General features: G+C 37.4%; 1 protein-coding gene across 8 annotated transcripts; it reads left to right on the top strand.

Moving 5' to 3' along the window:
- The first annotated feature begins 9,094 nt into the window (after positions 1 to 9,094).
- Positions 9,095 to 67,836, top strand: RBM46 (RNA binding motif protein 46). 8 transcript variants are annotated; one of them, XM_086346206.1, is made up of 6 exons: positions 9,095 to 9,351; positions 22,976 to 23,137; positions 24,026 to 24,493; positions 24,984 to 25,766; positions 54,235 to 54,294; positions 66,892 to 67,836. In XM_086346206.1, exons 2-5 carry the CDS (start codon positions 22,987 to 22,989, stop codon positions 54,288 to 54,290), a joined length of 1,458 nt encoding a protein of 485 aa, XP_086202332.1. In that variant the 5' UTR covers positions 9,095 to 9,351; positions 22,976 to 22,986; the 3' UTR covers positions 54,291 to 54,294; positions 66,892 to 67,836. The 8 variants fall into 8 exon arrangements, with proteins under 8 accessions (XP_086202332.1, XP_086202334.1, XP_086202329.1 ...); XM_086346208.1 differs by having other exon boundaries at positions 65,844 to 67,836; XM_086346205.1 differs by having other exon boundaries at positions 9,166 to 9,869.
- The last annotated feature ends 774 nt before the right edge of the window (positions 67,837 to 68,610 follow it).

Genomic DNA, 68,610 nt, shown 5'->3' with positions numbered 1-68,610 from the left:
GGACATGGAACAACAGATTGGTTTCAAGTCGGCAAAGGAGGCCGTCAAGGCTGTATATTGTCACCCTGCTTATTTAACTTATATGCAGAGTACATCATAAGAAATGTTGGGCTGGAAGAAGCACAAGCTGGAATCAAGATTGCTGGGAGAAATATCAATAACCTCAGATATGCCGATGACACCACGCATATGGCAGAAAGTGAAGAGGAACTAAAAAGCCTCTTGATGAAACTGAAGGAGGAGAGTGAAAAAGTTGGCTTAAAGCTAAACATTCGGAAAATGAAGATCATGGCATCTGGTCCTGTCATTTCATGGCAGATAGATAGGCAAACAGTGGAAACAGTGGCTGACTTTGTTTTTCTGGGCTCCAAAATCACTGCAGATGGTGACTGCAGCCATGAAATTTAAAGATGCTTACTCCTTGGAAGAAAAGTTATGACCGACCTAGATAGCATATTGAAAAGCAGAGACATTACTTTGCCAACAAAGGTGTGTCTAGTCAAGGCTATGGTTTTTCCAGTGGTCATGTATGGATGCGAGAGTTGGACTGTGAAGAAGGCTGAGCGCCGAAGAATTGATGCTTTTGAACTGTGGTGCTGGAGAAGACTCTTGAGAGTCCCTTGGACTGCAAGGAGATCCAACCAGTCCATTCTAAAGGAGATCAGCCCTGGGTGTTCTTTGGAAGGAATGATGCTAAAGCTGAAACTCCAATACTTTGGCCACCTCACGCGAAGAGTTGACTCATTGCAAAAGACTCTGATGCTGGGAGGAATTGGGGGCGGGAGGAGAAGGGGATGACAGAGGATGAGATGGGTGGATGGCATCACCGCCTCGATGGACATGAGTTTGAGTGAACTGCAGGAGTTGGTGATGGACAGGGAGGCCTGGCATGCTGCAGTTCATGGGGTTGCAAAGAGTCAGACACGACTGAGCGACTGAACTGAACTGAACTGAAAGGGGAAAAATAGAGGAAGGAATAAATTAGGAGTTCGAGATTGACAAACACACACTACTATAAATAAAATGGATTAACAACAAGGACCTGTTGTATAGAACATGGAAGTATTTTCAATATCTTGTAATAACCTATAATGGAAAAGAATCTGAAAAAGAATATACATGCATACATATATATGTTTGTGTATAACTAAATCACTTTGTTGTATACCTGAAACTAATACAGCATTGTAAGTTAACTACACTTCAATTAAAAAAAAATAATAAAGAACCCCCCCAACAAATAAACCCCCCTAAAATATACATACTGCATTGTGGATTATAAAGGCATTTTAAACATTTTCCCCTTAGAGTTCCATGGGCTTTGTGGTCCCTGCATATGAGAAAATGCAAACTCTTTTTGGCCCAAAGAACAAGTATCCTTCTGCTTCCTCTGCCATGACAAATGAGAGTTGGACAGGCAGAGCTGGAGTCATCAAGAGAGGGCACCACCCTAGATGGAGCAATAAAAGAGAAGTCACACCTGAGGTACTGCTTTGCCTCAGGCAGCCTTCCTGCCCAGGGGTACTAATGTCTCTGAACCAAAGCTGACTTCAGCCAAAGTCATTTTCTTCATTGAATATATTTATGGTGGCACTTTAAAAAGAATCTGTAAAAGTTCAAAGTCCAATTTAAAGTCTGTGAGAGCCAGTACATAAGACTGGAAGTCAGAGGTGAGCAGCTGGGCATCTGGTACTGCCACTGACTGGCTCTGGGACGTGGGCCCAGCGCTCCGGCTGCTCCCTACTGGCCTGATAACTCTTAAGGTGTCTGTAAGCTCTGGTACCACTGTACCTCGTTATTCAACTACTCCAGTGAGTTAACATGGGAAAGAGTTTATCACGCTCTCTCCCCAAACAAGTGTTCACATTTTTAAACTTCTGGAAAAGGTCAGTTTTCATTCCAATCCCAAAGAAAGGCAATGCCAAAGAATGCTCAAACTACCACACAATTGCACTCATCTCACACGCTAGTAAAGTAATGCTTAAAATTCTCCAAGCCAGGCTTCAGCAATATGTGAACCGTGAACTTCCTGATGTTCAAGCTGGTTTTAGAAAAGGCAGAGGAACCAGGGATCAAATTGCCAACATCCGCTGGATCATGGAAAAAGCAAGAGAGTTCCAGAAAAACATCTATTTCTGCTTTATTGACTATGCCAAAGCCTTTGACTGTGTGGATCACAATAAACTGTGGAAAATTCTTCAAGAGATGGGAATACCAGACCACCTGATCTTCCTCTTGAGAAATTTGTATGCAGGTCAGGAAGCAACAGTTAGAACTGGACATGGAACAACAGACTGGTTCCAAATAGGAAAAGGAGTCCATCAAGGCTGTATATTGTCACCCTGTTTATTTAACTTATATGCAGAGTACATCATGAGAAACGCTGGACTGGAAGAAGCACAAGCTGGAATCAAGACTGCCAGGAGAAATATCAATAACCTCAGATATGCAGATGATACCACCCTTATGGCAGAAAGTGAAGAGGAACTCAAAAGCCTCTTGATGAAGGTGAAAGTGGAGAGTGAAAAAGTTGGCTTAAAGCTCAACATTCAGAAAATGAAGATCATGGCATCCGGTCCCATCACTTCATGGGAAATAGATGGGGAAACAGTGGAAACAGTGTCAGACTTTATTTTTCTGGGCTCCAAAATCACTACAGATGGTGACTGCAGCCATTAAATTAAAAGACTCCTACTCCTTGGAAGGAAAGTTATGACCAACCTAGATAGCATATTCAAAAGCAGAGACATTACTCTGCCAACAAAGGTTCGTCTAGTCAAGGCTATGGTTTTTCCAGTGGTCATGTATGGATGTGAGAGTTGGACTGTGAAGAAGGCTGAGCACCGAAGAATTGATGCTTTTGAACTGTGGTGTTGGAGAAGATTCTTGAGAGTCCCTTGGACTGCAAGGAGATCCAACCAGTCCATTCTGAAGGAGATCAGCCCTGGGATTTCTTTGGAAGGAATGATGGTGAAGCTGAAACTCCAGTACTTTGGCCACCTCATGCGAAGAGTTGACTCACTGGTAAAGACTCTGATGCTGGGAGGGATTGGGGGCAAGAGGAGAAGGGGACGACAGAGGATGAGATGGCTGGATGGCATCACTGACTCGATGGACTTGAGTCTTGAGTGAACTGTGGGAGTTGGTGATGGACAGGGAGGCCTGGCGTGCTGCGATTCATGGGGTCGCAAAGAGTCGGACACGACTGAGCGACTGATCTGATCTGAACAGAAAAATATTTTTCCATATGTCAGTTTTGTCATGTCATGAGTTAAGTCAGAGGGGGAAAATGTTTTTTTCTGTATTGCCTAATACTATTTCTAATATTATAGTTTATTAAAAAAATTAATTGGATGACTAGATTTTTTTAACTGAAAATGGGATACCAAGGGTCAGATGATCAGCATAGCACTATCATTACTGACAGATGATACTACAGAAAGATGAGTTATTAGCATTGCATATTCTGATATTTATTGCACTTTTTCTATACTAAGAAGGCTACAACAAATTAATTTGGTAACTCCAGCATAATACTTCCTCCATTCTTTTTTTAAATTATTTTAATTTTTAAAATTGAGGTACAATTGACGTAACACTATGCTAGTTTCAAGTGTACAACATAATGACTCAATATTTGTATATACTGCAACATGATCACCACAGTATGTCTAATTAATATCTACCCCTATATATAGCTACAACTTTTTCCTTGTGATGAGCACTTTTACTATCTCCTTATAGCAACTTTTAAATATGCAATACAGTATTATTGACTAGATGTCATGCTGTACGTTACATATTACACTCCCTTGAATTCATTATTTTATAACTGGAAGTTTGTACCTTTTCACCTCCTTTATCCTTTTGCCTTCATTTCACTTCCTGCTTCTGGGAACCGCTAATCTGTTCTCTGTATCTGTGAGCTTCTTTTCTTTTCTTTCTCCCATTTCTTCTTTCTTCCATTTCCCATCCCTACATTCCTCTCTCCCTCTCTTTCTTCTTTCTTTCCATATATAAGTGAAATCATCAGATATTTGTCTTTTATGCATGAGTTACTCAGTCTAATGCCCTAAGATTCCAACCATGTTGTCACAAATGGCAAGATTTCATTCTTCTCTTATGCTTAAGAAATATTCCATTGTATGAATTCATGTGCATTTATGTATGTATGTACATATATGCCACATTTTCTTTATCCATTCACCCACTGATGTGTGTGTCTCCAGGCCTTAGCTATGGGTTTATTCTCCATGTAGAGCATTAATCTATGTAGGAAGATCCAAAAGATTTGCTGCCTTGGAAAGACAGTTTGTTAATCATGGGAGATACACTGACTGGATTTAAAGACAGTGTGGTATAACCTATCACCCAAACTAAAGAACACACTATCATACTTTATAATCATCTTGGTACTGACATTCACATCCCAGAGTTATGAAAAATTCAAATTAAACTGTCAGGCACAAAGCAGCAAATACAGGTGAGAAAGTAAGGGTCAGCGAATTGAATGAAACACATTTACTCTAAGCATTGAAAAAGCTCCTATACTTCTGAAAGGGGTTTGAGAGATAATTTAGATTGGAGGGTCACCAAATTAAAGGAGGTTCTCTAGCTCCCATGCTGTGTTCATTAATTTTATAAATATGCAAGTAGTTGACTTTTTTTTTTGGTGGATCTGTGCCATCACTGCCAGGTATGGTTAAAGAAGGCTCCAACACATGGAAAACAAAGCAGACCACTGCATGATGCTCTTTCATATAAAACTGTTCACTTCTTTCCTTCTTTATTAGGACCAAGTTGGATTTTAAACATTTATAAGGACTTCTCATGGCTTTTTCTTTCCCTTTTGGGGTTTTTTTATTTTATGGAAGGTATATGAAGACAATTTAATCCAAAAAGCTTGCATTTAATATAGGGAAAATACATTTACATAGTAATCCAGATCACTTTATCTAACTATATTTTGTACACCCCTTCCAATTTTTTATTCTAACTTTTCCGTTGCATTTTCCACAATATTATTGATCTTTTTGGCATTTACAGAGCTCCCTTTCTACTTTTTCCCTCACCAGTAAGTATCTTTCAACTTTGGCTTTTCATTCAAAAACACCTCTACACAGTTTATCTTCCTGTTTATTTGTATCACATTTTCCATAAATTTGCAAATAAACTTCTAACAAAGCCTAACTTGGGATCTATTCCTGAAAAATAATTCAAGTTGGCATAACTGTTTTAGATTCTCTTTTCTAGGAGCCTTGAGAAACAAAGCTAAAGGTCACTCCTTCAATTTTACTTGTAGAGAGCACAGTTTTAATAGCTTTTGATAAATATAGAGGCTATGGGTAATAAAAGATTTAGGCTTCCCCAGTGGTTCAGCACATCCCCTGGAGAAGGAAATCGCAACCCACTCCAGTATTCTTGACTGGGAAATCCCACAGACAGAGGACCCTGGCAGGCTACAGTCCACTGGGTCACAAGAGGCTGAAATGACTTAGAGACTAAACCACCACCACCACTGATGACTCAGCAAGTGAAGAATCTGCCTGCAAGGCAGGAATTGCAGGAGACTTGGGTTCAATGCCTGGGTTGGGAAGATCCCTTGGGAGAGGCCATGGTAACTCACTCTGCTATTCTTGCTGAGAAAAATCACATGGACAGAGGGGTCTGGCTCCACGGGGTCACAAAGAGTCAGACCTGAACTAAAGTGACCAAGTACATTGAGCAATAAAAGATTTCGAAGGAATCTGACAAAAAGGACATATAATGTAAGCATCAGATCAGATCAGATCAGTCCTCAGTCGTGTCCGACTCTTTGCGACCCCATGAATTGCAGCACGCCAGGCCTCCCTGTCCATCACCAACTCCCGGAGTTCACTCAGACTCAAGTCCATCGAGTCAGTGATGCCATCCAGCCATTTCATCCTCTGTCGTCCCCTTCTCCTCTTGCCCCCAATCCCTCCCAGCATCAGAGTCTTTACCAGTGAGTCAACTCTTCGCATGAGGTGGCCAAAGTACTGGAGTTTCAGCTTCACCATCATTCCTTCCAAAGAAATCCCAGGGCTGATCTCCTTCAGAATGGACTGGTTGGATCTCCTTGCAGTCCAAAGGACTCTCAAGAGTCTTTTCCAACATCACAGTTCAAAAGCATCAATTCTTCGGTGCTCAGCCTTCTTCACAGTCCAACTCTCACATCCATACATGACCACAGGAAAAACCATAGCCTTGACTAGACGAAACTTTGTTGGCAAAGTAATGTCTCTGCTTTGGAATATGCTATCTAGGTTGGTCATAACTTTCCTTCCAAGGAGTAAGTGTCTTTTAATTTCATGGCTGCAGTCACCATCTGTAGTGATTTTGGAGCCCAGAAAAATAAAGTCTGACACTGTTTCCACTGTTTCCCCATCTATTTCCCATGAAGTGATGGGACCGGATGCCATGATCTTCATTTTCTGAATGTTGAGCTTTAAGCCAACTTTTTCACTCTCCACTTTCACCTTCATCAAGAGGCTTTTGAGTTCCTCTTCACTTTCTGCCATAAGAGTGGTGTCATCTGCATATCTGAGGTTATTGATATTTCTTCTGGCAGTCTTGATTGCAGCTTGTGTTTCTTCCAGTCCAGCGTTTCTCATGATGTACTCTACATATAAGTTAAATAAACAGGGTGACAATGTACAGCCTTGACGAACTCCTTTTCTTATTTGGAACCAGTCTGTTGTTCCATGTCCAGTTCTAACTGAAGCATCAGAGGGGTCTTAAAATAACACTGTCTTATCTAAAGCCAGGTTCTTTGGCCTGACTCTAATGCCTATTAAGGAACTTTTCTTTATTTGATTTCCTTTATATTTATAGGAAAAGAAAAAGGAAAAAAGAAAACTGGAAATGTAAAACAATTCTTCAGTCTACTTCCAAGAATGTCTTGTGCAGCTCACAAGATAACATCTCCACTTTAGTGACAGTGAAGGGTCTTCAGCAATTCCTTAAAAAATATTAAACTTGTCAGACTAATACGTCTAACACAATTTTAGTTGAACTTTGAAAATATGTACTTACAATGTGTATTACAGTGAATTACTTGGAATTGAGGAGGCACCAACATGAAAATTAAGAATGTAATTTTTTTTCAGAGAAATAAATGAGCAGCCACAGATAGTAATCAATATAAGAGAATAAGTATCATCCTTGTGGTTCCCAAAATATTTTTTTATAAAAAAAAATCTCAAGTATCAATAGGAATCGTTTATCAGTCTAGGTTTTCTGGTTTCTGTACTTTGAAGGCATGCAGCCTTCATAAATGAGACTGGTGTTCACTGCCTGAAGGGTAGAGAGTTTAGGGGAAAGTATTTCTTGAGCATCTAGTATGCACTTGGTTTTACGGCACTTGTTTCCGCACACATTTTGAAACAGTAAAACATACTGGTTTTGTCTGAAGGTTTCAAACTGGGGCCACTTACTTGCTAAATGACCTTCAGTAAACTACATACAGAGAAGGCAATGGCACCCCACTTCAGTACTCTTGCCTGGAAAATCCCATGGATGGAGGAGCCTGGTAGGCTGCAGAAGAGTGGGACAGGACTGAGCGACTTCATTTTCACTTTCATGCATTGGAGAAAGAAATGGTAACTCACTCCAGTGTTCTTGCCTGGAGAATCCCAGGGACGGGGGAGCCTGGTGGGCTGCCATCTGTGGGGTCGCATAGAGTGAGACACGACTGAACCGACTTAGCAGCAGCAGCAGCAAACTACTTAAGCTCTGTGTGTCTCATTTTCTTCATCTGAAACATGGGACTGCAGGGGGCTAGCATGTTTGCCAAATTTACTTGGAGAAATAAATGAACTAATATGTGAAAATCCTTTAAAGTTGTTTCTGGCACACAGTAAGTGCTCATTATTCGTTAACATAATCATTTAAACACCCTGTCCCATTTTAAACTGGGGCTCAGAGAAGTAATTCGTCCAAGGTATCATAATCATAAAATGGTGACACAGGGAGTTGAGCCCAAATCTGTATGATTGTAAAATTCTTATTCATTCTTTACTGTTGGAATATGTTAATATATATATTAAATGTACATATCTGTTTATATATATTATATATGTATGCACACGCTTGTTAACTAAGAAAATTTAAGACATTCGTTAGGCCTCCAACATATGGAGATGATAAACTGAAATCACTAGTCTAGAAGAAAGCATCATGTGGTTGTGAATTAGGGGGCTGTGTTACTGTGTAACTCAGGGGGTTATTCTGGGCATCAAGTTTCTCCTTTGTTAATGGAGAAGCTACATGATCTAGGATCAATCTAGTTCTAATATTCTTTCAGTCTGTTTAGGAGCTGGTTCCTAAAGCCATCTTTTTCTTTTTTTGTCTGCCATATAAACCCAAGCTCTATCTTTAAAGGAGGCAAAATTCAGTATTATGCATGCAGAAAGCCACACAACTGTATCCTTGAAAAGCTGGTTTTACCCAAGCATACAATCTGGTGCATCAGCTTGGCCACAGCCAAATAACTTTCCAAACTGATCAGCGGTAGGTTACTAGGTCTCCGATTCAGCCCATTTTCTTGTGCACTTAAACCATTCAAACTTTGTGAGTCTACTGCAAATCCGCCTTATATTTCCCCAACCCCTCCACAAGTCTTTATTTAAAGAGGTCCATGGACAGAGGTGCCTCGTGGGTCACAAAGGGTCACAGAGTCCGACACGACTGAAGTGACTTAGTGCGTACGTGCACATACGTACGTACACAAACACACACACACTCTCTCTCTCTCTGACCGTGCTGGGTCAGACTAGCAGCTAAAGACTTGAAAACTCAGAAAACTTTTACAATGCATCCACATTGTTCCCAAGTAAAAGTTGTAATGAAGTTCAAGTCACAGCCCTTGCTTTATAAACACCTCAACAAAACAAGCACGATCTTTTTTTTTTTTGAATCAGTCTATGGGCACCTGCCCGGATAGCTGGCTCTTCTCCCTCCAATTGGCTCCTCCAAGTGTCTGTCACTCCAAGCATTTACCACCCCCCTCCCCACTTCCCCCGCCCAAGAACTACCTTCGGATTTAAACCTAGGGCCAGGACCCCCGCCCTCCTTCCTAGGGCTGGTCGCTGATTGGTTGAGACATCCCTCCACGTGCGCTGCCTAGGCCACCGCGCAGCGCCCGCCGGGAGCCCGGCTGTGAGGCTCGAGGACCTCGCGAGCGTCTCCTCGTGGACTCCCCTCCCCCTTGCTGCGACAACCCCCCTACCGCCCTCTACCCCCGCTCCGACCCCACTGGTCCCCGAAACGGTGGCGGCGGTTTGTGGTCGTTGGTCCCACGGATTTAGGACCAATATTTGAAGATCCGAAGGGGTGAGGAGGGGATGGGGGCCGCGGGGTCACTGCCAAACCGCCTGTAACGGCCGGAGACCGTGCCTCCTGGCCGCAGAAAGCCCGGTCCAGCTCCCCGTCCCGGCAGCCGCGCCACTGGGATCCGCGCTTGGCTGCAGGCGGCGTCTGCGGGCTGCGCCGTAACCCCGTCCCCGTCTCGTGGAGCGGCAGGAGGACAGGTGCCCTCGGCCGGGCTCCCCACCCCTGGGCGCCTTCTGAGGTGCCTGCACCCGCGGTTGCCGCCAGCGCCCACTGCCCGTCCGGCCGTCGGGGCCCCTCGGCGGCGCCCTCCGCGGCGCCCGGCCCTCTCCCCGCCTTATTTCCGCTCTGTGCCGCCGCCTTCCGGCCGTCCCCACCTGCTGCCCTCCATGTTCTCCTAACACTCTCTCTCCGTCGACCGCCGCGGGTCCAGGCCGTCTGCCGCGTCCGTGCGGCCGTTGTCGGGCCCGCGCGTTCCTTCTGGAGGCTCTGGGACAGCGCCCCGGGCGTCTGACTGCTGGGTGAGGTTTGGCAATCGCGTCGTCCTTCCCATCGTTGAAACGGGGATGAGCCTCGAACTCTCTCCCTCGCCCTTGATGCCCCTTCCTTCCCTGCCCGAGGGTTCGCGTTTGTCGGGTGTTGACAGCCGAGGGCTGCGGGTGGAGGGGACCGTAACTGACCCCTCTCCCGAGACTAGCAGTGCGCGGCCATGGACGGCGTGCGGGCGGGCGTACACGCAGGGTACCATCTTGTTTCCTAATGCCAGATAGTTTTCATAACTAAGTTTAAAAATACTTTCTTTGGGGTACTGAAAAGACCTCTGAGTCTGGAGTCGGGAGACTTTAGAGTTCATCTTGGCATTGATATTCTGAAATCCTTGTGAAACTGCTTTATCTGGACAGTCTTGCCTCATATGTGAATTTAGTTTATCTAATGTTGACGTTTCTTTAAGCTATCTCTTTACACTCTTGATTAATGCTCTATAGCTTTTATCGTGTATGGCGATTCTAATACGGGTCAATATCAGACGGGGCATCTGCAGGTGCTTTTCAAGGACGTGATTTCTTTTACGGATCTTCCGCTTTGTGTTTGAGGATTGCTATAGAACCAGGAAGCAGGATACGTTGCGTGTAAAAGTAGGCTAACATAAATAACATTGGCGTGTTGATAGAATTTTGCTTAAGGATGTATTTTTCTTTCAAGAATCTTCAGTAGTTGGACCAACTTCCATTTAGAGCCTTTCAGGATTAAACTTCATCATGGGCTCTAATGATAGACTTCTTTCCATAGAACACATTTAAAACATTGTTTGAAAATTAGCTTGTTTGCAATTACGTACCCTTATAGACATAAAGAGACTTTCCTGGAGGCTGAACTGGTAGAGTCCGCCTGCCGTGCGGGAGACCTGGGTTCAATCCCTGGTTTGGGAAGATCCCCTGACAAAGGGAAAGGTTACCCACTCTAGTATTCTGGCTAGAGAATTCCATGGACTGTATAGTCCACGAGGTCACGGAGCGTCGGATACGACTGAACGACTTTCACTTGCATAGACATAAAGATTACTACTGGTGCTTCAATTATTAAATATTAGCAGTGCTGTAATTAGAACTGTTTTGATTGCTAATTTTGACTTAAGATTGAGTATTCAACTTGAACATTATAATACTTGATATATGAATGTGAAATGTGAAGTATGAGTTTTATTGAAATGTACGATGTAGCCTTACTGAATATATGATGAGGTAAAAATTATCAGGCATACAAGAATATGCCTAATTTATGGACCGAAATTAAGGTTTATATTTTTAGTGGTGTCATGTTTGTTGTTAGGAATCTTAGACATGCTTATTTAAGGAGGATTTGGTGTAAAATCTGACCAGATATGCATATTAATGCTGTGTTTTTTGTTTTATTACCTCATGGTTGGTGAGGAAAGAAAATACGACCAAAATCGGTTCAAATTATAACAGGTTTCACATGACATTGATTATAGAAGACCTTATATAAGCAATAGTAAATGCATAATTTTGTAGCAGTACACAAGAATTTTGGTTCTATTGTAAATAGCTTTATCCTGAGTTCAAAAAGCATATAACACTTCCGTATTCAAAGCACTATTTTAGACACTTATTAGTTCCAGTTATTTTTAAAGTAGTTCAATTTTTAAGTGTTTTCTGAATTTAAATCTGCCGTCCACAGTATTACTGCTGCTTCTACTGCTGCTGCTAAGTCGCTTCAGTCGTGTCCGACTCTGTGCGACCCCATAAACGGCCTCCCACCAGGTTCCCCCGTCCCTGGGATTCTCCAGGCAAGAACACTGGAGTGGGTTGCCATTTCCTTCTCCAATGCATGAAAGTGAAAAGTGAAAGTGAAGTCGCTCAGTCGTGTCCGACTCTTAGCGACCCCACGGACTGCAGCCTACGAGGCTCCTCCGTCCGTGGGACTTTCCAGGCAAGAGTACTGGAGTGGGGTGCCATTGCCTTCTCTGACAGTACTACTAGAAGTTGTGAAACACTGAGTTCTAAAACTTTTTATACATAGATATATTTAACTTAGGAGTAAAATGTAGGAATAAAAATACAGAAATAAAAATGTGCTCTCATCTGTAATAAAAGTAAAGTGGAAGGTAATGGAACCACTACACCCTTTTATTTTGAAATAAGCTTAGACTTACACATCCATACATTTTCGATTATCCTTCTCATTTTTCCAACCATATTGCTATAGTGCAGTCTGTCACTAAAATGAGTTGTTGCTAAAAAATCTCTGTTGATCTGCTAACCATGTACCACCGTCAATAACAACTGAACGAACAAGTCAGAAATTTAATGCCATGTAATTTAAGGGATACCTTAAAGATCTAATGTGCTTTTTATAAGTGTGTTTTGATATTTTTGAAATTAATATTTTTTCACTGTTAAATTAGTTTTTAAAAATCAAAATTTATAAAATGTTCATTTTCACAACTTCATAAATTTTTACGTAACAAGTTGAAGTTTGAATTTAAGTATAGCTTGAACACAACTGACATTCTTTTAGATGAATGATTTTCACTTATATTTTGTTAAAATTGTGTTTCTTATTTTTCATTAATATATTTTCTATTTTGAAACTCAGTAGGAGTTTGAAACTTGAAATTTTTGTTATTAAGATGCTTAACACTAATGAAGATACAGTTAACCATTTCAGGCTAAAGACTTGATTCAGATTGCTGCTTGAGTATCTGTCCTGTGATTGGCTAAATATTTTGGTCCTTCCACTTTGGTGGATTTTTTTTTTCTTTTTTTCTTCTTTTGCTTTAAAATAGAGATGAAGAGAAATCTTTGAAAGTCCAAAGTTTGGGGAAAAAAGACTTATCTATGAAAGCTAGAGTCCACATAGGGTACAACAACTTTTAATCTACCCTTCCCAGTTTTTATTTTTTATAAACATGGTATGCCATTCCCATGTTCAGAATCCTCCTTCGTTTACTCAGATTATTTGGGTCAACAGGGGAAGGAGAAAACCTTGTAAAACACATAGCACTGTGAATCCACAGCTGAAAGTGCCAGAGGACTAATTGAGTCTTGGAACCTTCAATTGATAATATCAGCTTTGTCATAATGTATAGGACTGCTATGCCTCTTTGGAATTTTGGTAATTCTCAGATTCTGAAACATTTTGAAATGAGTATAAAAATACTGTATGCCTGCTTTAGATTTGACTTATGATTCTCTGGTTGAGGTTCTTGAATTCTGGCTCTTTTGTAAACATTTTGGCTAAATAAAGTATGGTCTTCATGTTAGATATTTTTCAGCTTTCTTAAATGTGAATTAGATATATGTATATGTTACTTTTGTTTGGGAGACTTTAAGATAAGAACATACTCTTTTTAAAGAGAGTGGGATTGGTGACTCTCCAGTGTATCTTATACTTCTGCAATTTCAAGTTTTTGTATTTTGATTGAGATTTCTTGAAATGTACTAAATATAGCATACATTTTTACTATCTCTTTAGAGAAAAAGTCTTTAATGTGGGGTCTGGCCTATTATTTAAACATGGGACTCTAGATAATATCTTTAAAACACAACTTTGGTGACATGGGCTAACTGAAGATATATACCTATAAAGTAATTGGGAGGGTGGGGTGGGTTGCAGAAATCAGCCATTTGGAGCAGGCTGTGCATTATACTTAAAAAAAAAAAAAAAAGTCCAGAACTGTTTTGGATAAAACAGAAGCAGAATCTGTATTTATCTGTTGTGCTTATAGGCAGTAAATTTCATGTGTGAGGTAACATATTAAACTAGAGTCTCTCTTTGCTCATCCTTTTTCTTGCAGCATGTTTAAAAAATGGAAATCTCACACTTTCCTTTTCTCTACATTGTGTCAACATGATGTCATTAGTGTAGTGGGCCAGTATGATGTCCTGTGGGATCCATTAAGGTCCCTCTAGAATAAATGATGGGCTTCCCTGGTGGCTCTGACAGTAAAGCATCCACCTGCAATGTGGGAGACCTGGGTTCAAATCCCTGGGTTGGGGAGATAGATCCCTTGGAAGAAGGCATGGAGAACCAACCAATTCTCCAGTATTCTTGCTTAGAGAATTCCCTGGATAGAGGAGCCTGGCAGGCTGTAGTCCATGGGGTCGCAAAGAGTCAGACAGGACTGAGCAACACACAGAATAAATGATGGAAGAGAGCCAGAGTTTATAAATCTCTTAGAGTTTGAGGGTTTGGGTCCCAGGTCTTTTCAATGACTAGTTTTATGACCTTAAGCAAGTTTATTTACTCTTAATTTTCCAGTGTGTAAAATTTGAGGGATTTAAGGTCCACTTGCAATTCTAGTATTTTCTTACTGCAGAGTCTGCAGTAATGGTATAATGGCAAAACCTAGAATAAAACAGTCTTAAACTGAGAAATGTAGTTATATCATTTAAAATGCTCTTAATTTTAAAGGAATGATAGTAAAAATTGTGTTTATTCAAAGACGAAAGGCTGGTTAGCTAATATTTAATGATTCTGATTGTCAAAGAGTATCATCTCTTTTATAAGAAACTATTAATAATAGTTTATTGGATTTATATCACATTAATAAAATATATTCCTAAAGTATAGTGTAAGATACACAGCTGGATGTACAGACTTAAGACTTTTCCTTGGATAAGGCTTTTTTTCTACTTCTGTCAGTTAATAAATGTATGAGGCCGGTAAATTAGAAGAATCTGAAAAACTTATAAAGAGAAATGAGACATTACCAGCCATGGTGAAATGAACATGGAAGGAGAAATTGAAGAAAAGATGAACAGCTTTCTACCTTTTCTGGAAATGGGCCTTTACATAGTAGCTGTATTATTTAAAACAAGAGTTCTTTAGGATACCAGTTATACCTGTTCTTCAAGTGTAAATACATTTTTAAAATGAATTGTTAGTACCCAAATAATATTAATGAGTAGATACTCTCTTTTATTATAAAGATGACAGAATGTTTTAATCTGAATCAAAGATGAATAAGAATGACTATTTAAACCAGTATTGAATTCTGTTACTATCACTAGTCAGACTTGGGAAGATTTAAGTTGCTTTTTGATTATCTTTGGAAAGATAGCTATTGATTAAACTTGAAAATATGTGAGAGTTGTGTCCTGGAAGAGGAGAATAAGTGAAGTCATTTCATGAATGGGGCACAAGTTGATAAAATATTAGAGAGGAGGGTTGGAGGAAGTGGTGAGTTGAACCTAAGAAGGTGAAATTCAGTATGAGTCTAAAGTCTGGTTACTTGTTATAGGCTAAGGCAGATGTAAGTTTTTTGTTTTTTGACAGTTTGCTTAATTTGAACTGTCAGTGTCATGCAGCTGTGTCAAACACTAATGTCTTTCTTTGCACTGGTGGCCTTTTCAGTTTCAAAGGAAAGAGGTTAGTGAGGAAGCTTGAAACTATCATAGAAGCAGTTGATACACTCATTTTCCAAATGGCTCTCTAGAAAGCTAATTACCAAGGAAAGTTAGAATATCATATTGAAATGTTTGGGAAACACAGAGTTAAAGCGGAAAGATTTGTTTTTATTAAAATTTTTGTGGCCTTAAATATGCTGCTGTTCATTGTGATGCTCCTAAGAGGGAAGTATAGTGATTCCCAGGTATTAGGCATAAAACACATTTTTGAGGCCTGCTAATAGCTTCTAGAATAATCATTTTAGGAATATCATTTTAGAAAATGTTGGATTAAAGAAACTGAATCTGCCTGTCTTGTAGAAGACACGGGTTCGATCCCTGGGTCGGGAAGGAACCCTGGAGAAGGGCATGGCAGCCCACTTCAGCATTCTTATCTGGAGAAGCCCATGGACAGAGGAGCCTGGTGAGCTACAGTCCATGGGGTCGCAAAGAGTAGCTCATGACTGAAGCAGTTTAGCACACATGCACAATAATGTTTAGAAGGAGAGAATCGTTTTTCAAAAGCAGTTATATGAAAGGGGCATGTTCAGTTTGGCCAGAAGGATAAAGTCAGAACCTGTAGGTGAAAGTTAAAAGGAAAAAGATAATGATTCATTAAAAAGACCTTTATTAAAGAATTAGCCCAAGTTATGTTGTTATAAGTATTCAAAAATAAGATGGGTGACTGCTTTGCAGCAAAATTGGTTGAATTAAATGATTTTAAGATCTCTAATTAAAGTTTGAAGTTATTTTATTAGTTTTCCAGAAAGTTTCCATTGATGGATTCCCCCCCCCCAAGTTTATACAGTATTTTAAAAAAATCACGCTGTAGTTTTAATTGATTTGTTACTTTAAACATTTTTAAAAAACTGTTATTGTGAAAAAAAATCTGGATTCAGGTTATATGATCTCAAGTAAATTATGTTACTTTCTGGACATCTCAGATTTTTAAATAAGTAAAATGAGGGTAATATAAAGTAGGGGTTTAGGAATCCCATATTTAGGCAGATGGGCTTCTAATTTGCATGTCTACCCTACCAAGCACTATCAATTTATAGGCACTATGACTTTTACTTCTCTTATTCTCAGCTTATTTATTTTTAAAATGGAAAATAATATCTTAGAGGGTAAGTACTAGATGAGATAATGTGTGTAACATGCTTGTCATCATGCAGAGTATAAATGTGCTAAATAAATGAATGCAGAAATAAGTGTACAGTGGAATTTCAGAAATTAGTAAAGGTAGAAGTGTAAAGTGATTTGTCAAAGATCTGTTGACTGAGAACTAGAACCCATGCCTCTTATGTTTATTTAGACCACAGTGTATCTTCCTAAGCTAGTGAATGTGCCAGGGAATGTACATTGTGGTAGGGATTTGGGAATCAAAGACCAGACTCTGCTTAAGATCTGTCAGGGGTTGGGGAATGAGGGGGCGGCAGGGCCCAACAGTCCCTCACTCTGAGATGGTAGCAGTACAAAAGGATACAGCATCTAATTTAGCATGGAGAAGGGATGGTTTGTTTTTGCTTGTTGGTTTTTTTTTTTTTTGGAAAATATTAAGTTTGGGAGAGGCAAAGAAAGCAAGAGAGGACTGTGGAGCAGCCTATGCAGAGGCTGGTGTATGAGAACATGGTGCGTTTGCAGAATTGCAACTAGATAAGCTTTGTTGTTGACATACAAGAAGCGAAGTTTGAGAGAGATAGGCTGGGCTGGTGAGGAAAGGACCTTTATGATGCTTTTAAAAGAGAGTTTAGATTTTGTCTTTAAAGAACAGTGGAAAATCCCTGAAATGACCTTTTGCTTTTAGTAAAAGTAGCATATGCTCTTGATAGTTACAGAAAAGCGACAAGTTAAGGTCCCTTAACTCTTAGTTCCTACTTACAGATGATAACTACTGTTAAAGTTCCCTGTAAATTTTTCCAAATCGTGTGTCTTTAATTTTTGTGTTCACGAACATCTGTGAGTATATACATATATATCTTTAAACAAAAAACACGGTTGATACATAGTCAATATGTTGTTTTCCAACTCATTCTCATGTGATATTTCTTAAATATTTTTCCATATCAGCACACACAAATCTATGACATTCTTTAATAGCTGCATAACATTCCATTATGTAGGTATACCATAATTTTAAAATCAGTCCTCTATTGGTAGACCACTAGAAATTTTTTAGACTTTTTATTTTGAACACAGTGTTTCAGCGAACATGCTTGTGTTTATATCTTTATATACTTGTACAACTATATCCGTAGGTTAATTTCTTAGTAATTACTGAGTATATATACATTTTAGAATTTAATAAGATTGCCAAATTTTCCTTTAAAAATCATTCTAATTTAATGCCTAGAGTGTATGAAATCATGTTAAGGTTTTTTTTTTTTTTTAATTTTCTGTTAGCATCTTCATCCAGCAAATAATTACTAAGTACCTACTGTGTACCGAGCACTGTGTTGGATAATAGGGAAAGTGTTCAAGGCACATAGGAATCTCTGCTTTTATGCATATCAGAGTTTAAGCCACAGAATGTCTGCAGCTATTTTGTTTGGTTTCTACAGTTTTTGTTATTTATAATTGAATTAATTTCCAGGGTTTTCTTTTTTTTTTTTTTTTTAACCCTGCAACATTTTGTTTTCAAGAAACCATGAACCTCTTGTAGAGATCACTTCAGTTCGGTTCAGTCGCTCAGTCGTGTCCAACTCTTTGTGAGCCCATGAATTGCAGCATACCAGGCCTCCCTGTCCATCACCAACTCCCGGAGTCTACTCAAACTCATGTCCTTAGAGTCGGTGATGCCATCCAGCCATCTCATCCTCTGTTGTCCTGCACCTCCTCCTGCACCCAATCCCTCCCAGCATCAGAGTCTTTTCCAGTGAGTCAACACTTCGCATGAGGTGGCCAAAGTATTGGAGTTTCAACTTTAGCATCAGTCTTTCCAATGAATACCCAGGACTGATCTCCTTCAGAATGGACTGGTTGGATCTCCTTGCAGTCCAGGGGACTCTCAAGAGTCTTCTCCAACACCACAGTTCAAAAGCATCAATTCTTCAGTGCTCAGCTATCTTCACAGTCCAATTCTCACATCCATACATGACTACTGGAAAAACCATAGCCTTAACTAGATGGACCTTTGTTGGCAAAGTAATGTCTCTGCTTTGGAATATGCTATGTGGGTTGGTCATAACTTTCCTGCCAAGGAGTAAGCGTCTTTTAATTTCATGGCTGCAATCACCGTCTGCAATGATTTTGGAGCCCCCAAAAATAAAGTCTGACACTGTTTCCACTGTTTCCCCATCTATTTCCCATGAAGTGATGGGACCAGATGCCATGATCTTCATTTTCTGAATGTTGAGCTTTAAGCCAGCTTTTTCACTCTCCTCTTTCACTTTGATCAAGAGGCTTTTTAGTTCCTCTTCACTTTGTGCCATAAAGGTGGTATCATCTGCATATCTGAGGCAAAAAAAAAAAAAAATGCAGGCTTAAAACATAGAAGGAAGCTGACTGCATGATGATGATATTACTCTTTCCTGGATTGTAGGTCCTTTTAAAAAGGCAGAGTCTATGCTTGAACTCCGGAGAAGGCAATGGCACCCCACTCCAGTACTCTTGCTTGGAAAATCCCATGGACGGAGGAGCCTGTTAGGCTGCAGTCCATGGGGTCGCTAAGAGTCGGACACGACTAAGCGACTTCACTTTCACTTTTCACTTTCATGCATTGGAGAAGGAAATGGCAACCCACTCCAGTGTTCTTGCCTGGAGAATCCCAGGGACGGGGGAGCCTGGTGGGCTGCCGTCTATGGGGTTGCACGGAGTCGGACACGACTGAAGTGACTTAGCATAGCATAGCATGCTTGAACTCTCTTTGTATTAAATTTTGGGAGGAATATTAAAAGCCACATGGTCCAGCAATGCCCCCTTTGCTTGAATCTCTCCAGCATGTCCAGCCTGTGTTTGAATACTTCAGTTAGGCAGGAAGACATCTTCTGGTCAGCCGTTTCCAACTTTGTGCAGTTCTGTCTGCTTGGCAGAAAGTCCCACTGAGTTAATCTGTCCTCTGCTGTCCACCTGAGTTGTAGTCCTGCCCCTCAGGGTCATCCACATGAATAAAAATCCAGAAAAATGCTTGTTCATAGAAAACATTCAGTAAATGTGTAGAAACTTGAACTGAATTGTGAGAGTTTGACTCATTAATTTTTTTGAGTTGGAATTTGGGTAACATATACCCTAGATTAAGTTTGAACATAATATTCTACCAGATTACATTTTAATCATGCCATTTTTATGCTGTGAGTATTTGCAAATGTAAATGGATGACATTTATGTAGTTTTATAGTTTTAATATGTTAATGCAGCTCCTTGACTCAAATTTTAAGAATTGAGAGATTATACATATGAATCTGCAGATTTCCGGCTTCTCCTGAAACCTTGGAAAATTTAGCGTAACTGGGCAAACTGGGGATTTCCTCACAGTAACAGTTTGCTAGAATTGAGTATCCACTGCCTTTTCCCAGTGTCTTTCTTGTTAAACACAATCCACAGCACTTGTCAGAATCCTGTGGTTTTGCCTTTTGTTTTCACTCATGTAACATTCGTTGCCATGGCCTTATAGGCATTTAAGTTGGTCATTTAGTGGGTATTCAAACTTAGCAGGCCCAGAACTGAACTCTGCTCTTACCCCTAAGTATAAGTTCTAAGTTCTATCTCAGCCTTCCTTACTTCCTTGCTGCTTGTAGATCAGGCCAAAACTTTGGTGTTATCCTTGACATCTCTGTTTATCTCATATCCAATCTGTCAGAAAGCTATTGGACGTACCTTCTAATTGTATCTCACGTCGGAGACTCCCCTCCACCTCTACCTTTCTGGACCATGGCACTATCATCTCACCTGAATTTTAGTCTTGGTTTTTGTTGGTCTCCTTGCTCCCACCTTTGCTCTTCTACAGACTTCACAGTACAACAGGCAGATAATCCTTTGAAAATGAAGGATCATATTACTCTCATGCTCAGAATCTCCAGTGGCTCCACATTTACTCAGAATCAATGCTGAGGACCTTCAGCACCTGACTTAGAAGATTAGTGAGATGTGGCAGCTTGTTACCTTGCTGACTTCATCCCCTGCTGTTCTCTTCTTGGCTTTACCATACTGGTCCCCTTGCTCACCTCATAAGTGCCATGCACACTTCTATTCTTGGGCTTCTGTCCTCATTTTTCCTTTTGTGTTGTTCTTCCCAAATAACTCCAATGGCCAGGTTCCTCAGTTCTTTGCTCAAATGTTATCTTCTCAGGAACCTCTGAATATTAGTTATCTGATTAAAATTGTACACTCTCTTCTGCACACCTCTTCCCCAACCATGTACCCTGTTCATTTTCCTCCTCCTGTTATCTTTTAACATATTATTTACATATTACTTGTATTATCATTTGTTTCTCTTCTTGGAGTATAAGCTGTGCAAGGGAGCAGTTTTGATTTTTACCTTACTGATGTATCCCAGACTTAATGAATAGTGTCTGGCACACAGTTTGTCCTTAATAAACATTCATTGAATAAATGAATGAGTGAATTCATGTTTGCAGTCCCTGGTCAGCAGTTTTTTGTTTTTTTTTTTTTAATTAATTTATTACACAATAGGATTATTTTCCTAAAAGTTAACTTTAAGTATATATATTATTGTATTAATTAGATAATAAATTTATAATGCTTATATGCAAACTACTATTTTAAGCCCTTTATGCTTAATCCTGTCAGCAATCTTATGAAATAGAAACTGTTATTTTCTACTTTTAGAGACAAACTGAGGCCAAACTTGCCCAAAGCCATAGGTAATATGGGGAGGAACCAGAGATCACATTTAAGCAATCATTTAGGTACCTGAGTTTGCTCTTAATTATCATACCATGTTGCTCTTTCTATTTTAAGAAAATTAGGTTTTTATTATGTTGTGTTGCAGATCATTTCACCCCCGTTTGTAATTTTCTGCCTTCAAAATAGTTAATACTTACATAGTAAAAATGAAGTGAAAGTCTCTTAGTCGTGTCCAACTCTGCGACCCCATGGACTCTCCAGGCCAGAATATGGGAGTGGGTAGCCTTTCCCTTCTCCAGGAGATCTTCCCAACCCAGGGTTCAAACCCAGGTCCCCCACATTGCAAGCGAATTCTTTACCGTTGGAACCACCAGGGTAGTAAAAGTAATTTAGTACTATTTTTCTTTGAGGTTTTTTTGTTTATTTCTTAGAAGAGCCTTCTTGGTTCTAAGATAAAGTAAATTCACTCATTTCCCCTTTAGTTTTGATCTGTAGAAGCTTAAAGTAGTCAGGTACATATTTTTATATCATCTTGACAGCACTGAGATTTTGTCTCAAGGGGACAAAATCTCTGGAACAATGGTTAGGAACCTAGCATAGTCAGCTCTCTGTATCCATGGTTCCACAACTGCAAATTCAACCAACCTTTGATCAAAAATATTTGAAAAATAGTTCCAGAAAGTTCCTCAGACTTGAATTTGCCACACATAGTGGCATATATAGCATTTGCATTGTACTTACAACTCTTTACATTATGATTATATTGTAAGTAATCTATAGAGATGGTTTAAGTATATGGGAAGATATGCATAGGTTAGCAGCAGCAGCAGCATAGGTTATAGGCAAACGACTATGCTATTTTATATGAAGTTTGAGCATATGTGGGTTTTGGTGTCCTTGGGAGTTCTAGAATCATCCCCTGTGGATCCTGAGTGATGAAAAATGACTATGCTGATTCAGGTAAGATATAATTGAGAACAGGCTGTGGGATATACAGGAAAAGATTGATTTCAAGAAATATTTAGAAGGGAAAATATGCAGGTTTTTGTGGCTGATCAGCTGAGTCAGAGGAAGGCCTCAGGATTAAGTTCCTGAGTTTCTGGTTGTGACAGTTTGGAGAAGGAGTAATAAATAATCCTTGTGTCATTATCAGTTGGCCAGATGAACTGATGGAGGTAAGGTAAAACAGGAAGAAATAGGTTTGGAGGATAAAATGACATTCAGTTTTAAATATGTTGAATTCAAGATGCCAGTTAAAAATCTCATTCTTAGTGCTTGCTAGGCAAACTCAGTAGGCAATTTGATAATGACTGGTAGCTTAATACAGAGCCTTGGACTGCTGCATTTAGCTGTGAGGGTGTGTGAGCTACTTTCCTTCTATGTTGTCTTCAGAAGTGTATCATTAACACAACTGGATAGCTTGGGAGGAACCGTAAAAAGACTTTGTGGGTGTGGTGTGTATGATAATGGATGTTTGTAGCTATATTTCTCATCACTCAGAAGAAAACTCAGATATTTTAGAACTAAGAAGGACTTTCTCAGGTCACCTAATTTTAGCTATATCATTTTAGAATTTCTGAGTACTTTGTTACTATTTCTGCTGGCTGTTTCCTCCTCTAACTCCTTTCACTTACTCCTGTTTTCCCACTTTTGTTTTTGTTGTTCCTTTGTTTTTTTCACTTTTGCATCCCTTTCTTTGTAGCTTATGCCTTATAAAGGTACTGCTTAACTGACTAGAGACATTAAAAGAGGTTTCCAGCTTCCCCTGTAGGGAAGAACCTTGGGGCCAAGGCTTCAGTGATCTCTGAATATAGCAGTCACAACTATTCTTGGTTTTTTGCACCTAGAGAAAAGCTTCATAGGTTCCTCCTGGAGCTCTGTGTCATAAACACTTCTCTTAAACTTTGCTTTAGGAACTGCAACCATGAGTGAAGAAACTATAGATGGAACAAATGGATGCAGCAAAGTACGGACTGGTACTCAGAATGAAGCAGCATTGCTTGCTTTGATGGAAAAGACTGGATACAACATGGTTCAAGAAAATGGGCAAAGGAAGTTTGGTGGTCCACCTCCAGGTGTGGATTTTTTTATGTTCAAAAAATTGGATGTTTAATGCAGTCATTTACATTAGATATATATCTCCACAAGTATCCCAACAAATAGCTCTTTCCTTGAAACCACTTTAAGACCTCAGCAGTCATGTTTACTGTTGTGAAGGAAAAGAGGTAGATTATATTTGTTATGCGTGTCTTTCCCTGAACATTCTACTGTTGATTTAAGTAGCAGTTAAGAAATAAGTCAGGATTAGGTCAGTGGGGAAAGTGGGCTCTAGCTATGAAAGGGGAGGGCATCTGGGGAGGAATCAGAAAGAGTAACAAGTAGAGGAGTGGTGTTTATAGTAGATGCAAGCAGATTATTAGATATATTGTTTTGCCTTTCTACCAATAGCCAGTACAGTTTCCTTGCTCAAAACCCTCCAGTTGACTTTCTGTGAGACAGAATCGTAGCCTCTAACGGCAGTGACGGCTGCTTTGCCTGTCATTTAACTCCTCCCTCAAGTATGCTTTTCCCATACAGACCTGCTTGCTGTGTGTTGTTCTAATATAACTAATATAAAAAGCACTTGCTTTTCCTTTTTTCTGATATATTCTCAAGGCTCATTCCTCCATTTTATTCAGGTCTCTGCTTAAACCTCACATGCTTAGAAAAGAGGTACCTGATTACCAAAAATATCAACCCTTCTGTGGCTTTATTTTGCTTCATAGCACTCACTACTCATTGTCTTCTTTTTCTATTGAATATAAGCTTCATGAAGGAAGGAGGCTTCTAGTTTGTTCATTTTTGTATCCCCATTATGTATAATAGTGCATGGCATATAGAAGGCTCACAGTAAACCTGTGGAATGAATTATTGAATAGTAAACATAAATACCTTATTAGAATTTGTCTATTTTTGTCTTTCAGGTTGGGAAGGTCCACCTCCGCCTCGAGGCTGTGAAGTTTTTGTAGGAAAAATACCTCGTGATATGTATGAAGATGAGTTAGTTCCTGTATTTGAAAGAGCTGGGAAAATATATGAATTTCGACTTATGATGGAATTTAGTGGTGAAAATCGAGGTTATGCTTTTGTGATGTATACTACAAAAGAAGAAGCCCAGTTAGCCATTAGAATTCTTAATAATTATGAAATTAGACCAGGGAAATTTATTGGTGTGTGTGTAAGCTTGGATAATTGCAGATTATTTATTGGAGCTATTCCAAAAGAAAAGAAGAAAGAAGAAATCTTGGATGAAATGAAGAAAGTTACAGAAGGAGTTGTAGATGTCATTGTTTACCCAAGTGCAACCGATAAGACCAAAAATCGTGGTTTTGCATTTGTGGAATATGAATCTCACAGAGCTGCTGCTATGGCTAGGAGAAAACTAATTCCAGGTAAATGTATCCTTTTTCAAAGGTTATTTTTCTATGTTAACCTTACTGTACATTTGAAAAAATAGCAGTACCTCGTAGATCAACTTATGAAGATATGTAGTGCCCTTGAAGAGGAATAGAAATTAAGAAAGTAAAACAAATGATTCTAAAAGAATATGATCCTATAAAATGAGTCATTTATAACAGTTTACTGATTTACTGAATTATACAGTTTTGTTTAGCTGTTAGTTGTTTGATAAAAATAAAAAGGACAGTACCTAATCCTTCTAATAAAGGTCTGTCTTTGAATTGTATTTGTTCTTCTGACTCTCAAAATTAATTTCACTGTAAGTCTGTCTCAGTTCACCTTAGTAAAAACTTGTGTGAATAGGAAACTAATACTTTACCAAATACATTATATGTATTTGAGTTTCTGTTTCTTTGGAGAAACAGTTTTACTTATTTTTGATTTTGATTTATTTTAATTGTCTTCAAATTTATTTTTTTACAGGAACCTTCCAACTGTGGGGCCATACCATTCAGGTGGATTGGGCTGACCCAGAGAAAGAGGTTGATGAGGAAACTATGCAGAGAGTTAAAGTTCTCTATGTACGAAATTTAATGATCTCAACTACTGAGGAAACAATTAAAGCAGAATTCAATAAATTCAAACCTGGTTCAGTTGAGCGAGTAAAGAAACTTAGAGATTATGCTTTTGTTCACTTTTTCAACCGAGAAGATGCAGTGGCTGCCATGTCAGTAATGAATGGAAAATGCATTGATGGAGCAAGTATTGAGGTAACACTGGCAAAACCTGTAAATAAAGAAAACACTTGGAGACAGCATCTTAATGGTCAGATTAGCCCCAATTCTGAAAACCTGATTGTGTTTGCTAACAAAGAAGAGAGTCACCCCAAAATTCTAGGAAAGCCGCCAGCTCTTCCAGCTCGTCTCAATGGCCAGCATAGCCCAAGCCCCCCTGAAATTGAAAGATGCACTTACCCGTTTTTTCCTGGAACAAAGCTTACTCCAATTAGTATGTATTCTTTAAAGTCCAATCATTTCAATTCTGCAGTAATGCATTTGGATTATTACTGCAACAAAAATAATTGGGCACCACCAGAATATTATTTATATTCAACAACAAGTCAAGATGGGAAAGTACTCTTGGTATATAAAATCATTATTCCTGCTATTGCAAATGGATCCCAGAGTTACTTCATGCCAGACAAACTCTGTACTACGTTAGAAGATGCAAAGGAACTGGCAGCCCAGTTTACATTACTTCATTTGGGTAAGTTTATAAGTACTTTAAACAATAGAGTAGAATATGAAATTAGAAAGTATTATTATAGATTATTCATAAATGTATTTTGTTTGAACTCAACATTAGTGGTGAGTATTTAACGTAAATTTGTGAACTCATGCTAAATTTTATTGAGACTTCTGCTTGATCTTCCTATATTTAGCTTTTTATTTATTATTTACTGGGGGGAACATTTGGTTTGATTACTGAGAGTTCACTATCTTAATTTATCAATTTACTGTTTTTGTAGTGACTAATCTTCATTTGAAATAATTTCTTTATAAGTTGCAGTATTTATGACTTAAACCAGTTTATAAGAATGTTTCTACATCCTTGGTGAAGTCTACATGATAATCTTTTTTTGAGAGCAGGCTTAGGCTTAAAATCAGAAGCATTTCAGATGGGTCATGTGTAGACACAGTTTATGCTCACCAATCTGGAAATCTGTCATTATTAACTCATGAAAAACAAGAAGCATCATTAAGAGATGTTTATGACCATTCTCTTTAATTTCATGCTTTTAAAAAAGTTTCTCTAAAGCATTTGAGGGATAATTAAGACACGTTTTGGGCCATATGCTAACTAAATATTTGGCCTTGTGAAGAAAGAGATGTAATGTCACTCTGGTATCTGCCTTCTGCTGTTTTTACTGTTCTGTCTTAGTCTCTCTGGACTGTCCTCCCCTTGCACTAGTTTGTTTCATTTTTTAATGCAGCTGTAGATTTCAGTTGGTTATTACTTTGTGTTTAAAATAATATTTATTAGAAGAATACTGGCTTATTGAAAGTTACAATAGAATGGAAAGGTCTCCTACTAAGGATTATAATTGCTCTTGATTATAATTGTCAATCATAGCTTAAAATTTATTTGTTATATAGTTGTAGAATCATATTACTGAATATTGCATCTGTTTAAAATTTACATTCTCAAATTTGTTAAGGAGAGGAAATTAAAAAGGAAAATCATTGTTAAAGGGAGAATAATTTTTGTACCTCATTACAGACTTGCTTATGTATCATGGCCACTCCCATGGTATTACAAATATTTTTAGGAGATTCTTATTTGGAGGTGGAGTCAGAAGTTTAGGGCTGAAGGGAGGTTCCCTACAAGAAACTTTTCAGCAGTGTTCTCAAGTATTAGTTTGGAATTTGGAAATTTTACAATCATCTAAGTTAAGTCTTAGATGTGATTTCATTTAATGTACAAGACATTGGGTTGGCCAGAAAGTTTGAGTTTTTCTGTATGATGATACATGTATGTGTGCTAAAGTCACTGCAGTCATGTCTGACTCTTTGCAACCCCATGGACTGTAGCCTACCAGGCTCCTCTGTCCATGGGATTCTCCAGGCAAGAATGCTGGAGTGGTTGCCATGTCCTCCTCCAGGGGATCTTCCCAACCCAGGGGATGAACCTGCATCTCTTACGTTTCCTGCATTGGCAGGCGGATGCTTTTACCACTAGTGCCACCTGGGAAGCCTGTATGATGATAGAGAAAAACTGAAATGACCTTTTTGGTCAACTCAATAGAATCCTTCAGTTTTTCTTTTAATAAAGACAGTCTGAGTTAAAGATAAAATTAGGTGGATAGCAAATGATTAACAGTGTTCTTAGAGAAAATGGATCAAATTATTCTTTCAAAGTGGAATGTTTGGCATTCAATTGCTGAGCAAGATACTTGTGCTTGAAACATATTTTATTTCTATATCTGTTCATTTTCTTTACAAATTTAAATTTGCAAGATTCTTAAAACTTTTTTTTTAGTTTGTCATATTTTCTATTTAGACATAGTTGACCCATCTACTTGTAAATTCCATTATTAAGATGTTTTTCACTTGAGTCCTAGGGCCATAGTTAACGCCTGTTCACCTGTAGTTCCCAAAGACAACCCCTGTTGAGTTATAGTATTTCCAACTTGAATATGTTCATTAGGGATACAGTTAGTGTCAAGGAATGAAGTTCTTAGAGGGCACAGACAATTTGCTTTAGTCTTCTATTACAGATTTTATCAACATATATCAAAACTGCTTATAATGAAAAATTGAACAGTTTCTGTTTTATTTTATTTTTCAGTTTCAGTTCATCATCAGAGACAAAAGCCAAGATCCAAATGCAAGCCAAATTTTGAATTTCATACACAAGGCTAGAGGCCTTGTCCATAGATAGTAGTAGCACACAAACTGTGATTGACTAGAAATACTAGTGAAGGCTGAGTTAAGAGGCAGCTAAGCAGGAAAAGAGAATTCAAGGAAGTGGAAGAATCAGAAATCAGAAGTCTAGAAATCTTTAATAAGAAAACAAACATCAGACCTTCAGAGGTCTTTAAAGTAGGCAGCTGGAAAGTGACACATTGCCACAAGGCAGGTTAGGAATAGGCTGAATACTGTTGGCAGTGCTTTGGCATGCTTGTTCCTTCTGTCACCATTGGGTCCTTTGGGCTTTAATGAGTTGTGCCTTTTTATGCGCGGTTTCCTTTAAATAAAGGTTGCAGAGTTTCACTGGGTGCCTCAGGGTTGAGATCAGTTGGTGATAGTGTTGTGTTTTTAGAGGGGAAGAGGTGCTGTGTTACTGATGTCCTGCATGTTTCAAGCATTAGATTGTTCCAAGATCTTGCGAGGTTGCTACTGGTTCCTGGAATTCCTCGAATGTGAGTGAAAGTGAAAGTCTCTCAGTCCTATCCGACTCTGTGACTCCATGGACTATACATATACGGTCCATGGAATTCTCTAGGCCAGACTACTGGAGTGGGTAGTCTTTCCCTTCTACAGGGTATCTTCCAAACCCAGGGATTGAACCCAGGTCTCCTGCATTGCAGGCAGATGCTTTACTATCTGAGCCACAAGGGAATCCCAAGAATATTGGAGTGGGTAGCCTATCCCTTCTCCAGTGGATCTTCCCAACCCAGGAACCGAACCGGGGTCTCCTGCATTGCAGGTGAATTCTTTACCAACTGAGCTATCAGGGAAGCCCCCTCAAATATAGTTCATTAAATATGAAATCATATTTTGGCTCTATTTTCTTGAAGAATTTGTATCTAATTTCCTAGGTAGTGAATTTAACTGCTATTAATATTTTAAGATGTTTTCTTTAGGTGTAGCATTTTATTTGCTTTGACACTCTTCTCTTTCAGTTTTGATGCTATTCTGATGCTATTAAATCTTACCCTAATGATCTTTGGCTGTTCTATGCTATATAAACAGTCATTTGCCTTTTTGTCTCAGGTCTTTAAGAGTGTGCTTTCACTATCCACATTTGTTTTAGCTTCACTATACCTGTTTTTCAAGTCTGAAAAATAAAAGAGAAAAAAAATAGATTTCATTTAGTTAAATGATGATTATTGGTGTTGAGGGACATAGAAGTTTTTTCAAGGAAGAGCAGGCATTATTTAAGTACCAAATCAGAGTACTTCTGGTGACCATTTAGTGCTCTTACTAGAATCCAAAATATTCTTGTTGCATAGTAACATAAAATGAATTTTTAAAATATTCTGGGTTTTTTTTGGTTTCCATTTATAGTAAGCTTTATTTTAAGCAAGATAATTTACGAAAAGCTGGAAGCTGGGGTTCTTGCCAAAATTGAACCCTTATTATTATTATTTTTTACTTCAAAGATAGAGACTGTCTTCATCTTCAGGATGTCAGAGAGTAACTTCCCTGGGAACTCAGTACCCAACCAACAAGATAAGAAATTATCTGTCATTTGATTATTCAACATTAGGAAGCCGTAATAAATGGGATACTCAGTGGGTTTAAGGACTTCCCTGGTGGCTCAGCAGTAAGGAGTCTGCCTGCAATGCAGGAGATGCAGGTTCAGTCCCTAGGTTGGGAAGATCCCCTGGAGAAGAAAATGGCAACCCACTCCAGTATTTTTGCCTGGAAAATTTCAGGGACAGAAGAACCTGGCAGGCTACAGCCCATGAGGTTGCAAAGAATTGTACACGAATTAGCAACTAGACCACCACACCACCATCAGTGGGTTTAATGTGTAGAATACAGACTTGGGGGCTAGGAGATAGGTTCTATACTAAATATTTGATGTATGGAAACATCTCGGGTCATTCCATATCACATCTTTTTACATAGGCCTTTTCTGTCTCATAATTTTTATCTGTTTAATAATTGACCAGACTATCAGTGTGAATAATCCTGCTTTTCCTAAAACTTTGCTTCTGTCTTGAATCTTCCAATATTGCCATGGCTTTTCTCTGGAGTAGTCTTTGCTATTGAGGAGACAGAAATTGAGGAGATAAAGAAAAGTCCTAGTTTTGTAAGAAGAAAAGTCCTGGAGAATACTTACTGGAAGGAGGGAGGCAGCCTCAGTTAAATAATTTACTAACAAATAACTGTAGGCAAGACATTTCTCATTTCTGTGTGTGTGCATTCCTGATGCAAATGGTAGATTTTTACTTGAATGACACCTAAAACTCTTTAAAAAAAAGCAGGAGTGAAGAACCTGTCACAAACCAGCTTGTTTGTGACAGTGATTTAATTTTGTCTGAAATTTTGCACTATTGCTATGACTGATAAAATTTAATTAAAGAACAAGCTTTTTTGAATGCCTCTTTTGTGTGAATTGTACTTTACTAAGCAATCTGGACCTAAAGGTAAATAAAATACTATTCTGGCTCTTAAGGAGTCAGATCTGCTGAAGAAGGCAGAGGTGTGAACTCTACGCATAGTTACTTTGGGAACACAGAGATGTGCTTTGGTGATTTCAGTCAGATTTTTAGAATTAGAAATAGAAAATATGTGGACTTTAGTTAATGTAAATTTCATTAGTTCTATTTTTTGAAACTTTGTGGATATTTTCTTTCTTTTTTAGTACAGCTATGTTGATTGTGCTTGCTTTTGCTTTTTCTCTGTGCAAGCAATGTTTTTCTTAGATGAATCCATTTTGATTTGTGTGAACTATTTTATGTGAGAATGTTCATCTTTTTTTATATATTCTGTACTTTTTTCAGCGTTCATTTTGTGGCTGACCTGAATGTTGCTTCTCTTATTTGACTTTGTAATGGCATACATCATCAAAATCTAGTTTTTTCTGGTCATTGAATGCTAAAATATTAAATATATATTCTAAACATGTGGCCGTTGTATTTGCTATCCCTTCTAATATCATTAAAAGATTAGGGGATTCGGTTTTTATTTCTGTTGTCACTTGTAACTTGGTTGAAAGTTATGAAATACAAGACACAGTAAGATGAAGAAATACTATTCTGAGAAGTTTTCATCTGAAAAATAATTGGTGCTATTTTTTATGAGCTATCATTATTTCCAGATTGATGGGCAGAAATTCAAAAATAAAATTTTAACTTAAAAAATTTGCCAATAAATTGCTTTGAAACAAAGAGAAACTTCTCTAGTTTTTTAAATTTAAGAAATTTTAGGAGAAATGGACGGAGGAGCTTGGTGGGCTACAGTCCATGGGGTCGCTGGGAATTGGACACGACTAAGCAACTTCACTTTCAGTTTTCACTTTCATGCAACCCACTCCAGTGTTCTTGCCTGGAGAATCCCAGGGATGGGGGAGCCTGGTGGGCTGCCGTCTATGGGGTCGCACAGAGTCGGACACGACTGAAGCGACTTAGCAGCAGCAGCAGCAAACTAAAAATAATATAATGTTTATAGTGAAATTTTAAAATTAACTAGAAAAATTGATACTTTTAGAAAGTTAATATTTTCTTTTCAGTTTTAATTATGGATCTAACTTTTATACTATTTCAAACTTATATTTTAAAGAACAAAAGTAATTTTCTGAATTTGCTTTAAAATTCACCTAGTTAAGTGGGATGATCACCAACATTTTATACATTAATTTGTTTTCATATGACCAAGTGGTGAGATGAAAATTCCATTAACTCAACTATGTGTCTTTGGACCTCTGAGAGGGCCCCGTGTTTGTGAAAATGTGTTTTTATTCCTCTTGAAACCTAGTTTGTTTTTTTCCCCCAGAAGATCATCATTTGATATTACTCATAATTTTTATCTTACTAACACTTGTTTTAACGGACCATAATTTTTATGAAGTTGCTGCTGTGAGAGAAGCTTAATAATGAGTAATCAAGTAAAAGAAGCTATAGTCTCAGCTGCCAACAAAATGTGACCATGAAATGATCCACCTTTGTGGACCTCGGTGCCTTCATCTCTAAAATATCAGGGTTTTACTTGGTGACTTCTAAGGAGGTCACCTCCCCCAAATTTATGGTTTTGTTTAAAATATGATAAAAACTCTGTAAAGAACCAAAAAACAATATTTGAGTTTTTCTTATGCATACTGAGACAGAATTCAAATAGTTTAAAATCAAGAGCTGCTTTTGTCAGAATTAACCCTTTTCTCAGTTTAATGCTCCTTTTTTCATATAATTCAAACTTATGTTTGTCTGCTTCACAGCAAAACAACTAGATTTAGAAAACGAGTTACCTATTTCATTTTCATGATGACAAGTAATTATTTTTTCTTTCCATGCATTTGTCAATTCATTATAATCAAAACCAAGATTTTATAAAACAACCTAATTACTTAGCAATTTGGAAATTGGTTTTTGTACCAGCGAATCTAGGAAATTAATGATGTATATTAAAACATATATGACCAGTATTTATTCCATAGTTATATTATTAGCTGACAAATTTGATCGTGTGATTTCATTTATTTTATACATTTATTTAGTCATGCTTGATCTTCTGTCCTACAGTTTCTTAGTATCTTTGGTTGATACATATCTAAAATTCTTTTTCTAATATACTAGTTTTAATAGTAGCTACTGCTTTTTAATTTATAAACTTAATGTATGATATTTAATATTTAAAAAACCTATGGTTTGTAAATTTTCTTCTAGTGTTAAAGGCCACAGTAAATTTTGCATATGTACATTCTTAGATGTCAGCAGCAACTCAAAATTTTATCACATTGTATCTCCTAAATATATTTTTCAATGTGGCTTTAAAAGAAATTTCAGTGTTGTATTGATTTTTTTCTCTCCTCTAAGCTTTTAAACCCTCCGAAATAAGTAAGCTTTATACATGTTTTGGAGGGTTTAGAATAGTGAAACTGTGTAGAAGCTGCACTATTGTGCCTTTATTTCTGCTTCCTACTTAATATTTAGTAGACAGTAATTACTGATGCTGTAAAATGAATGGACTAGTGAATAGGGAAGCTGTTTTGGAAAAATGGTTTTATTGTGATGAATTTATTCAAGTGATCATTTGTGATTTTAACCACTTTAAAATTGCTCAATGTCAGTTGCTTCCAGGCCTTTTGGTGAGGATTAAAGGTAGTACCTGATCTTACTAGTTAATTTCAGATATATTATCTATACTAGAGCAATTCATCCTCTGTCATAGAGTGATAAATATTCTATCCAAGACCTGATAGTGCGTTACCTCTAAGAAGAGTGTACTTGCCTCTGGAGAGTCAAAAAAAATGAAAAAAAAAACCCTAGTTTCCCAGGTGGTTAGAATCTCTAAATCGCCAAAATGTTAATAACAACTTGGATTTTCTTTGCCCTTAAGTTTGAAATATTTGGTTAAAGGTTATTAGTTACATGTGGGCCTTTCCTTACAGCAAGTGACATGTGAGTTATAAAAATTATTTACAACAATTCATATTTTAAGAGAATCATTTATTTGGCTAACTGTATCTTTCTGCATTGCCTTTAGTAAATACAGTCTTACATACCACTGATAATGATTTCTACTATAAATGTATTTATAACTTCCAGTTAAAAAGCGTTATCAGAGTGTAATCATTAGAAAACATGAGTCCGCTCAATTATATTGCCTGATAATTTGATAAGTATACTCTAAGCTTCCTCATTTCTTACACGTTTAAACAGTATAGCCAGATTTTTATACACAGAGTAATCAAGAGTAAATAAACTTGAATAAATAAAAATTTTAAATTTGAATATACAACTCGTTTCCTTTATACAATAGTTATCTATTGACCTTTACTTCATTTTTTCTTTCATGTTTTTGATTTTCCTTTGTTATATTTTCTAAGAATGTTATTTCTAGAGAGGCTTTACTTTTTTTTTTTTTTTTTTGGTAATCCTCTTTTATAGGTGAATTGTTGTAAGACTGCAAGCCCATGAAATTAATTTTTCCTCTTATCTTCATTTCAGCATACATATTCCAGTCTGCTTGTTTACTGGGCAGATTAGGGAGTAAGCAAATTTGCAGCCGATGTGCCATAGTTTGTATGGCTTATTCCTTCTGCGGCTGTGTTAATTTTTGATCCAAAGGTGACCAAATATGTAGTTACAGATTTAGTAAAGTTCAATTTCACCCACTATCCAAAGTAGAGCCTTTCTGGGAAACCTTTCGTAAGCCAAATAGAATAAAGCAAAGAGGCTTAGGACACAGTCTTGCTAACAGAGGCACAGAGTAAACCAAGGTAGAGCACAAATGCTCACCCACACAGTTCAGAGCTCTTGACAGCTTGACGCTGAGACACTGTCATTCTGGGGGAAGGAGCTTGCCTTTGCTGGTCTGGATGTTTAGGCTGCATGCTGTCTTTATAGTGGAATTGCTACAGAATGAATGCTAAGCACTGTTTTTGCTTTCTGCCTTTTCTCATAGAGGAAAAATCCTCTTTGTATTTCTTTTGGTTAGCAAAAACAGATACCAATGTGTAAAGTGAACTTTCAAAAAATGGGGGATACCTTTATTGGATAACTTTGGGTATAGAATTTAAAACATTCCAGGTGAGCCATTATGATTCTTCGGAAAACAGGTTTAAATTGTATTCTGCACTATAAAGTTATAATCTTTACCAAAAGCAAAATAATTCAGAGTAATGTTTATTAATTTAAATGTCTCACTTGTGTGTTTAGGTGTCTACATCTGTTTCTCTGAGAGATCACAAATCAAGTTTCCTTGAGTGATTCATAGGTGTGAAATTTAGATATACCAACTATAGAAATAACGAAGATATCAGAGCACTGGAAAGTTACTTTTTTTCTCTTAACTAGAGAGAAAGGGGAGATACTGAGCAAAAATAGGATTACTTATTCTGTGAAAGCACTCTTAGCTTCTGAAGGGTATTTACAAATATGATGAGGTATCTGTGATTTGTTTTCCTTCTTTATTTCTTCTAAGTGTTTTCTATGATTTACTGATTTTAAGATTTTTAAGTGCTTGTATTGAAATGTATCTAGGGTAACTGTGACTCTAGGATATCTGCTCTTTTTACAGTTAACTTTCTTAAGCACAGTGTATTTTTAAACCTTACTTTTCCTGATTTTTAAAAATCTTTGTACCTTATTTATTTTGGCTTATTGTGGTTTATGCTACAAGCAGGGAGTGGCATATTAGTGAACATGACTTGAGGAGGAGGATTAACGGCCTTTTTCATCAGTCCTCTTAGGCCTTGGCGAGTATATTGATGTCAGCCAGTCTGATTTAAATTGGTAAATAAGGCAAATTTTATTGCCTTGAGATTTTGTCTGAATTTTTAGGCAATAATGATTTTTATTTTCAATTATTTTAGTCTGATGTTGTATTTTGAAAATTTTTATATGAAAAGAAAAATTTCTATAGCCAACTAGCAAATATTTATGTTTAGATTTATCAGTAATTTGAAACCAAGTAAATTGAGGTGTTGTTGCATTGTTTAATTATATTTATCCTAGGGTTCTTTAAATATATAGTTCATTAATTCGGGGAATTTATATAAATTCTAGAGCCCTGTTATAAAAATCTGACTTAGGAAAAGGATGGAAAGATGTTTAACTTCCCCTCAGCTCAGTTTCTGTTTGGGAGAGAGCGTGTTGTCTCATACTGATGGAGCAGCCTGACCGAAGTAGAATATTAATCTTACCTTTATCTTTTCTGTTTATTTTCTACTGGTATTGGGCTATCCACCATAGTCCCTGTTCTCCCTGAAATATATGAGGTGGTTTATTAAAAATAGGTAAAGTATGAAAGGATTCAAATCTTAAAAATTGCAGGAATTAAGTCAATGGGAAATTACGAGTAGGAAAATAAAGCCAAGCAAAATTAAACAATATATTGTTTAGGAATGAAGGAATATATGGCAGAACTATAAAGGAAAGCCAGAGAATGGTTAACACTTAAAAATTAAGATCATAATTACTTTAAGGATTAAGAGGAGAGATTGAAAGTGATGCAAGAGATTTCGAAGGTATTGATGATTTTCTATTTCTAAACCTGTGTGATGAGTGCATGTTTTTATTTTTAAAATTATGTTGGCTGAACAAGGACCTACTGTAAAGCACAGGGAACTTTGCTTAATGTTATATAGCAATAAAAATTTTTTTTATGTATAGAATTTTCTAGGCAAGATTACTGGAGTGGGTTTACCATTTCTTATTTCAGGGGATCTTCCCGACCCACGGATTAAACCAGCATCTCTCACGTCTCCTGCCACTGCACCACCTTGTTAATATGAGTGTTCATGCAGCAAATATTTGTTGAACACTGTGCTCTCTGTGAAGTCCTGAGGGTCACTGTAGTGAATCACACACAGCTGCTGCCTTCATAGAATTCACATTCTATTGAGGGAGACAATTATTCAGTTACAGTTCTGATAAACACTATGGGGTGTTATGAGAAAATATAATTGGATGACCTGAGATGAGAGGGTCAGGAAATAGTACATTGCATTTTAGAATTACAGCAAAAGGAAGTTCAGTTCTTTAAATTTAGGATAACATACAGGCAACATTGAATATAAGAACATGGTACTCAGCTGAATTTCCTCAATTCACATCCCAGCTTCATTACTTTCTTGGAAAAGTTACTTTTTTTTTTTTTGAATATTCTTTTTTAAAATTTTATTTTATTTTTAAACTTTACAATATTGTATTGGTTTTGCCAAATATCGAAATGAATCCGCCACAGGTATACATGTGTTCCCCATCCTGAACCCTCCTCCCTCCTCCCTCCCCATACCATCCCTCTGGGTCGTCCCAGTGCACCAGCCCCAAGCATCCAGTATCATGCATCACTTTATCCTCTCTGTACTTGAGTTTCCTCATCTGAATGTTAAGAATATTTATCTCATAGAGTAATTATATGTATTAAATGAGTTAAAATTGTAAAGGGCCCACAGCAGTGCCTTTTATATTAAAATATGCTGTATAAGTATTAAAAATCTTTATTCAGAAAACAAATCCAGGACAACAGATTTTCCAATCATGTATAATAATGAATTTTATTAGTAATAATAGTAGTTAAGATTCTTGGAGTGTTTACTGTATATTAGGTACTGTGCTAAATGCCTTTACATGATACTACATTATTTTGTAAACTCTTTGAGGTGCTGTAGATATTATTTTTATGTCTTTTTATATAGATATTATTTTATTTTTATGTAGATAATATTATTTGTATAATAAATATTTATTATATTTTATGTCACCTTTTTTTAATAAGTGAAGAAACCAAGGCTTTAGTAGACTGAGTAATTTGTTCAAGATCCCCCAATTGTCTAAGAAGTTGTGCTCTTAACTGCTCTTTTTTGTTGTTCCATCGCTCAGTTGTGTCCGACTCTTTGCAACCGCATGGACTGCAGCTTGCCAGGCTTCCCTGTCCTTCACTATCTCCTGGAGCTCGCTCAAACTCATGTCCACTGAGTCAGTGATGCCATCCAACCGTCTCATCCTCTGTTGCCCTTTTCTGCTCCTGCCCTCAGTCTTACCCAGCATCAGGGTCTTTTCCAGTCAGTTGGCTCTTAGCATCATGTGGCCAAAGTATTGAAGCTTCAGCTTTAGCGTCAATCCTTCTAATGAATATTCAGGGTTGATCTTTAGGATTGACTGGTTTGATCTCCTTGCTATCCAAGGGACTCTCAAGAGTCTTTTCCAGCACCACAGTTCAAAAGCATCAGCTCTTCAGCACTCAGCCTTCTTTATGGTCCAACTCTGACATTTCTACATGACTACTGCAAAAGCCATGGCTTTGACTATACAGACCTTCGTCAGCAAAGTGATGTCTCTGCTATTTAATATGCTGTCTGGGTTTGTCTTAACTACTGTTCTTATTTAACTACATGTTCCCAGTGAAAAACTGACCTTTGTGTAATGTTAAACATTTGATGACAGATCTGAATTTGGGGAAAATTATTGGCAAGTTAGTCTTCTAAAACTTAAAATATAGTGTAATGGGCTTTTGTATTTCATACTTTGCCTGCTTTTCAGAGACAGGTTTATCTTCCTAGTCCAACAAGCCCATATTCCCATTCACTCCTTGTATTAATAGTGTGCACCTAAGATACCTGTTTGAATCCTAAATAAATCATTCAAGTTAGAGAGGAGTTGTGAACATACATTGTTTACAAATGAGCTTGAGATTTTTAAGTTTCCTCTGGGGTAAGCATTGCCAGCTGGTCACATATGTGACATGCTGGCAGAAGAGACTTGCCTTTTTTTTTTCCCCCTTCATCAGATACTAGACAGAATTTCAAGTAGGCAAAGTCTGTTTAGGTCTGTTCATGGTATCTTGTTGCTTGGTATCCTCATTTTGCTTTTGTATTGTGCTCAGACGTCACAGCCGTATGTAACTCACCCGTGTAACTTATCACTGCAGTTATGTCTGCTGTTGCTTTTATCATCATCGCCTTGCTCAGGAGCCTACAGTGGCTTGCTGTTACCATGTATAGCATATCACGTCCTCTGAACTCCATATTCTCTTGTTCGGAATTCTCAGTTGTTTGTCCCCATCTTAACCTAACAACAGATAGTATCTTCTGCCACTTTGAATCATTTTTCTTTTATATATTATTCTATCTTGATAGTAACTATTATATTGTGTGGTTTTATTTTTTAAATTATAAGTGATTAACTTTTCATTTATCTGTGCTAATTCTTTTTTTAACTTACTACATTACATACAAACTGAAAAGTATGCACAGTTGCTGACTGAAAGCTTTGTGAATTACCACAGAGGGAGCACATGAGTGTAACCACTAGTGTGTGCCCAGTGGTTTCAGTCGTGTCCAACTCTTTGCATCGCCATGGGCTGTAGCCTCCCAGGCTTCTCTGTCCATGGAATTTTCCAGGCAAGAATACTCAAGTGTGTTGCCATTTTCTCCTCCAGGGGATCAACTTGTGTCTCTTAAAAGAGTCTTGCTGGCCGGCAGGTTTTTTACCACTAGTGCCACCAAGGAAGCTGTAACCACTAGGGGAAGACCAAGTACCAATACCCTAGAATGGTCCTCTGTGCTCCTACTCGGCTATCTCTGTTCCCAAAGGAAACTAATCTTCTGACTACTTCTGTTTTTGAAATTTGTACAGAATTTTGTATATTTTTGTCTGGCTCATTTTGACATGTTTATGCAATTGGCCTGTGTTGTTACATGTACTGTCTTCTGTGTAAGGATTCCATCAGAATCATACAGTTTGCTATTTCTGTTGTTAGAAATTTGAGTGCTTCGTATTTGAGCTGTTTGAATAACGATGCTGTGAATATTCTTGTACATGGTGGGTTTTTCTGGTGTACATTTGAATGCATTTCTGTTGAATACACAGGCAGAAATGTGGTAGGTAATATTTTTAAAATTTGAGTGCATATGTGCTAAGTCACTTGAGTCATATCCTGTTCTGTGTGATGCTATAGACTGTAGCCTGCCAGGCTCCTCTATCCATGGAATTGTCCAGGCAAGAATGCTGGAGTAGGTTGCCATGCCCTCCTCCAGGGGATCTTCTGGACCCAGGGATTGAACCTGAGTCTCTTAGGTCTCCTGCCTTGGCAGGCAGGTTCCTTACCACTAGTGCCACCTGGGGAGCCTTTAAAACTTGAGCAGATAAGGGCAAACAGTTTTCCAAAGTGATTATATCAATTTATACTTTACTGGAAGTGCATGGGTTTCAGTTGTTCCATATCCCTACCACCACTTTGGACATTATTATTATTAGTCTTTTGATATTGGATACTCTGGCTAGATATATATTGCTGTCTCATTAAGATTATAACTTCTGTATCACTGTTGAGTAATGGATAGTGAGCATCTTTTAATAAGATTATAGGGCACTAAGATATCCTTTTGATGAAATGTCTCGTTTTAAATCTTTTGTCCCTTTTTTGTATTGGGTTGTTTGTTTTTTCTTTTTTAAAGTACAAGCCCTTTGCTGGATATATACTTTATAAATACCTTCTTCCGCTAGTGGCTTACCTTTCTACTCTCTACATGATGTACTTTGAAAAAGACAGAAGTTCTTAATTTTACTGTGGTTTACTTTATCAGTCCTTAAAAGTTGGTACTGTTTGTGCCCTGCTTAAGAAATCTTTGCTTACCTCAAGGTGATAAAATATTCTCTTGTATTATCTTTTAGAAACTTCTATCTTTCAAGTTTAGTGAGGTTGTGAAGTATGTATTGTATGTATATGTATGTATATGTTTACATATATATTGGTGTAAGTCTTACTCTAGATTCTAGATTCTAGATTCCCTTCCATTAATTTATTTTATTATAGTATCTTAATTATGAAAATCTTGATATTTAGTATTTTTTTCTTTTTTCTTTTCTTCACAATTACCTTGACTCATGTTAGCTTTTATAGTTCCATATAAATTTTAGAATCAATTGTAAATTTTCACCAAAAATCCTACTAGGGATTTGATTGGAATGGAATGTATAGCTCCAATTGTGATGAAATGACATTTTTATAATATTGGGCTTTCTGATCCATGAAACTTATAGATCTGTCCATTTATTTAGACTTTTGTTTAATATCTGTAAACACTCAATAGTTTATAAGTGTTTGTGTAAATATCTCCTACATCTTTTATCAGATTTATTCCTGAGTCTTAATGTTTTTCACTGACATTGTAAATGCTGCCTTTTATTTTGATTTCTAATTGTTCCTGTTTATATAAATACAATTTACTTATTATGTATTGAATAATGCTGTTTATTTGAGTATAATGGTTTGGCTCTATATCATTTAAAATTTTCCTACTTACATAGTCATATCAACCACACACAAAAAAATGGGAATTTTGTCCTCCTTTTCTGTCCTTTCACTTTTCTTTTTTCCTCTTGCCTTATTGCACTGGCTAGAACCACTTATCCAGCCTTGACTACAAATAAGGATAGAAGGCATTCTTAAATCCTTTCAGTATTTCTCGTATAAGCTATGATGTTTACTGTGGTTCTTACAGAAGCCCTTTTCATGGCCTTTCTATTCCTAGTTTGCTCAGAGGTTTTATCACAAATGGGCAATAAAGTTTTTCTGCATCTATATGGATAATTATATCATTTTATCTATTCTTTTAATGTTAACTGCATTGATTGATATTTGAATGTGACACCAGTCTTGAATTTCTTAAATAAACCCAGTTGGATCATGGTATACATTATCCTTTTTATATATGCTAAATTTCATTTTTATATTTTCTTTAGGATTTTTAGATCTGTGTTCATTAATGAGATTGGCCTATACTTTTCCTCATAAAAACATTTACTAAATTTTTTCTCTTTTAATGTTCTATGGAAGAGTTTGGTTGGCATTATATGTATATTTTTGGATATGTGGAATATCATTTAAGAAATCATCTTAAGAGTTTTCAGCCTTTCTTTTATTACACTGGGTACATTTCAAGGCTACAAACTGCCCTTTTAAGTGTGGTTATAGCTGTGTCACATATGTCTTGATGTCATTGATTGTTATCATTATTTATTTGAAAATACTTCATTTTGATTTCACATGAGTATAAATTTTAAACATACGAAGATTTCTATAGTTATATTTTCATTTTTTATTTTACTATGATCAAAAAGTATATTATGGATCATTTCAGTACTTTGTCTTTTGTTTTTTAATGATTAAATAATTCATGCCTGATTAAAAAAATGTATTTCCAGTTGCTAATTGCAGTGTATTTAGTTTGCTAGGGTTGCTGTGGCAAAGTACAACAGTCTGTTTGACTTGAGTAACAGAAGTTTATTTTTCCGTAGTTTTGGAGTCTAGAAATAAGTTGGTTCCCTCTAAAGTTGGTAGGGGAGAATTTACTTGCACCTTTTAGCTTCAAGTATTTGCCAGCAGTCCTTTAATTCTTTGGCTTCTAGATGCATTACTCCAACCTCTGCCTCTGTTGAGTAAGATTATCTTCTCCCTGTATCTTTCTGTGTCTTCATGAGGCAGTTTCTTCTCTATGTTTCTCTGTTTCTATCAGGATATCCAGCATATTAGATTGAGTCCCTGCTATGGGCTTCCCCAGTGCCTCAGCAGGTAAAGAATCTGCCTGCAATGCAGGAGACACAGGAAATGCATGTTTCGATCCCTGGGTCGGGAAGATCCCCTGGAGGAGGAAAACGGCGATGCACTCCAGTATTCTTGCCTGAACAGTTCCATGGACAGAGGAACCTGGTGGACTACCGTCCATGGGGGTCACAAAGAGTCGGGCCCTGTTGACCAGCTGAGTACATACTACTCCAGTATGACCTCATCTTGACTAATTACATTTGTGATTAACCTGTTTCCATTTGAGGTCACATTATGAGGTGCTAGGGATTAGGACTTCAGCATACCATTTTTGGGCACACGATTTAACTCATAAATTAGCCCAGGTTTACTAACCATGTGTAAAATCCTTCATCTTTCATGTTTTTCTGGTGCTTATTCTATTACTGTGAGAATGTTGTGAAGATTACCCATTGTGACTACAAATTTGGCTTTTCCTCTTTTTGATTCTGTCAGCTTTTGCTTTATATAATTTTAGGTTGTATATTTTTGGGTACATAGAAATCTAGAATTGCTATGTTTTTCTGGTGAAGTGTACATTTTATTATTATACTGTGTCATTCTATCTCTATTATGCATTGCTGTTGTTTTGTTCAGTGGCTATGTTGTGTCTGACTCTGCAACCCCATAGACTGCAGCACACCAGACTTCCCTGTCCTCTGTCTCTCAGAGTTTGCTCAAACTCCGGTCCATTGGGCTGGTGACACCATCCAACCATCTCATCCTCTTTTGCCCCCTTCTCCTCCTGCCCTTATCTTTCCCAGCATCAGGGTATTTTCCAATGAGTTGGCTCTTCTCATCAGGTATTGGAGCTTCACCTTCAGCATCAGTCCTTTCAATGAGTAGTCAGGGTTGATTTCCTTTAGGATTGACTGGTTTGATCTCCTTGCTGTCCAAAGGACTCTCAGGAGTCTTCTCTGGCACCACAATAAAGAAGCATCAATTTCAGCCTTCTTGATAGTCTCTTATATCTGTACATGACTACTGGAAAAACCATAGCTTTAACTTTATGCACCAAAAGTGATGTCTCTGCTTTTTAATACACTGTTTAGGTTTGTCATAGCATTTCTTCCAAGGGGCAAATGTCTTTTAATTTTGTGGCTGCAGTCACCATCTGCAGTAATTCTGAAGCCCAAGAAAATAAAATCTACTGCTGTTTCTACTTTTTCCCCATCTATTTGCCATGGAGTGATGGGACTGGATGCTGTGATCTTAGTTTTTTGAAGTTGACTTTTAAGCCAGCTTTTTCACTCTCCTCTTTTCACCCTCATCAGGAGGCTCTTTAGTTCCTCTTCATTTTGTGATCAGAGTGGTATCTGCATATCTGAGGTTATTGATATTTCTCTTGGCAATCTTGACTCCTATCATTCTTTCCTGCCTTAAAGAATACTTTGATATTAACATACGTTTCCAGGCTTTCTTTTGATTAGGGTTTCACACATTTATTTTCTTCTATTTTTGAACTTTTACTTTCCCTGTATCTTAGTTTTAAGGTGACCCCAGTGTAGAGTTAGTGTTGTTTTTGTTGCTGACATTTGGTTTTGTTGAAAGTCTATGTTTTAAGTGTTTGATCAGCTTGCATTTAATGTACTTACACGAATGTTAAGAATTAAGTTTGTCTTGCCCTTTGCCTTCTATTCCTTGTTCTGAGTCCTTGTGTACTCTTCCCCTTTTCACCTTTCTTGCCTTCTTGTAATGGATTATTTGCTTTTTTTCTGTCTTCCTCTTTTAGCTATATTAGTCATAGAGTCTTTATTATTCTAGTTTTAACCTTGTAGCCTCCACTATGTATTCTTTTTGGGGGGTTGCACCGCCTGGCATGCAGGATCTTTGTTCCCTGACCAGGGATTGAACTCACAAGCCCTGGTGGAAGTCCAGAGTCTTAACCATTGAACCACCAGGGGAGCCCCCAACATGTATTCTTAAGTTACTGAAATCTAATATTAATTAGTGCTTTTATTCCATTTCAGACAATGCAAGGGCCTTAATACACTCTAACTTATTAAATGTTCTCTTCCAATTTTTTGTAGTATCTTGATATTTCCGTATGTCTTAAAACTATGTTTTAACCCCCACGTACCTAATAGTTTTTAGTTAACATAGATTTGTACTATTTATATACCATTTCCTTTGCTCTTTATTTTCTGATATTACCAAGCATTAACTATGATTAATTCTTTATTCTGCTCAAAGAATATTCATTTGTGTTTTCTTTGGTACGAATATGCCAGTGACAGGTTACCTCAGTTTGTTTGCCTGACTATGTCTTTAATTCATCTGCCATTTGAAAGGGTATTTTTACTGTTACTGTTACTTTCCATTAATTCCTTGAGGTTATTAATTCCATTCAGTCTTCAGGCTTCTGTTGTGTCTGTTGAGAGGTCAGCTGAAATTTGCTTATTACTCCTTTATTTATTTTAATTGGAGGCTAATTACTTTACAATATTGTGGTGGTTTTTGCCATACATTGACATGAATCAGACGGCTATACATGTGTCCCCCATCCCAAACCCCCTCCTCCCACCTCCCTCCCCATCTCATTCCATCCTTCTGGGTCATCCCAGTACACCGGCTTTGAGTGCCCTGTTTCATGCATTGAACCTGGACTGGCGATGTATTTCACATATGGTAATATACATGTTTCAGTGCTATTCTCTCAAATCATCCCACCCTTGCCTTCTCCCACAGAGTCCAGAAGTCTGTTCTTTATATGTGTGTCTCTTTTGCTGTCTCTCATATAGTGTCATCGTTACCATGTATTAGTATACTGTATTGGTGTTTTTCTTTCTGACTTACTTCACTCTGTATAATAGGCTCCAGTTTCATCCACCGCATTAAAACTGATTCAAATGCATTCTTTTTAATAGCTGAGTAATGTTCCATTGTGTATATGTACCACAGCTTTCTTATCCATTAGTCTGCTGATGGACATTAGGTTGCTTCCATGTCCTGGCTATTATAAACAGTGCTGCAATGAACACTGGGGTACACGTGTCTCTTTCAATTCTGGTTTCCTCAATGTGTATGCCCAGCAGTGGAATTTCTGGGTCATATAGCAGGTCTATTTCCAGTTTTTTAAGGAATCTCCATACTATTCTCCATAGTGGCTGTACTAGTTTGCATTCCCACCAACAGTGTAAGAGGATTCCCTTTTCTCACACCCTCTCCAGCATTTATTGTATGTAGACTTTTTGATAGCAGCCATTCTGACTGTTGTGGGCTAGTCCCTCATTGTGGTTTTGATTTGCATTTCTCTGATAATGAGTGATGTTGATCATCTTTTCATGTGTTAGCCAGCCATCTGTATGTCTTCTTTGGAGAAATGTCTATTTAGTTCTTTGGCCCATTTTTTGATTAGGTCCTTTATTTTTCTGGCATTGGGCTGCAGGAGTTGCTTGTATATTTTTGAGATTAATTCTTTGTCGGTTGCTTCATTTGTTATTATTTTCTCCCACTCTGAAGGCTGTCTTTTCACCTTGCTTATAGTTTCCTTCTTTGTGCAAAAGCTTTTAAGTTCACTTAGGTCCCATTTGTTTATTTTTGCTTTTATTTCCATTACTCTAGGAGGTGGGTCATAGAGGATCTTGCTGTGATTTATGTTACAGAGTGTTATGCCTATGTTTTCCACTAAGAGTTTTATAGTTTCTGGTCTTATATTTAGGTCTTTAATCCATTTTGAGTTTGTTTTTGTGTATGGTGTTAGAAAGTGTTCCAGTTTCATTCTTTTACATGTAGTTGACAAATTTTCCCAGCACCACTTGTTAAAGAGATTGTCTTTTCTCCATTGTATATTTTCTCCTCCTTTGTCAAAGATAAGGTGTCCATAGGTGTGTGGATTTATCTCTGGGCTTTCTATTTTGTTCCAGTGATCTATATATCTGTCTTTGGGCCAGTATCACACTGTCTTGATGACTGTAGCTTTGTAGTATAGTCTGAAGTCAGGAAGGTTGATTCCTCCAGTTCCATTCCTCTCTCTCAAGATTGCTTTGGTTATTCAAGGTTTTCTCTATTCCCATACAAATTGTGAAGTTATTTGTTTTAGTTCTGTGAAAAGTGCCATTGTAGCTTCATAGAGATTGGAGTGAATCTAGATTGCTTTGGGTAGTATACTCATTTTCACTATATTGAGTCTTCTCATCCATGAGCATGGTATATTTCTCCATCTATTAGTGTCCTCTTTGATTTCTTTCATCAGTGTTTTATAGTTTTCTATATATACATTTTTCTTTGTTTGATTCTTTAGGTAAATGTATTCTTAAGTATTTTCTTCTTTTTGTCACAATGGTGAATGGGATTGTTTCCTTAATTTCTCTTTATCTGTTTTCTCATTGTTAATGTATAGGAATGCAAGGGATTTCTGTGTATTAATTTTATATCCTGCAACTTTACCATATTCATTGATTAGCTCTAGTAATTTTTCGGTGGTGTCTCTAGGGTTTTCTATGTAGAGGATCATGTCATCTGCAAACAGTGAAGAGTTTTACTTCTTCTTTTGCAATATGGATTCCTTTTATTTCTTTTTCTTCTCTGATTGCTGTGGCTAAAACTTCCAAAACTATGTTGAATAGTAGTGGTGACTACTTGTCTTGTTCCTAACTTTAGGGGAAATGCTTTCAATTTTTCACCATTGAGGATAATGTTTGCTGTGTGGTAAACATACATGGCTTTTGTTATGTTGAGGTTATGTTCTTTCTATGCCTGCTTTCTGAAGAGTTTTTTTTTTTTTTTATCATAAATGGATGTTGAATTTTGTCAAAGACTTTCTCTGAATCTATTGAAATGAGCATATGGTTTTTAACCTTCAGTTTGCTAATGTGTATCACATTGAGTGACTTGTGAATATTGAAGAATCCTTGCATCCCTGGGATAAAGCCCACTTGGTCATGATGTGTGATGTTTTTAATATGTTGTTGGACTATGTTTGCTAGCATTTTGGTGAGGATTTTTGCATCTGTGTTGATCAGTGATATTGGCCGGTAGTTTTCTTTTTTTGTGGTGTCTTTGTCTGGTTTTGGCATTAGTGTGATGGTTGCCTTATAGAATGAGTTTGGGAGTTTACCTTCCTCTGCAATTTTCTGAAAGAGTTTGAGTACGATAGGTGTTAGCTCTTCTCTAAATTTTTGGTAGAATTCACCAATGAAGCGATCTGGTCCTGGGCTTTTGTTTGTTGGAAGATTTTTGATTACAGTTTCTATTTCCATGCTTGTGATGGTTCTGTTGAGATTTTTAGCTTCTTCCTAGTTCAGTTTTTGGCTTATACTTTTCTAAGAATTTGTCCATTTCTTACAAGTTGTCTATTTTATCGGCATATAGTTACTGATAGTAATCTCTTATGATCTTTTGTATGTCTTTGTTGTCTGTTGTGATTTCTCCATTTTCATTTGTAATTTGGTTGATATGAGTCTCCCTTTTTTTCTTGATAAGTCTGGCTAATGGTTTGTCAATTTTATTTATCTTCTCAAAGAACCAGCTTTTAGTTTTGTTGATTTTTGCTATAGCCTCCTTTGTTTCTTTTTCATTTATTTCTGCCCTAATTTTTGTGATTTCTTTCCTTCTACTAACCCTAAGTTTCTTCATTTTGTTTTTTGCTAGGTGCTTTAGTGTAGAGTTAGGTTATTTATTTGACTTTTCTCTTGTTTTTTTGAGGTAAGCCTGTATTGCTGTGAACCTTCCCCTTAGCACTGCTTTTACTGAGTTCCATAGGTTTTGGGTTATTGTGTTTTCTTTTTCATTTGTTTCTATGCATATTTTCATTTTCTTTTTGATTTCTTCTATGATTTGTTGGTTATTCAGAAGCGTGTTAGAGAATGCAGTGGCAACCCACTCTAGTACTCTCACCTGGAAAATCCCATGGACGGAGCAGCCTGGTAGGCTGCAGTCCATGGGGTCGCTAAGTCAGACATGACTGAGCAACTTCACTTTCACTTTTCCTTTCATGCATTGGAGAAGGAAATGGCAACCCATTCCAGTGTTCTTGCCTGGAGAATCCTGGGGATTGGGAAGCCTGGTGGGCTGCCGTCTCTGGGGTCGCACAGAGTCAGACATGACTGAAGCAACTTAGCAGCAGTAGAAGCATGTTATTTAGCCTCCATATGTTTGTGTTTTCAGTAGTTTTTTTCCCTGTAATTGACATCTAATCTTAGATGCTTGAAATGTTTTCAGTGTGTTCGAATTTACTAAGGCTAGATTTATGGCCCAGCATGTGCCCTAAACCTCACCCTAGGGATCCTAGAGAATGTTCTGTGTGTACTTGAGGAAAAGGTGAAATTCATTGTTTTAGGGTGAAATGTCCAGTAGATATCAATTAGGTCTGACTGGTCCATTGTATCATCTAAAGTTTGTGTTTGCTTGCTAATTTTCTGTTTGGTTGATCTATCCATAGGTATGAGTGGGGTATTGAAGTCTCTCACTGTTACTGTGTTACTGTTAATTTTCCCATTCATACTTGTTAGCATTTGCCTTATGTATTGAGGTGCTCCTATGTTGGGTGCATATATATTTTTAATTGTTATATTATCTTCTTGGATTGATCCTTTGATCATTAGGTAGTATCCTTCTGTCTTTTTTCATGGCCTTTATTTAAAAATCTATTTTATCTGATATGAGTATTGCTACTCCTGCTTTCCCCTTGGTTTGAGGTGGGTCTCTTGGAGATAGCATATATAGGGGTTTGTTTCTGTATCCATTCAGCCAGTCTTTGTCTTTGGTTGAGGCATTCAATCCATTTACATTTAAGGTAATTACTGACAAGTATGATCCCATTGCCATTTACTTTGTTGCTTTGGGTTTGAGTTTATATACCTTTTCTGTGTTTCCTGTCTAGAGACAATCCTTTAGCATTTGTTGAAGAGCTGGTTTGGTGGTGCTGAATTCTCTCAGCTTTTGCTTGTCTGTAAAGCTTTTGATTTCTCCTTCATATTTGAGTGAGATCCTTGCTGGGTACAGTAATCTGGGTTGTAGGTTTTTCTGTTTCATCACTTTAAGTATGCCCTGCCATTCCCTCCTGGCCTGAAGAGTTTCTATTGAAAGATCAGCTGTTATCCTTATGGGAATCCCCTTGTGTGTTATTTGTTGTTTTTCCCTTGCTGCTTTTAATATTTGTTCTTTGTGTTTGATCTTTGTTAGTTTGATTAATATGTGTTTTGGGGTGTTTTGCCTTGGGTTTATCCTATTTGGGACTCTCTGGGTTTCTTGGATTTGGGTGGCTATTTCCTTCCCCATTTTAGGGAAGTTTTCAACTATTATCTCCTCAAGTATTTTCTCACGCCCTTTGTTTTTGTCTTCTTCTTCTGGGACTCCTACGATTCAAATGTTGAGGGGTTTAATATTGTCTCAGAGGTCTCTGAGATTGTCCTCATTGCTTTTAATTCTTTTTTCTTTTTTCCTCTCTACTTCATTTATTTCCACCATTCTATCTTCCACCTCACTTATCCTGTCTTCTGCCTCAGTTATTCTACTGTTGGTTTCCTCTAGAGTGCTTTTGATCTCAGTTATTGCATTATTGATGGACTCTTCTTTATTTCTTCTAGGTGCTTGTTAAACATTTCGTCTTCTCAAGCTTTGACTCTAATCTATTTATCTGTAACTTCATTTTGTTTTCAAGATTTTGGATCTTTACTATCATTCTGAATTCTTTTTCAGGTAGACTCCCTATTTCCTCTTTTGTTTGGTTTGGTGGGCATTTATCATGTTCTTTTACCTGCTGAGTATTTCTCTGCCTTTTCATCTTGTTTAGATTGCTGTGTTTGGGTGGCCTTTCTGTATTCTGGCAGTTTGTGGTTCCTTTTTATTGTGGTGGTTGCTCACTATGGGTGGGGTTGAACTAGGTGCTTGTCAAGGTTTCCTGGTTAGGGGAGCTTGCGTCTGTGTTCTGGTGGGTAGAGCTGGATCACTTCTCTCTGGAGTGCAGTGAAGTGTCCAGTAGTGAGTTTTGGGGTGTCAGTGGGTTTGGTGGCTTTGGGTAGCCTGTCTTTTAATGTTCATGGCTGTATTCCTGCTTTGCTGGAGAATTAGCTTGATATGTCTTGCTGTGGAACTTGTTGGCTCTTAGATGGAGTTTGGTTTCAGTAAGTATGGAGGCTTTTGGATGAGCTGTCTATTAGTGTCCCCTGGAATCAGGAGTTCTCTGATGTTCTCAAGGTTTGGAGTTAAGCCTCCTGCCTTTGGCTTTCAGTCTTATTCTTACAGTAGCCTCAAAACGTCTCCATCCATACAGCACTGATGATAAAACCTCTAGGTTAATGGTGAAAAGATTCTCCACAGTGAGGGAAACCCAGAGAGGTTCACAGAGTTACATGGAGAAGAGAAGAGGGAGGCGGGAGATAGAGGTGACCAGGAGGAGAAGAGGGGGAATCAAAAGAGGAGAGATCAATCTAGCCAGTAATCAATTCCCTATGTAGTCTCCACAGTCTGGATCCCTCATAGATGTTCACAGAGTTACACAGAGAAGAGAAGAGGGAGGAAGGAGACAGAGGTGGCCAGGAGTGGAAGAGGGTGAATCAAAAGGGGAGAGAGCAAGCTAGCCAGAAATCAGTTCCCTAAGTGTTCTCCACAGCCCAGAACACCCAGAGAGATTCACAGAGTTAAGTAGAGAAGAGAAGGGGGAGGGAGGAGATAGAGGTGACCTATGGGAGAAAAGGGAAAGTCAAAAGGGGAGAGTGCAGTCAAGCCAGTAATCACACCCCTGAGTGGAAATGGATACTGAAGATTAGATTCTTAAAGGTACAAAATTGGTAACAAATAACCCAAAAGCAAAGATTAAAAATCTAGAGGTTAGACTCTCAAAACTACAATATTAAAAATACAAAACAAAATCAATCACAAAATTATAAATATATATATATGTGAAATTTGCTTTAAAAAATGGTCTTTTGCAAGGTAATAGTAGGTTATAAAAATGAAAATTAAAGGAGTAATAAAGAACTAAATTTTTTTTTAATTAAAAAATGATAATAGTAAAAACAGGAATTTCTCTGGAGCTGTTGTGGGCAGTATGGGGTCAGTTCAGTTTTAGATAGTTCCTTGTTCCAGCTTGTACTTGTTCTCAAGATCTGTAGGCCCCCTCCAATGCTTAGTCAATGTTAACTACAGGATTTTAATATGATGGACCTGTCATTTCCAGAGCGGTTCTCTCTTATTTGTTTATTTTGGCTTCCTCTGTTTGCAAGTCTTTTCTAATTTCTGCCCTGACACAAGGGGTCGAACACCGTCATTTACCTAGGCTGACTCGCTCAGTTCTGTTGTGGGGAGGGAGAAACACTGCAAACAAGTACCGCTGGCATGTGCAGGGAGTGCTTGCAGTGTATGGACCACACTGGGTTTGCCCCCGCTCACAGAGGCATGTGCTTTCCAGGTCTACACTGCTTAGGCTCCAGGGTGCTCTGCAGGGCACTGTCCAAAGCAGGCCCTGCTTTCTGTGCACTTCCCAGGTCTAAGCTGCTCAGGTTCTCGGAAACTCCACAAGGGCACAGACTCGGTCCATTCTGTGCCCTTTCGAGGTCCAAGCAGCTCAGGAAACCAGGTGCTTGGCGAGGGCACTGTCCCAGGTGGGCTGTGCATCTTACCACCTCCCCTGTCCCAGCCACTCAGTTTCCCCGGTATGCCATGGGAGTGCCGTCTCAGCTGTGTATCTCCTCTGGGGAGCTTACCTCAGGCTGCAACCTCCTGGCAGGAGTCAACCATCCAGGATCCCAGGTAGATGTGGTTAGCAGCTGGGGCCCTGCTCACAGTCTGGTGGAGGATGCCGTCTCTGGGGCTGAGACTGGAGCAGCTCCCCCCCCACCCCCGCCTTCCGGCTCTGACTCTCGCATGCCTGCCTCTGCCCTGGCAGGGGTAGGGGGTGGGCTGTATGCAGCCGGATCGCTCTCCTTTGATATTCTCTTAGTCCTTTGTTCTGTGAGTGGGCCAGGCTACGTGAAAGAGCCTTCCTTGGGAAAGTTCTCTCTCTATTTTTCCTCTCTAGCGATCCCCGAGTTTGGGTTGCTGTCTCGCATTAGCTTCCTCAGATTGTCCTCAGGGCATTCAGGCCTGGTCCTTACCCCAAGGACTGATGATGCCACCCAGGCCTCCCTGTCCAGCCTCCACTCGCTAGTGGTGGATGTGAGCATCTGGGCTGCTTCTCCGTTGGCAGTAGCGGTTAGGCACCTATTCTGTGCGTTTCCCCCCGCCCCCGCTCTGGGTTATGTTGCCCTCTGAGATTGCAAAAATCCCCACAGACCTGCCTGTGAGAGGGTTTCCTACTGTTTGGAAACTTCTCCTCCTTCACAACTCCCTCTCCAGATTGGGTCTCCATCTCTAACTCTTTTGTCTCTCTTTTTATCTTTAATATCTTGTCCCACCTCCTTTCGAAGAGAATGGGCTGCCTTTCTGGGTGCCTGGTTCCTCTGCCAGCATTGAGAAGTTGTTTTGTGGAAGTTGCTCAGCGTTCAAATGATCTTTTGATGAATTTGTGGGAAAGAAAGTGGTCTCCCTGTCCTATTCCTTGGCCATCTTGGGACCATTACTCCTTTATTATAAACTCCTCTGGCTACTTTTAATATTTTCTGTTTCTTCTGTGATTTTCAGAAGTATTACTATGGTAGACTGAGGTATAATTTTCTTAGTTTTTGTCTTAATTGAAACTTTAACCCCTTCTAATCTGGATCAGTGTTTTTCACTTGTTTTAGAAAGTTCTAAGTTATTCTGTTTTCTTATGTTGCTTTTGTCCCATTTTCTCTGTTTTTCTCTATGGTACTCCAGTTATGAACTGTTGGGCCATTTTACTATATCCCGTTTATCTACTGTGTTCTTTCTATACTTTTCCATTCTTTTGTATAAGTAGTCTACATATTTTTTCAGGCTTGTCTTTCTGCTTATGAATTCCTTTTTTATCTGTGTCTAACATGATAAAGTAATTATTTGAATTTCTCAGCTCTGAAATTTCATTTGATTTTTTTGTTGTGATTTATATTTTTCTTCCAAAATTTTCAGTCTTGTTTTTTATTTCCTTGAGGATGGCAGTCATAATTATTTTGATGTCTAGTTCTGAAAAGTTTGTCTACATTTCCTGTAGCTCTGTTACTGTTGACTTCTGTTTCTTGTGACTTTATTTTATCTTTTTATATGATTGGTTCTTTTCAATTGAATGCCAGGTATCATATATGAAAAACGTGATGATCTGAAAGCTAATATGCTTGCTTTAAAATGGTGACCAAAGGACTGGCAACCTCAGATTGTCTTAATCTTGGCAGATATTGAGATTTGAATTTAGTCATCTAAACTAAATTAAAATTGGTCTACTTCTAGTTCAGTTTTTCTGAGGGTTCTAGACATGCTCCTCAACTCCAGTTTTTGTTCTCTTATCCTCAGAAATTTGTCTGTATGTTGCCATCTTCCTTTGTCTCTCAGATCCCTCTTTAGAACTTGCCAGTCTTTGTAGGCAAAACATACCTCCAGAAGATGTGCATACCTCTTTGAGTTTCTTCTTGTCTAAGATCACAGTCCCACAGTTCTTCAATCTTGACCATTCTCGGTGCTTTTAGATGGTTAGCTTTTCTTTTAATAAATGTCTGGGTATGTAGTTCTCACTGGGAAGAGTTGACTATATACCTAATTTATTACATAAAAACCAGAAAATATGGTGACTTTTTCTGCTGAGTTATCTGTAAGATCAGTATTTAAAAGTCTATAGTTTTATGTGGATCAAACATTTTTTACTTGTTTATACTTGAATACAGAGATCCACCAAAATGGATGGACATTCAAAGTTACACTGTATATAGCTAAGTTAGGCTTCAAGTAGATCAAGTTTAGCTGTTAATAAGTCAGATATTTTTTAAGGTTAGTATTATTTTGGCTATTTATTTCTTTTTAACACAGAGGGAAATGATACTGATTTTTTCAAATTCACTTAGGTTCTTTGGCTATCCGCTTATAAAAAATCGGGCAATCTCATTTGTTTTTTAAATATTTTTCTTATTTTATTGGTAGAGTAGTCCTTCTTGGAAAAACCAATAAGGTCTTAATTTGTATAGAAAGATATGTTAATTCTGTTAATGTATTAAATTGTAATTTTCATTCCGAAAGCAAAATACTGCTCTTTGTTCATCTTTGCAGAACTTCAGAAATAACTATCACTTGTTTCTTTTCCTCTAAATTTATTTTCATATTTACTGATCAGATAATTTTAACTGAAGTTATCAAGGATTCCATCACTTCCAAGATAGGGATAACATCAGTCTAAAGACTCAATTCTTTTCTGTCTTCACTGCTTACAGACAGGGAACACAGTCTCTTCAGCCTGGACCTATGTAGAAGAATTTGGAGAAAATAAGCAGGTAAGAAAAAGCTTCTTAGGAATATTAAGTGATATGTTTTGTTTTCAGAAAGCTAGTTATAAATTATTCTTCTTACAGTTTTAAGAAGAAATATTTACAATTGGCCAATGAAACCTTGTGATAACTTTTGATGATTATAGCATTGATTATTATAGACACATTACACAAAGTTTTAAAAAGTTAACCTGGTTTCCATATTTTAGGACTTCTCAAAACTTTAAACAGGCTAGTGTATACATTGTAAAGCACCCAGAGGACAAACAGTATTTTAAAGTAGATGTAGTTGAAATAAACATATCATAAGTAGATTACCCCAGATTTCTCAAACTAACTTGACAATGGAAGGCTGATTTTTTCAGATTTATTAAACCAAATTATTATTGATACAGTTTAGAATAAAAACTAAATTTACTAGGATTCACTTAGTTTTTTCAATATGGTACTTAGGAGGATAAATTTTAGTAGGAAATTAAAGGTAGTTTAGAGTTTGAGTAAAGATTATTAGTATTTAAATTCATTTTTACATATAGAGACCAAAAAAAAAAATGTTGTAGTTCACTGGGAAGTAACCCGTATGTTCTTGAGTAAGTTTTTTATCTTTCTGTACCTCAGTTCCCTCCATGTTAAAGAGAAAATTAGTAGTACTTACCTTGTAAGGCTATTGTAAGGATTAAATACTGCTAATCTAGAGTAGTTATTTTTTTATACTTAGTAAGTGCTCAATAAATATTAACTGTAACTCATACTTCAGATACTGATCATGGGGTTCTTGCGGCAAGAATACTAGAGTGGTTTGCCATCTCTTCCCCCACTAGACCTCATTTTGCAGAACTCTTCACTATGACCCAGTCATCTTGGGTGACCCTACATGGCATGGCTCATAGCTTCATTAAGTTATACAAGCTCCTTTGCCATGACAAGGCGTGATACATGAAAGACTCACAGAATGCAAAAGTAGGAAGTGAAGCAATACCTGGAATAGTAAGGCAAATTTAGCCTTGGAGTACAAAATGAAGCAGGACAAAGGCTAACAGTTTTGACCAGATGGTTAATCAGTTCAGTTCAGTTCAGTTCAGTCACTCAGTCGTGTCCGACTCTTTGCGACCCTATGAATCACAGCACGCCAGGCCTCCCTGTCCATCACCAACTCCTGGAGTTCACCCAGACTCACGTCCATCAAGTCAGTGATGCCATCCAGCCATCTCATCCTCTGTCGTCCCCTTCTCCTCCTGCCCCCAATCCCTCCCAGCATCAGAGTCTTTTCCAATGAGTCAACTCTTCGCATGAGGTGGCCAAAGTACTGGAGTTTCAGCTTTAGCATCATTCCTTCCAAAGAAATCCCAGGGCTGATCTCCTTCAGAATGGACCGGTTGGATCTCCTTGCAGTCCAAGGGACTCTCAAGAGTCTTCTCCAACACCACAGTTCAAAGGCATCAATTCTTCGGCGCTCAGCCTTCTTCACAGTCCAACTCTCACATCCATACATGACCACAGGAAAAACCATAGCCTTGACTAGACGAACCTTTGTTGGCAAAGTAATGTCTCTGCTTTTGAATATGCTATCTAGGTTGGTCATAACTTTCCTTCCAAGGAGTAAGCGTCTTTTAATTTCATGGCTGCAGTCACCATCTGCAGTGATTTTGGAGCCAAAAAAATGAGTCTGACACTGTTTCCACTGTTTCCCCATCTATTTGCCATGAAGTGATGAGACCAGATGTCATGATCTTCGTTTTCTGAATGTTGAGCTTTAAGCCAACTTTTTCACTCTCCACTTTCACTTTCATCAAGAGGCTTTTTAGTTCCTCTTCACTTTCTGCCATAAGAGTGGTGTCATCTGCATATCTGAGGTTATTGATATTTCTCCTGGCAATCTTGATTGCAGCTTGTGTTTCTTCCAGTCCAGCGTTTCTCATGATGTACTCTGCATATAAGTTAAAGATGGTCAATACCAAAGTCAAATTGATTATATTCTTTGCAGCTGAAAATGGAGATGCGCTATACAGTCAGCAAAAACAAGACCTGGAGCTGACTGTGGCTCAGATTATGAGTTCCTTACTGCAAAATACAGACTTAAATTGAGGAAAGTAGGGAAAACCACTAAACCATTCAGGTATGACCTAAATCATATCTATTATGATTAGTACAGTGGAAGTGACAAAAAGAGTCAAGGGATTAGATCTGGAGACAGAGTGCCTGAAGAACTATGGACGGAAGTTTAAAACATTGTACAGGAGGCGGTGACCAAAGTCATCTCAAAAAAAAAAAAGAAATGCAAGACGGCAAAGTGATTGTCTGAAGAGGCTTTACAAATAGCTGAAGAAAGAAGAGAAGCAAAAGGCAAGAGAGAAAGGGAAAGATATACTCAACTTTAATATAGAGTTTCAGAAAATGGGAAGGATAGATAAAAAGGCCTACTTAAATGAGCAATGCAAAGAGATAGAGGAAAACAGTAGAAAAATGTCTTTAAGAAAATTGGAGGTATTAAGGGAGCATTTTATGCAAGGATGGTCACGATAAAGAAAAAGTAAGGACCTAACAGAAGCGGAAGAGATTCAGAATAGGTATCAAGAATATAGAGACAAACTATACAAGAAAGGTCTTAATGACCCAGATAATCATAATGCCATAGTCACCCACCCAGTGCCAGACATCCTGGAGTATGAATTCAAGTGGGCTTTATGAAGCATTACTATGAACAAAGCTAGTGGAGATGATGGAATTCCGATGAGCTATTTCAAATCCTAAAAGATGATGTTGTTAAAGTACTGTGCTGAATATGCCAGCAAATTTGGATAACTTAGCAGTGGCCATACAACTGGAAAAGGTCAGTTTTCATTCCAATCCCAAAGAAGGGTAATGCCAGAGAATGTTCAAACTACCATACGATTGTACTCATTTCACATACTAGCAAGATAATGCTCAAAATTCTTCAGGCTAGACTTCAGTAGTATGTGAATTGAGAATTTCCAGATGTACAAGCCAGATGTACAACTTCCAGATGCTTTTTAGAAAAGGCAGAGGAACCAGAGATTTAATTGCCAGCATTCATTGTATTGTAGAAAAAGCAAAGGGATTCCAGAAAAGCATCTGCTTCTGCTTCATTGACTGTCTGAAGCTTTTCACTGTATGAATCACAACAAACTAGAAAGTTCTTCAGGAAATGGGACTATCAGACCACCTTACCTGTCTCCTGATAAACAAGAAACCTGTGTGCAGGTCATGAAATAGCAGACCCAAACATGGTACAACTGACTGGTTCAAAATTGGAAAAGGAGTATGGGAGTGCTGTATATTGTCACCTTGCTTATTTAACTTATATGCAGAGTACGCCATGTGAAATTCCTCCACCCTGAAATCAAGACTGCCAGGAGAAATATCAAGAACCTCAGATATTCGAATGATACCACTCTCATGACAGAAAGTGAAGAGAATCTAAAGAGCCTCTTGATAAGTGCGAAAGAGAGTGAAAAAGCTGGCTTCACTCAACATTCAAAAAACTAAGGTCACAACATCTGATCCCATCACTTCATGGGAAATGGTGAAAAAGTGGAAGCAGTTACAGATTTTCTTTTCTTGGGCTCCAAAATTATCTGTGGACAGTGACTGCAGACTTGAAGTTAAAAGATGTTTGCTCCTTGGGAGGAAAGCTATGAGAAACCTAAGTGAAAGTGAAAGCTGCTCAGTCATGTCCGACTCCTTGTGACCCCATGGACTGTGCATGTCCATGGCATTCTCTAGTCCAGAGTACTGGAGTCAGTAGTCTTTTCCCTTATCCAGAGGATCTTCCAGACCCGGAGGTCGAACCCAGGTCTCCCTCAAGCAAGTGAATTCTTTACCAGCTGAACCACAAGGGATGCCCAAGAATACTGGGTTGGGTAGCCTATTCCTTCTCTAGCAGATCTTCCCAACCAAGGAATCTCTTGCATTGCAGGCAGATTCTTTACCAACTGAGCTAACAGGGAAGCCCCTAGACAGTGTATTAAAAAGAAGACATCACTTTGCCAACAAGGTCTGTATGGTCAGAGCTATGGTTTTTTCAGTAGTCACCTACGGATATGAGAGTTGGACTATAAAGAAGGTTGAATGCTAAGAATTGATGCTTTTGAATTATGATGTGGGAGAAGACTCTTGAGAGAGTCCCTTGGACACCCAAGAGATCAAACCAGTCAATCCTAAAGAAATCAACCCCGATCATTCATTGGAAGGACTGATGATGGTGCTAAAGCTCTAATTCTTTGGCCCCCTGATGTAAACATCTAACTCACTGGAAAAGACCTTGATTCTGGGAAAGATAGAAGGCAGAAGGAGAAAGGGGAAAAAGGAGAAGGGTGCAGCAGAAGATGAGATATTTAGATAGGCTCACCAACTTAATGGACATGAATTTGAGCAAACTCTGGGAGACAGTGAAGGGCAGAGGAACCCAGTGTGCTACAGTCCATGGGGTAGGACATGATTTAGCAACTGAACAGAGAGCACCATACTTCAGATACAAGCAATATATTTAAATTTGAAACTTAAAACTTTATTTGTATAGATCTTACTCTTAGTTAAAATTTTTAAATATGTGATGCTGTTTCAGAACTGCCTTCCCTACAATTTTTTTTGTTCAAATTTTAAAGTATGAAGACTAAATTTACTGATGGAAATGAAACTTGAAAAGAGTTGCTGTCTTTCTTAGAGCTGTGTCTTCACCTTAGCTCAGACAGTTTTTATAGTGAGCTACAATTTTTAAGTTATACTGAAGCCTAGTTTTGTATGTGTGGTGTCGCTTCGGTCATGTCTGACTCTTTGTGACCTTATGGACTGTAGCCTGCCAGGCTCCTCTGGACCTCGGATTCGGACAGGAATACTGGTGTGTTGCCATGCTCTCCTCCAGGGGGTCTTACTAACCCAGGGATCAAACTCGTGTCTGTCTCCTGCCTTGGCAAGTGAGTTCTTTACCACTAGCGCCACCTAGGAAGCCTAGTTTGTTATAACTCAAATTATAATTTTCCCTCTCATAGGCTGCTCTTTTATTCTTCTTTTTCCAAACGGTATATAAACTAGCATTAAAAGGAATTTGACACAATTAAATCTCTTAATACAGAGGTAGCATACTGGAAGTTCTAGAAAGAATTTGTTTGGTCTCTTCAATTTTTTGACAGGAAAGCAGCTAGGTTTCACTTCAGTACAAATAGCTGAACACCTGTTATTTTACATTTGGTCCTTTTTCAGCTCTTTTGTTACATCTTGGCCTCTGAAGACATTTGAGTTTATAATTGCTGTATTTAACATATTTTAAGAATTTTTCTGATTTCTTTTTAGTGTTTTCCCATTATATAGTAGTCTTATTAAAGGCTCTTCCTATACTGATTTGCACAGTTGTTCAGTGAAACAGCTGTTTCTGTGCTCACGTTTGGAAGGAACCATGAACTATATATACTCCCCTTGGAAGTTATAATGCATTGCAGTTAGCATCCTGAATAACTATAGTACAATTTGTTTAGCTGTTAGATCCATCTTTCCTAAAATTTTCCTAAGATGTTTTTTGGCCCAAGGGATTCTTGTTTCAAGAATTGTGTGGGATGTAGTTTGGGAAACTTAAACTAACCCAGAGAAATGCTTGGGATTTCTTTCTAGCTTTTTTAAGGTATAATTAAAATACAATAAAATGCTCAAATTTAAAGTGTACACTTCTGCTCAGTTTTGCTTTATAAATCTGTGAAATCAAGAAAAAGAAGATTTCTGTCACCTTTACTATAATCCACTTATTCTTCTGGGTCCTCTTTCCCAGGCAGGCACTGAAACTGATTGCTTTCACTGTAGTGATATTAGTTTGCATTTTCGAGGATTTCAGATCTTTGTTTTGGGGTTTCAGTTATAATCTTTAGATAATTTAGAATGAAACAGCTGCTAATAATAATACAGATAATTGACAAAATGTTTATGATATATGATATCAAAGTTTTTAGAGTAAGAATTTTAAACCCGTATCTTCAAAATTATATGGGAATTACACTGTAATGCGGAGAAGGCAATGGCAACTCACTCCAGTACTCTTGCCTGGAAAATCCCGTGGGTGGAGGAGCCTGGTAGGCTGCAGGCCATAATTTAATTAATAATTTCCCCTCAAAATTGAATCTGAGAAATAGAATCATCTAGTAAAATCAGAGAACTAATTAACTATAAGCTTATAAGGAAACAGTTATAGACAGTAACTTTCTTACCCAGCCACCTTTTACTAAGATTATCATATTCAAACCCTCCTATAAATCATATTAAAACAGAAATAACTGACCTCAGCTACTCTGTGGGCCTACTCTTAAAGAAACACATCGGTCATTGCATGTGTACTCCTTGCCCTTTACTGTCAGTCACCTGATAGGAAAAATTAAGTAGGAAATAAAAATACTTAAAAAAAATTTACTTGAAGTAGGGAAAGTAAATGAGGTAAAAATACCAGTAAACTTGATACTCCTAATGTAGTCCAGTCAAAAATACCACATAAAAATTTAGTTAATGATTTTTAAATATCTCATAGGTTATAGTTGCTTAATAATTACCAATTCTGAAAATGCTTTCCTCTGCTATACAGTTAGCTCTTGGTCTTCTGTACTAGGATAGAAATACAGCATAATGAATGATAAATGTTAATTGTTTTCTAACATACATGATTTTAATGTCTATGTTTGAACCCAGCCTTTTAAAAATACTCTAGATATATATAATACTGTTAGAAAAAACTATTTTAAAGATGAAATTCAGTGGTTCAGTAAAAGAAAGTTATTGAGTTACTATAGTTATGGCTATTAGAATATTAGAAATTGAAATAAAAAATGGTAAAATGAAATTTTTTTCAAAATTTTGATAGAGATCTCATAGAAATCTAAAGAAATGCTTAAAATACATGTTAAAGGTGGAAATGTTTTTACAGGTCAAAACATCGGGTGCTTCACATTGCTGTTGGGAGTGTTAAAATGGTATATAGTTTCTTGGAAAATCATTGGCAATACCTCAGAAAGTTAAACAGAGTTTACCATATGACCCAGTAATTCCATTCCTAGTTATTCACTCTAGAGAATTGAAGACATATGTTCACACAAAATTTTGCGCACGTACTCTTTAGCAGTATTATTCCCAACAACCAAAAGGTGAATGTCCATTGATAAACAAATGGATAAACAATTTGATAAACAAAATGCAATATCTCTATACGATGGCTATAAAAAAGTTCTGATACATACTACATGGTACATACATACATACTTTAAATCATGCTATGTCAGTTAAGAAAGACCACCTTAATTATGTAATTTCATTTATATGAAAAATCTGTAATAGGCAAATCTGTAGAAACAGAAAAGTGAGTGGTTGCTGGGGCTGGAGGAGATGGAATGGGGAGTGACTGCTAATAGGTACATACAGAGTTTCTGTTGAGGGTCTTGAAAATGATCTGGATAGTGGTGTTTGTTTGCATAACTTTATGCATGTACTAAAAATCACTGAATCGTACACTTTAAAAAGGTACATCAGAAAGAAGAGGTGGATATCAAGGTAGAATTCACAGACCTAACAAGGAGAAAGGAAAAAACCAATTACGAGGAATTTACTTTCTAATGGAAAATGAATTCAAAGAGTGTCTGGTTAGAAACTAAAAGAAAAAGATTAATGTGAGAGGATGCTTTCTCAGAACTCACTTTCAGGTCTCTATTAAGGCTTTCTCCTTTGTATGAGACAAAAGCAGCTGGTGATTGTGTGATGTTCCATCAGGATGTGTAAGAGAGAAACAGAAAAGCAAGACTCAAACAGAATAAATCAGTATACCTATTTCTTAGTTTCCACTGAGAAACATATTGGTGGCGTTTGTCTCATGCTGGACAGAGAAGGGTTGGAGGCCACAGTGTGTTCGCTGCAGAGGTAGGACTGGCAAGCAGGTGGGATATGTTCTGCCAGGCTCTGCACTCGCTCCCTGGCACCACGTGGCACCATGGCTATGACTCACGATCCTGCTCACTCCAGACATAGCTTCAGAGTCTTCTGGAATTAAGGGCCCTCTTAAGGTTAAGCCTATAAATCAAATTTATTCTGTAAAAATGTTTTCATTCAGCATATAAATATGGAATTTTAGAGGATTTGATTAAAATGATATCTCTAATAAAGCATTGTGTTAGAGCAAGTTACTCATAACATTTTTTTGTACAAAAGGGCCTTTTCCTTAAATGAAATGTTGCATAAAAGTTTAGCATTTAAAGCAAGGGAATGCAGAGTTGTGTGTTGAAGTGCAAAATGAGGGTGTGGGTAGGTGCAAGCAGAAGCCAGGTAGCTTAGTGTTAGTCACTCAGTCATGTCTGACTCTTTGTGACCCCATGACTGTAGTCCACTAGATTCCTCTGGTCAGTGAAATTCTCCATGCAGGAATACTGGAGTCGGTTGCCATTCCCTATATGAGGGGGTCTTCTCAACCCAGGGATCACACCTGGGTCCTCCCACATTGCGGGCAGATTCTTTACCAACTGAATCACCTGGGAAGCTTCAGCGCTCTCTTTCTCTCACCCTGCCCACAACACCCTTTTGAAACACTTCCTCTCAACCCAGTTTTGAGAAAATTGTCACAGTAAAAGAGCTTGATCAGGTGGAAATAGTACTTTCCTAGGAGTTAGAAGGCCTAATTTTTGACTTGTTTTCTCTGTTTAACTGTGTGGAATATGGAAAAGAATATTCTTCAGTGAAAGAGGTGGTTTAAAGTAGAGACTTCTGAGGACTCAAGCTATTCCTATTTAATATTTTGATTTAGAGAATTTAATTAGTAAAAAACTTTATTGATATCAACAGTAAGAAGAAAAAACCAGTAAGAATGATCAGTAAGTGACCATTTTAGTAAAATGTCTAGTTCAAGCCTTTGGGTTCATTTTTATTGCAAGTCACTGGGGTCAGAACCAAGACCTAACCAGGACCCTCATAAATCATAACAAAGAATCTTTTCAGATGCTACATGCAGTGAAATATGCCTGTAGCCAGCCTTTGCATCTCAGATCTTTGCAACTTGTCTTCTGCAATTTAAACAGCTTGGTTGTGTTCCACCAGTCTCTTGCATGCCACAACAAGTACGAATGTAGCCCCCATTTAGCAGGCTGTGAGGTTTTCTTCAACCCAGATTATCTGGAGACCTCTAAATTTTATGATGAAATTTTGTGAAAGTAAAAATGTTAGTCTTAGTCGTGTGTGACTCTTTGCGACCCTGTGGACTGTAACCCACCAGGGTCCTCTGTCCATGGGGATTCTCCAGGCAAGAAGCCTGGAGTGGGTTGCCATTTTCTTCTCCAGGGGATCCTCCCAACCCAGGGATCAAACCTGGGTCTTCTGCATTGCAGGCAGATTCTTTACTGTCTGAGCCACCAGGGAATCCTTAGACATAAGGGAAATACAAATTAAAACCAAAATGAGATATCATTTCATATCACTGCAATATGTGTGTACTGCTGTAAATGCACTGTTTAGCAGTATCTGTCTCTACGCTATCACCTAGCAATTCTACTGTTAGTTATTTACCCCAAAGAAATGAAAATATGTATTCACTAAATAACTTGTATAAGAATGTATATAACAGCTTAATCATAATAGTCAAAGTTAGAAACAACTCAAATTTTTATCAACAGGTAAATGGATAAAGAAATTGTGGTGTATTCATACAGTGGAATACTACTTACTCAACAATAAGAATGAACAGCCTACTGATATAACATGAATGAATCTAGACATAAAAAGTACCTTAAGAATTCATTTTATATAAAGTCCAAGAACAGGCAAAACTAAACTAATAATGCGAGAAATCAGAAAGTGGTTGCCTCCAATAGAAGGGCTCTGAAATGGATAATGGGATCTTCTAGATTGAAGGATATGTTTTATATCTTGCTTTAGGTGTTGTTTACATAGGTTTTTATAGTTAGCAATACTCATTGTAATGAACACATAAGATGTATGCATTTTATTGTATGTAAATTGTGAAAGTGAAAGTCAGTCGTGTCCGACTCTTTGCGACCGCATGGACTATACATTCCATGGAATTCTCCAGGCCACAATACTGGAGTGGATAGCCTTTCCCTTCTCCAGGGGATCTTCCCAACCCAGGGATCAAACCCAGGTCTCCTGCATTGCAGGTGGATTCTTTACCAGCTGAGCTATTAGAGAAGCCCCATGTAAATTGTACCTCAATTTAAATGTAAAATGTAAATTTTACCTCAATTTAAAAAGTGTTAAGACAGTTAAATAATTATCAGTGTGAAACAAATTCTGAAATTGGCTCTGTATCATTCCCATAAGAAGAAGGGGGAAGGGGAGTCCATATCCCAGTCTGAGGCAGAAACAGAGGATGAACAAGAACTAAGGATGTTCATTGGGAAGAAAAAGCAGAGGTGGGCAAGTAAATATATGTTAGGAATTTTAATTCATTTGTTAATTTGTTGTTTCATAGAAATCAGTGATGTTTCTGAGTTCTGTTGTCTGTGATACATAAATTATATATTAGAGGAAATACAATTCATCTAGATTTATCTCACAGGTATTATCTCAAGTTTGGTATGTATTATATTTTCTAGACACCCAGATGTTTTTCTGAATATATTTAGAGTTTTCGATTGCAAAAGAATTTTTTTTGAAATGCTTGTAAACATCTGAAGCCTTTTATTTCCCAATCTTCATAGTATTAGGGAGAATTTTTTTTCTTTATTTATCCTCTATGAATAAAGCCATCAAAGTGCCCTTTTAATTTTATATTTTAGTCTCCTTCAGAATGTGAGACTACAGTGGTCATTAGTGTGTTTTTAAATTGAAGGTTTACAGTAGGGGTATATCAAAAATGCAGTTCTTCAGACCTAATGAGCACTCTGTAAGTAGCCGGTTGTCTGTATCTTCTTTGTGAAATCTTCTGAAAATCTCTCTCTCAGCCACATTCCATGAACAGGCTGCATTAGATCTTGAATGGATATTAAATATCCATTAAATATCCAAAGTCAAAGTGATTTTTCTGAAAACTTCATTTCCCCATATACAAGTATAACTATTTAAAGATCTGTTCTTTTAAATCATTTTGTCTGTGATCACACTGTTAAAATTTGAAAGCATGAACTATATTGAATAAGGAATTGATTGTGTGATAATCTTTAGAATGAGAGGAGAGAATTAGAACTTTAAAAAAAAAACAATTATTAGAATTATCAGAAACATTAAGATTTCTGTTTATACTCAATATTGTAATGCTTCAGGCAAAGAGGATCCTTTAAAAGAAGAAAAAAAAATTTCTATAATACCTGGATTTATGTTACTTTATTCTATAATACCTGGATATTAGGAAAGCAAATGGTATCAAATGGATAGTTCCTTATCCAGTTTCAAAATATTGAAAATATTTTTAGCTGGGTGTCTTGGTGTTTGTCTTGTAGCAAACTGCTTTCATTGATCTTATGGTACCATTAAAAGTTTATAAAAATTATTCTAATTAGAGTTTTACAGTGCTAGAAATTAAACTTACATTTAACTGATTTTTATTTTTTCCATTTTTTTTTCTTAACTAGGTTCTTTCTGATGTTTCTTGAGCTTATTCCCCTGCAGTTGATCTCATTCCTGTTGGCCTACTATTAAGTTCCATGACAATACTAAGTTAATGTTCATTTTTAAGCCTCATTTATAGTACCAGGAAAATGTAGAAAAAACTTGACCTATATATTAGATGACCTAATTTCTTCCATTCCTAGAAGTACCATACCTTTTATAAGTAATCATTTTATAGTCATTTTCACACTCTTTGACTTACTCTACACTAAAGAACATAGTTGAGTTTTTGGAAAGTACAGGATTTAACAGATTTGGTCTTTAATGGTCACACACATCTCTAAACATTATAATTAATGAAGCAGGAAATTGCATCTACATAAGATTAATGTTTATTTTGGAACAGTAATATTTCAAGTACTGGTTTTCAAAAAATAATTTGGATTAATTTTTGGATTTCTCAATATTGTAAGTTGATAATGGTTTCTTGACATTTATTTTATGAAGATTCATTTTACTGTTTTATGGTACTGGTAGGATTCTGATATTAAGTTGGTTTGTCGAGTTGTATAATTGTTTATATTAATATTTAAGTAATGAAATGTTAGACAGTTTTTGCAATCCAGGGGTAAATGTTTCACCTAACACAATTTTTAAAAAGAAGCAAATAATGAATTCAGTGTTTTATATCTTTTCTTCATGGATGACCTACCCCTTAGTGTCAATATCAGATTTAACAGGAGCTTCATTGTGAATAGAGTAAGAGAAATCAGAGGTTCTCTTTTTTGGTGATCATAAAGACACAAAACAATTGATAGATATCCAAGAATGCATTCTAGTAAGATCTCTGAAGCATTGTGTCAGTGAAAGTTTACATAACTGATGAAACTGTCAGGATTTGCAATGCAGTGAATGCTGAAATAGTCTTTACCAGCAATATAATATGATCAGGATTTTGAAAGTTTTAGAACATTATGTTAAACTGTGATTATAGTTATAATGCGTTGTCCCTTTGAGTTAAATTTGTAACCATAAAGATGTGCAGCATAATTGTTATGTATTTATTTACAGACTACAATTTCCGTCGCAGCTCAATAAATAGTCTTTCCCCTGTTAGTGCTACCCTCTCTTCTGGGACTCCCAGCGTGCTTCCTTATACTTCAAGGCCTTACTCTTATTCAAGCTATTCCTTGTCACCAACGATACCTCTTGCTAATGGCAGCCATGTTGGACAGCGATTATATATCTCCAATCAGGCCTCATTCTTCTGAAGAAAATACTGTAAACAGGAATATGAAGTTTCTTTGTAAAGCATGCACATTAAAATACTGTTTTATTTTAGAATCGGGTCTGTACATTTGGTTTTAAAATGAAAATTATATATTCAACATAGTAAACATCAGCCATAGTAAACATCAAAATAACCTACAATTGTAAAACTTGTAAAAATGCTACAGTTAAAAAGTTACTCAGTGATTTCTCTTGATAAAGGTATAACAAACTACTGTTCGTTTTAAATTTTTGGGATTTTAAATAACTTCTGATTCTTGAGTGGTCGATAGAACACAGAAGTTTACATTAAATTTTTTCATTGTAACTTTACTAAATAGAGTTTCACAAGTATTAAAGCACTAAATTTGATTACCAAGGATCACTTATCTGTATCAGAGATTAGAACAATTATATAACCAGAAGCATCTAACTATTATGTAAAAAGAAATGAAGGGCAAAAAGATTAAGATGCAAATTTTATGCAGTACTAAAGAAAAAGCAGTCTACCATTGTGGTCCTTGAAAATAACTATAAATATTTTAGTTAATAATTATTTGTTGTAAAAATAAATTATAATTTTGCTGTTAATATATTCAAGGTTTTTGTAGTTATACTTCTGTTTTTTTGATATTCGATGTATAGTTGAGTAAGAAGTGTTATGGTTTTTTAATGTTGAAATCATGTGTTGTTTAATTTTTGTACTTGAATTCAAATTCTTTGACATTAAATATACAGTGTTTCTAATATGCGTGTGTCTCACTTGTTTATTAGTATGCACAAAAAGTTTAGTTCTCACAATTGCCTTGCCCTTCTAAAAACCAGTTTTCCTTACTTGGTTTCCATAGGCTCAGTGTCTTCGTTGGGATCAAAGCAAAGGATAATGCAGGAAGAAAATTAATAGTTTTGTGAAACATACTAACAAAGTCGTTTTTAGGGACCAGTAGAAATATTTTGTTGATTAACCCAGTGATGTTTTCCCCTCTTTCTTATGAATAATTAATGAACTCAGGTCATTTGGGCTGTTTAATAGTTCAGCAGCATACATCTGTGATCAGTTTCTAATGATGGTTTCCAAAAGAGACAAAAGTCTTTGCACTGGTTAGATACCAGATACTAGCTTTGATAATCATCTCATTGTATGGAATATAGGGTTTTGATAAGTAGAATATTAAATAGCTGCATGTATTTCTTCTGAAATTATTTTAGCAGAAGTTATTGGAGATAGTAAATTAGTCTTGATTGCATCCTCTAAAGAAGGTTCATTCCATCGGACCATACTTAATACTTTCTCTAGGTTGTTGCCTTAGATTTTCAAAATTGAATGAGCATAGACGTTATCCTTAACTAGTGTTAATTTCTTTCTGACATCTGATTTTACAGTTTAACTTCTGTGATTCACAGCTTCATATCACTCCTTCAGCAAACATACAGTGAGTATTTTGTCAACTGCTATGGAAATACCCTTGAGATGCAGAGGTGACTCAGGTTCAAACCAGAAGATAAACAGACAAATTAATT

This window comes from Bos grunniens, chromosome 17, assembly GCF_055505025.1.
Source record: "Bos grunniens cultivar Pamir isolate PY7600 chromosome 17, Bosgru_T2T1.0, whole genome shotgun sequence".
Lineage (NCBI taxonomy): Eukaryota > Metazoa > Chordata > Mammalia > Artiodactyla > Bovidae > Bos > Bos grunniens.
The sequence above is the reverse complement of the archived record's forward strand: the minus strand, read 5'-3'. Positions and strand labels throughout refer to the sequence as shown.

Excerpts from the sequence above, each read along its gene's own strand:
- RBM46 (XM_086346203.1), top strand. The coding sequence starts at position 22,987 with ATGAGTGAAGAAACTATAGATGGAACAAATGGATGCAGCAAAGTACGG. Across the intron at positions 23,138-24,025 it reads GTTTGGTGGTCCACCTCCAG|GTTGGGAAGGTCCACCTCCG; the intron begins GTGTGGATTTTT and ends TTTGTCTTTCAG. Across the intron at positions 24,494-24,983 it reads TAGGAGAAAACTAATTCCAG|GAACCTTCCAACTGTGGGGC; the intron begins GTAAATGTATCC and ends ATTTTTTTACAG.